Source organism: Columba livia, chromosome 3 (genome assembly GCF_036013475.1).
Source record: "Columba livia isolate bColLiv1 breed racing homer chromosome 3, bColLiv1.pat.W.v2, whole genome shotgun sequence".
Classification (NCBI taxonomy): domain Eukaryota; kingdom Metazoa; phylum Chordata; class Aves; order Columbiformes; family Columbidae; genus Columba; species Columba livia.
The window spans coordinates 112,008,531-112,075,183 of NC_088604.1; the positions used below are offsets into that span (position 1 = coordinate 112,008,531).

The following is a 66,653-nucleotide window of genomic DNA, read 5'->3' on the forward strand; positions in this document are numbered from 1 at the left end:
AAGTCTTGGGAAACGGAGGAGGTGCCAGAGAATTGGAGGAAAGCAAATGTCACTCCAGTCTTCAAAAAGGGCAAGAAGGAGGACCCGGGTAATTATAGACCGGTCAGCCTCACCTCTGTCCCTGGGAAAGTAATGGAACAGCTTATCCTTGGTGCCATGTCAAGGCATATCAAGGATAAGAGGGTTATTAGGGGCAGTCAGCATGGCTTTACCAAGGGTAAGTCATGCTTGACCAACCTCTAAGCCTTTTATGAGAATGTAACAAGGTGGATGGATGATGGCAGAGCGGTGGATGTGGTCTACCTTGACTTCAGTAAAGCCTTTGACACAGTCTCCCACAGCATCCTCACAGCTAAGTTGAGGAGGTGTGGTCTAGACAATAGAGCAGTGAGGTGGGTTGCAAACTGGCTTAAGGAGAGAAGCCAGAGAGTGGTAGTCAATGGTGCGGAGTCTAGTTGGAGGCCAGTATCTAGTGGAGTGCCTCAGGGGTCAGTACTGGGGCCAATATTATTCAATATATTCATTAATGATTTGGACGAAAGAATAGAGTATACTATCAGCAAGTTTGCTGATGACACTAAGCTGGGAGGGGTGGCTGACACACCAGAAGGCTGTGCTGCCATCCAGAGACCTGGACAGGCTGGAGAGTTGGGCAGGGAATAACCTGATGAAATTTAACAAGGGAAAGTGTAGAGTCCTGCATCTGGGCAGGAACAACTCCAGGTTCCAGTATAGGTTGGGAAATTACATGTTAGAGAGCAGTGTAGGGGAAAGGGACCTGGGGGTCCTGGTGGACAACAGCATGACCATGAGCCAGCACTGTGCCCTTGTGGCCAGGAAGGCCAACAGCATCCTGGGGTGTATTAGAAGGGGGGTGGTTAGTAGGTTGAGAGAGGTCCTCCTTCCCCTCTACTCTGCCCTGGTGAGACCACATGTGGAATATTGTGTCCAGTTCTGGGCCCCTCAGTTCAAGAAGGACAGGGAACTGCTGGAGAGGGTCCAGCATAGGGCAACAAAGATGATTAAGGGAGTGGAGCACCTCCCTTATGAAGAAAGGCTGAAGGAGCTGGGTCTCTTTAGTTTGGAGAAGAGGAGACTAAGGGGGGACCTCATTAATGTTTATAAATATATAAAGGGTGAGTGCCATGAGGATGGAGCCAGGCTCTTCTCGGTGGCAAACAATGATAGGACAAGGGGTAATGGGATCAAGCTGGAACACAAGAGGTTCCGCTTAAATTTGAGAAAAAACTTCTTCTCAGTGAGGGTGACAGAGCACTGTAACAGGCTGCACAGGGAGGCTGTGGAGTCTCTTTCTCTGGAGACATTCAAAATCCGCCTGGACATGTTCCTGTGCGACCTCACCTAGGCATTCCTGCTCCAGCAGGGGGATTGGACTGGATGATCTTTTGAGGTCCCTTCCAATCCCAAACATACTGTGATACATTATGCTGTAGGTTCATACCCTATGTACACCATACTGAAGAAACCCAGTTTCCAAAGGCTGCTCAACCTCACAGATACATCTTTTATACATCAAATTCCACATCCAACAGAAAAGGAAATCAGTATTTAAAGCCAAACAAACCCCCTCAGAGTCCCAGCAGACTCTCCTACCTACACCATCCTAACCATCAGCAGGAGGCTACCCATAGATGCCAGCAGGATCTCCACAGGTACCAATACCTTGCTCAGATCCTGCATCATGCAGGCCTCTGGATGCACAGCACCAGACCAGTCCTGCTACATTTGTGCCCTCCAAACCATCAGCAAGTTAGACCTACACCCAGAAGGTCCCTAGTCTCTTAACAGACAAAAGCTTTGAGAAGAGCTCAGAAGGATGAATGCTAAGCTAAGGCCTCCCAAATGAACTATCTGGGGGATATTTGTAACATGGATAAGGAAAGAGCTTGCCACAAAACTACTCTTCCATGGCAGTTAGAGACAGCCCAATTTCATCATCAATCAATACAGTTTGCACAGATGTCAGAGGAATCATCTCACTCACAGCACTTAAAAAAAATCAGTCTGTGAGACTATCTCCAAGAACCAAAGAGGAATACAGATGTAAAAGAATCAGTGGGCTTGAGGCATCATCTAACTGAAAGCAAAAAATAGTTTGTAGGCAGAAACCTAACAGACAGCAAGGAGATTAACAGACTCAGGAACACTATAGTAGTGAATGGGGAGGCTCAACAGGTCTTGGGCAGATGGTGACATGACAGGCTTCTCTATATTCTTCTTAGAAGAAGATAAATGAGTTTATGATCTTAAATCTAGATCTATTTCTCAGAAAAAAATATTAGACAAGGTGACTTCCAAGAAAAGTATAACCAGGAAAAAAAAAATGCACATGTAACAGGAGAAACACCTGCTTAAAAACCCTTATCCTGAAGGATAAGAAGTGGAGGAGTAGCAACAGCATTTACCTAAATTAAGGAAAAGTGCTGCTGCATAAAGATACGCAAGGATACCCTAGCATAAGCAGGGCACTCACCCCACAAACACCCAACCAGGCCCAGCACTCACCCCACAAACACCAAAAACTAACCCACCTACAATTCAGGTCAAGGCTGAGCTTAAGTAGAGTTTCTGGACAGAGGGTGTGGGTGGAGGCCCCAGCTGAGGCCATTCAGAGCAATTAGCACCCATGGGTGTGCTGGGGGCTTGTGGGTTATTTTTGCTGAAACCCCACAGCTGCAGCAGGATTGTGCCCCCCATGAGGAGCAATTGCAGCTGAGATACTGCTTCTCATTGCACACTGCAACACCATACAGAGGTCAAGCATGACCCTTGCCTACTGTGCAAATGAGGGTGACTGACCACTATTGTTTGTTTGTTTGTTTGTTTGTTTGTTTGTTTGTTTTGACTGTCAATAATTTAAACCATTAGCACTACAGTTTTTAATGTTGGCGCCAAAAGGCAGAAGGATCAGGAGTTGTACCTCTCTTCCTTTCTGATTTAAAATGCTGCATCCAAAATCTAGACAGTTTTTTTTTCTCAGTGCTACATAAGCCTTGATTAGAAAAGGAAGATCATGGACTTAAATGCTCTGTATCTTGAAAGGCTATTGAAACCGGTACTTAATGGATAAAAAATGCCCCATCCCACAGAGCTGTGGTAGAGAAGACCTCCAGTTTATTCAGTTTATTCCTCACTAGTGCCTGTAGACATTTTTCCTTCCTCTTTTTTTTTTTTTTGTTTGTTTATTTGTTTTATTGTTTCTTTTACCTGCCTCCATTCACTGTATGTCTTTTGGCATCAACATCACCTTTTCTGGTCCTGTGTAAAAACCCCTCCCTTACATAATGGAGCTTTTTCACAAAGCCCCAGGGCAGCTCCCATCTCTGAGAAAAACAAGCAGGACATTCACTGGAAAGACCTGGGAAGGTCAAGTTTGTCTCTTTGCTTCCAGATTCCAGATGCCACCAACACCTTGTTCAACTGCTCATCTTGAGAACAGTTAACAGGGAAAATGCCAGTAGGTGGTGTCCAAGAATAGCTTCTGGATTTGGCGATGCCAGCGAAACCTGTGCTATGCTCAGGGCTCTTCTTACAGATGTAGGCATCTACACAGTGGAGTGGGGTGCAGGGTGGCTGTTGTGGCACCTCCACTTGCAGCACCTTCAGGTGACAGCTGTTGCCTTCCTCCAGTCTGCAGGCTGTTTTTCACAAATAAGCACCTTTACTGGGCTCTTAAAGCTCCTCTCTTTTGAGATTTCTCCTCTGAAGAAGGTAGCTGGGTGACAGATCAGGGTATCACCAGAACAAGGGATCAGAGTCTCCACTTCTCTCTTCAAGCACTTGAGGCAAAAAAACCCAAAACATGGGTGTCTTTAAGTGCCATCTGAGCTGAAAACTATGAATATAAAGTCACACTGAAGAATCTTAAATAGGAGATACATATATCTACATGCATGTGTATGTACGTAGCATCCAAAAATGTCAGTGACCACTTCAACCTAGTTAAGACAGCAAGTTTTCAAAGGTATATTTAAACCAGGAACAGAAGTGTCCACCACATGCACTCCTGTCCTGGAGAACATGTGGCGGTGGCATGGTCAGACACAGCTCATGTCTTGTTGGCCATAGAGGCAGAACTGATTGCTGCTGCCTTTGGGATCTGGCCAGGAGCAGAAGGAAGGACTGGGATGGAAAACATGTAAAAGCTTGGCTTACTGCTTGGGCTGACAAAATGGCCAGAGGAGAGTGACTGCTGGTGCAGCAAAGGGCTACTCTACCTTGCTGTCAGCAACACCAGCACCACAGCGTGGCTTCCAGGGCTCTTACGATCATTCTCCACCGGTCTGCTGCAACAAGCAGCCTATGCTCAATGCTTGGCCTGCCCAAGTCCACCCTTTCTTAATGCCAGAAGCCCTCCCTCACCAGAGCTGCACAGGGAAGCAGCTCTGCTGTGTGCATCCAGCTCATGTCTCTCTCAAGACGGGCATCCCCACGGAGCCAGTTCCCACGTGGAGGCTCGGAGGGTCCAGCAGCTGCCATAGCAAAGGTCAAGCAAAGACTTTGTGTAAGCATAGACCAATACTGGACCTGGTCATCAAAATTCAGTTGTCAGGGCTGTCCCTGGCATGTTTCTTTCTTGTGCGAATTAGCACTCATCCAGAAGGTTTCTGGGCATGGCTTGGGAATTAGCAAAAGCCAAGGATAGCTCCCAGGAGTCCATGTGCAGTCAGCTGTCATCTTTTGACAGCTGAAGGAGTTTAATGGTATGGACACAAGCTCCTCTCTCCCAGTTGGCCTCACCACCAGAGAAAGGCCCTGGATGTGAGTAATTTGTTAGAATAGATGTGGCCTCAGATAACTAATTTTTTAACCTGGATCTCAGCTCCAGCCCTCCTCTGACTTTCTCCTAACTTGCTACAAACAACCAATTCCCTTCTTTTCTATAATTTTGTGTTTCACTGCAATGCAGCACTTGCATATTTTTGACCCCCTTGGTGTTGTGCTCCTGCTAGTCCCTTTGCCCTATCCCACACTTCTCCTGTGGAAGCCTTTGGGGCAAGGGCTGTGTTCCTCCTGCAGTCCAGGGCCTGGCTGCAGCCACATCCTTGCTCAACTTTAATCTTTAGGGCGATAAAAATGACAACAACATTGTCCTGTATTAAGATGAGCAAATGTCAAATAGTCTTTTGCTTGAGGCTAGAAGGAAAAATTACAATTTCTGTTTACAGGTTTCTCCCTGCCATCAGGGTCACCTCTTGCCATGGCTGTACTTACTTTCACTCTCAGCAAAAGCAGGAATTGTCCAGGGTGTGAGCAGCAAGCTACCTGCTGGCTGTGCTAAAGCCTGTTATTTTAGCCAGGAGAAGAAATACCTCCTGTTTTGAAAGCCTCACTTTGCTGCAATGTAATAAGTCACCAGTGAAAGCTAGAAAAATCTCATCTTGGGCATTTTAACTTGATTTGCTTCCTGGAGATAGATAAATGGCTGCAGACACATGCCACTGTGCTCAGGGAACCACGGGGAGAGGATCTGATCTATTGCAAAAACTCAAGGTCACATTTTGACCCAAAACAGGAAAGGGATGTTGCTTTTGTAGGGACAAATTCTGCTCATTTGTTCAGACAACTTCTAACACAACTGTACAAAAAAAAAAAAAAAAAAAAAGAAAAAAAAAAAAAGGTAAGTCAGACAGGTGGAAAGACCTCCAGAGGGCCTGTGGAGATGCCATGGGCACCTTGACTTGTGATAGCTGGCGGTGCATAAGGAGGGCAGAGCTCAGCAGAGCTCTGCACCCAGGCTGTGTAGGCATTGAGGAAACAGTTTGAATACTCCTGTCCTGGAGTCAGTGAGGGTGGTGAAAGAGCGATCCTTTCCTCTGCTTTGACACAGTTTATTCAGAACAGAACATTTTAAGGCTATCCTCTGTCATCAGTCTTTTGGAAGAACAATGGCTAAATGCTGCCTTTGGGGAATCAGTGCTTGGCTTATCTCATCGCTGCACCTCTTAGTACAACCTCTTCTTCCAGGCACATGGTGGTCCAGGTTCATTAAACGCAAGACCACAGGAAATAGGTGTATCCCAGAGCTGCTCCAGCTGGCCATGGAGCTACCTGGCTACTCTTTGGGCCACCCTCAGATTCGCCCCATTGGGAATTTTATTGTGTTTATTCCTCTGTGGTTGCTATCTGATAGAGATGACACTGGGATCCAGCAAGTAGGGCATGAACGGGAGTCAGGAAAACTGGTTTCTGTTCCCATCTCTGTTCCTCATTTGCTGTATATCCATGAGCAGTTAATTAAAACTGAGCTTTTCCCACTTTAGAACTGTGATAATTACATTTATCTCTCTTTGTGAAGAGCAAGGGCTTGAAGAAATTTGGATAAAAGGCCTCAAAGAGTCAAGTGTTGTTATAATTAATTATAATAATCTTGGCCCTCCCTGAATTTATAAAATTTGTCCTGTTCCATTGACTCTGTTTCATAGACAAGGCAGAAAAAAAAAGGAGCATAATTACAGAGTGACTCCATATTCTCCTTCAGGCTCCTTACATTGTATTTATTTAGCTAAGCCCAGCTCACCTACAGCCTGCTAGTTATCTTGCACAACTCCTAAGGGAGCAGTCAGTATTGCAATGAAATGGCCATCACCACAAAGCAACTAATTTTTTTGTCACACTGTGTTGGTGATTAAAAAGCACTGTAATAGCTTTTAACTTCTGAAATAACAGTGCAAAACACTAAGCTACAGGTATTCTGGCATTGCATAAAAGACATTTTCAGAACAAGGAGAACAAATAAGATATTGCTCTTCAAAGGTGTTTAGCACCCTGATTTCTCTTTAGGTACCTAAATTTCAAGTGACATTGCAAGCTATACAAAGCAAATAATTCAAATATTACTGATGTTTACAGTGATGAGCCACTCCAAGTTTCATGAGAGACTTCATCTACAAGGCCAGTCAGGAAATCTTACCCCTTAAGCTCTGTATGATCTTATTTCACAGACTGTAAAGTCCAGGGTTAATTTTGTATGTAAGTAATGCTCCTGAGGGCCTACAAAGTCTGAGGCAGAAGTCACTACTTTTGCTACTAATAGATACTAAAATGTGAGCAATCTATACTCTCTATGTTGACAAGAACATTTAATAAATTAAACAACGCTGGGGAAAAATTCCTGGGCCCTGGGAGCAGTTCTGTACTGTTTAATTCCTTAGAAAAATGCCAGTTTTGACCCGGTCTCCCAGATGGAGCCTGAACAACTTCAGGGCTTAGCATGGAGCACAGACCTTCCTTGAAGTGAGGCCCACATGTGCCTGCTATGCAATGGAAGCTTAGGAGTGTTTGTGGTATGGACAAAAGCTATAAGATAGGTCCCAAATAAAGGAAATACATAACAGAAAGGCTTAATCATACGGGTCAGATGCGTTGCTCCAGAACTTAAAAGCTCCAAAAGAAGAAGAGGAAAATGTCTGCATTTGCAAATGTGTGTGAGTCTGTGTGGGTGTGAGTGTAAACATGCACATTCAGGGGGAAAAACCTTCCAAGAAAATCCCAGAATACCTTCCACCAGATTACAAGCAAAGGAGATGCCAGGATCTTTGAATTAATTATACTCAGTGAATCACCGTTACAGTTAAAAGCCATACTGGCATTTCCAGAAAAACTTTCAGTTCACTATATGTAAACAAGTGTAAAGAAAACAAAACAAAACAAAAACAGCCAAGAAAATTTGAAGATAAAAGGCTTGAGATATAAGATTAAAGATGTTAGTCAGACACTTTGCCTCTACAGACTTTGACATTTGTATCTGAGGCAGTGATCCTCAAACCATGCATGCCATGCCACCCCCTACCCTCCAGATTACTCTCTAGCTAGTTCCATCCCTTACCAAGAATGCCAATTTCTTGCCTTGCCCACCCCTGCTTCATATTAAGGCCTCAGTCTGTCTCTTCCATGTGCATATCATACTTGCTTCTTATGTGTAGTCTGTGATTTTAAACACTTGAACTAATAAGCTTTCCAAAATAGATGTGATCTATTGACTGTGATCTTATAAAACATTTTTCTTTAGCAATATTTCTTGTTTTGCAGGTAGGCTAGATAGATTAATCTTAAACATGGAATTATGCTTAGTGATAGTGATTTGTTTAAAATATGTAAAAGTTTGTGTTTTTAAATAGTCGATTGGGAACATGCGGTTGGTCTTGTGAGAAGTGACTATGAAGTGACCTGTCTAAATAACAGGTGGGAAGAAACAGGGCAGAAATTTTGTACGTGTTTATTTTACTTTACACCTTAGATTTACAGCTGATGAACTCACAGGTGTCATGTATTGTCTTTACTTTGGTTGTATGAACACTTTTACCTGAAAAGTGTACCAATGGATTAAAGCATTTGACCTTATTTTTTCCTTCAGTTTGAAGGATTATTCAGGTGGTGATAGAAAATGCCCATCAGTTTCAAGCCTTTGTTCTCTAGGAAACCACAAGATGAAAGTGTCTACAAGAAAAGCACCCTCATAAGATACACAATGAACACATCAGGGATTGGTAGTCACGTCAGTGTGATTCTTCCCACTAAAAACAATCATAGTTTGCATGCACCTTGCTATTGAAACTGTATTGCTACACTTCTGTAATACTGCATCTGCAAGCAATCATGTCAGCCAGTTTAACAAGCCAAGAAACAGACTAGGTCTTGCCCATTAAGTTTTTCCCTAACAAGTGTTTATTCAGGCCCTCCCCAGATGTCGGAAAAGATGAAAGATTCTTTGGAAAGGGTTGACAACTTCTGATATGGCCAAAACAGACAAGGGGAAAAGGAAAAACCCTGTGCAATAATTCAAGTGGGCTAATGCATTGCAACAAAAACATTTCAGGCTGAGAAGCTGCTACTGTGATGACTGGCTGCCATCAAGGCAATGTGCCAAAATGCTTCTGAAACGTAACTGCGGTTGTAGATGAGCAATAAGAAAATGTCTCGCGTGCCAGTGCAAACCTCTGCTGTCCCAACACAAAACAAAGATGGAATGCAAACAGAAGACTTGTGTCATTAGCTGGAAGATGAGCCCTCATTCCCTGACATGCATGCTGCCTAAAGAAGTGTGAGACAGAAGGGACAAGAGGTGTGCTTGTTCTCCAGCTTATAAATAGTGAAAAATCCTGCATGTGTAGTTCTTCTGAAATTGTTGCTTCGGAAATGAAAAATCTGGCCTGATGGTGTAAGGCTTCTGCTGTGTCAGACCAGCTCTGCTTCAGACGAAGCAGGACGTGACCATGCCTCTGTCTGGAATGCCAGGGCTTTAATTACCTTTTCTGCCACCGACATCCCTGCCAACCTTGTGCAAGTCATGACATCAACTGGTGAAATCTGTTTTCAGTGTGTAAAATTAAGCCAAGTACCTGCTGTCCACCACTCCTCCTCCTGCCTGCGTGGATGCTGCATCTCCCTGAACAGAGCTGCTCTCCTGTGTGGTATATACATACAGTGCTATGCATGGAGGCAGAGGGGTGGGCAGAAGTAAAATCCCCAATGCTGAATACTAATTGGTTGGCTCTTTTTCCTTCCATTGGTTTCACATTTTTCCCTTGCAGGCTTTTCACGCTGCCTTATCCTTGAAGACCTCTTCTGTAACTGGAGACTGCATCAGGCAGCAATGATGGTACATCTGAAGGGGAAAGGAATCACAAACCTTCCAAGGCAGAGCTTTTCTGCCATATTTTCTGCTTGCCATTTGTTTACAGGGAAATGTACTCAGGGCAGGAGTCTTCTGTGTCATGGGTTATATTCTGTCGGTACCTATCAGCTGTTTTTAATTGAGATGGGCTGAGCAGGGACTGGTTCCATATGCCTGCAGTGGACACTGTACCTGGGTGAAACGGAGGTGAGACTGGCAGTCTGGAGACCTCCTTGGGATCTCAGGGGTCAAACACAGGATTTATCTAGCCAATACTGGATCTTTGCATCATAAGCAGGAGATCTGTGCTCCTCTATAACCTAGTGGATAGAAACAGATTATTCTAGACCATAATTTATCCCATCCTAAAATCCTTTGGAGAGGGAGTCTCCAGTATTAAGCTGTTGGTGCTGGAGTTGGACAGATGAAGGTGGTGAGATCAGTTTGACTCCAACTCACTCGATCCCTTGCGTTTGCCCTTGTCGATATGGTGATTGTGTGGATATATTTCAGCTGGGTGGCCTGTGAATGAAAAAATAATGCCAAGCTTATTTTGTTTAGAGTTATATTCAACTACAGTACTGGCTTTCTCAACATATAAACAAAAAACATGTTCTTGCTAGCATAATTTATACTGATTCCCAGAACCGTGCAAGCACTTGCATTTTTAGGCTAGAATAATGATGTGTACCTCTGCTATGCAAAGACTTTAATATTTGAACAGCATAAAACTGTCATTAAAAATAACTATTTCCCCAAGCAAAACTCTTCCACAAAATGCATTTCTAAAGAAGCTGTACCCTCGGCAAAGAGGATCAGATGCATATTGTTGTCAGAACACATGGAAGAAACAAGCACCAATATCTCACTGACACTTCAGTACTGTAAAACCTGCCAGGTTAGGAAGTGGATTTACACATAAAAAAGCTACCCAGCTATCCTCTGACACAAATCAATGTGATAGAACTGCTTTCATGGAATAAAAGCTTCGTGTAGTACCACCATTATTGTATATTGACCAAGAATGTCCGCACAGTCTGTCCATTTAACTAGTGTATTAGTTTCAAAATAGGGTTTGGTGTGTCCTATTGTGCTGCACTTCTGCTTTTGGCAAGGCCCAAAGGATTGTCTGAGTTGTTTTTCATAAGGATGCTGAAATCATTGCAGTTTCTGAAACAAGTGCCAGGAAACATGGGCACCTCAGGACCAGCCACCCTAGCAGGACACTAAGTTGCTAGTCAGATCACAGGTTCTGGGAAAATATGGCAACCTTGGTTTTGAAGGGGAAATGGAAAGATCAAGTCTTCTGCATATGGTTTGGTCAGTAAATGCCCTTATGCTCCAGCATAGTGCTTCTTTAGGAATAGGAGTGGCTGATGACCTCAATATTTAACTAACAATTAAATATGATCATTGCAACACAAAGCAAAACCATCACTTTTTGACACAGATGATTTTGGGAAGAGGGTTGTACAGCCAACCATTCAGGATGTTCAGGTTGCCCTTGAAAATCCCTCTTCAGTTGGAAAAAACATCCCGCCCTGGGAGTTGCCTGCCAGAGATTAAACTGCAGGAGGAAGCCACAGAGAAAAGATGGGGAGATAGGAAAAGGGAGTGATGTGGGGAAGCTGGAAGGAGTTGGGAGAGACTTGGAGGAGAGAACACCTGGAAAGTCTGCTTTATTTATTCAGTGGACAAACAAGGCAGCTCCCCCATCAATAACAGTTACTCATCTTGACCACTCTAGTCCCAGATTGACAAAGGGTTTAGGTGTGGTGACAGCAACTCCTACACCTCCCTTCCAGGTGCCTGGCTCCAGCAGTGAAATGCCCAGGCACCAGCTACTCACACACACATCCAACATGAGGTGCCATAATTGCTGAGTAATTGCAATTAACACCTAAAATAGCCAATAAGGAAAGCTAAGGAAATGGGTCCTGTTGTGGATTTTAAATCCCACAGATACATGGGCATAAAAGAGGATTATTCCTTGATTTACCTCTCCCATTGCCACACCAAGTTTCAATGCATCAATGAAGGCGACCAGGCCACTCACCAAAGCCAAGGCAGACATGGAATTGCCATCTTCAGTCTAACAGAGATCAAACCAGCACCTCCTTTCAAAGCACCCACATTGGCTGGAGGGAAGAAAATATCTCTTGTCTTGTCTTGACATCAGACCACTGGACATCAAAGGAGTGTCAGGTTCATGAAAAAGAAAAGATGGAGGACCATGACCATCTAGCCCACTAATAAGGATATTTTCCTGATAAGGTGTGAAGAAGAGTGGTCTTCAGGTATTCCTTCTCCACCACCATTTGTGTATATTCTCCAAATAACTGTTTTTGAACAAGAGCCTGTAAAGTCTTGCTACTCCAAGGGACATATTGGTAAAGAGAAAAAAAGGCTCAGTATTGAGAGAAGGATATTAGTGAAGCACTGGGGATGTAAAACATTCAATATCCAACCAGTAGAATAAGAGCCACTGCTAATGGGTGAGGGCTTTGGCCTCCAGGTAAATCATCTCATCAAGAGGAACCAGACACATGGGGATCCCACCCACTGCAGTTCCCAGTGCCACTTACAGCACACAAAGGGAGAAAAAAAAATATGTTTAGCAAACTTACTTTCATTTGCAAACTCTGTGTTGAGATCCTATAATTACAGTCTTCAGTGCTTTCGAAAGTACAGTTTCTCAGTGCTTGGAGAGAAAGCTTGTGAAAGGTAGGAAAGATTTTGCTTGGAAAATGGGCCCCAGTTTTCCTATCTGGAAAACTGAAGTACTACTATGTCTTTGAGGTCTGCCCATAAACAATGCCTCTGGGACCTGTAACAACAAAAGTACCAAGAGAGGGTCTAATAACAGAGATGCTAAACAGTATTATCATAGGTTGCATGATACAGTGCACTATAATATTTAAAACATAAAGAACAAAAGTCTGTTCAGGTGATATATTATATCTGAGATTAGTAATCTGAGCTGCAAATGTATTCAAGTCTACTGGCAGACACCACAGAAGAGACACACAAGGCAAAGAGCCTGCAGGCTTTCTAGTGACATTAATCTGCATTTATATGGCACATTTCACTTGAAGGTCTAAAAGAACTTATTAAAACTTCCACAACTCTCCTGCGGGCTAAGAACAACACTGTCTTTTCAATTGATGGGTAATGTGGACTTCACTAGAAAACAGTTCAAGGTCAAAGAGGGTGAATGTCAAAAGCTAGACAACTTACCCCTGCTACCCACTTTCTGTGAATATCATCTGAAGAAGCAGAAAGCAGGGAGGGATGCACTGTTAATCAGAAGGTGACACTGCAAGCCATTTCAAAGCAGTTATGAATAATAACTAGCAGTTGTGTAGCACAGCTTGCAACAAAGGTAGATCACCTAAGGACAGCATGTCCATCAGCTCCCTGAACACACACAGGTGTGAGGGACAAGCCCAGACAGATGTCTTCACAGACACACAACCAGAGCATGGATGCTCTTCTTCAGACAGAGCCAGGATCTTGGGTCCTGGCTCCCGTCGATTTTGCTGCTTCCAATAATGTGAGTAGAGAAGGAGAAACCCCCAAACTGTGCCTACCTTGTGGTGAAAGGCCTGCCTGCAAGGTCACATAGGAAGAGGCAGTTGACTCCACAACTCCAGACTGCCTCCAATAAGAAAGAAAGAAGTGTAGGGGAAAGGGGCTTGGGGGTCCTGGTGGATAGCAGGATGACCATGAGCCAGCACTGTGCCCTTGTGGCCAGGAAGGCCAATGGCATCCTGGGGTGGATTAGAAGTGGGGTGGTTAGTAGGTCGACAGAGGTTCCCTTCCCCCTCTACTCTGCCCTGGTGAGACCACACCTGGAATATTGTGTCCAGTTCTGGGCCCCTCAGTTCAAGGAGGACAGGGAACTGCTGGAGAGGGTCCAGTGCGGAGCCACAAAAATGATGAAGGGAGTGGAGCATCTCCCTTATGAGGAAAGGCTGAGAGAGCTGGGTCTCTTTAGGTTGGAGGAGACTGAGGGGCGACCTTACTAATATTTACAAATATATAAAGGGTGAGTGTCACGAGGATGGAGCCAGGCTCTTCTTGTTGACAACCAATGATAGGACAAGGGGTAATGGGTTCAAACTGGAACACAAGACGTTCCACTTAAATTTGAGAAGAAACTTCTTCTCAGTGAGGGTGACAGAACACTGGAACAGGCTGCCCAGGGAGGTTGTGGAGTCTCCTTCTCTGGAGACATTCAAAACCTGCCTGGATGACTTCCTGTGTAACCTCATCTAGGTGTTCCTGCTCTGGTGGGGGGATTCGACTAGATGATCTTTCAAGGTCCCTTCCAATCCCTAACATTCTGTGATTCTATGATTTTATGATACCTTTCAGAGGCAAATCCTTTTATGAAAAACACTTTAAGATCTCTTCAGTTAGCTCATGGCCACATCATGCCATGAATCTCTATAGACTCATGGAGAGGCTGTCTTCTAGACCTCAGAGGGAATGATACTCTCTCCTGAGCCATGAGAAGCACTCTTGAAATACCAGGCATGTTCTTCCGAGTAGCTGTTTTCAACTTTTGGCCAGCAGACCTGTGACATCCATGGCCTGCCTTAAATGGGTCCATTAAAGCTAAGAAAACCAATCTCTTATCAGTAGGTTTCAATTTACCATCAAGGAGGCTGAAGAGCCCCACAAAGTATTTCCAGAGTTCACAAATCAAGAAAGCTTGAAAATCACTACTTCCGAATTTCACAACAAAATTCCCATTCAACCTCTCCCTCTCTGGGTTGCCAGATATGACAAGACCGTGACCCAAGGACATATGGCTATAGGCAAAAAAAAGTCTTCTAGTCTTCTCACTCAAGTTATTCATCAAATGAATAGCCTGAATGAGTCTCACTTCATAGTGGGTCTCTAAGGGCTTAAAGTCAGAAGTCCTATTTGGTGTCTCCCCTTAGGAAGCATTTTCCCATAAGATTAAACAGTAGTGGCTACTGAATCAACAGCATGAACATCCTTGCTGTACCATCTGTTATTGACTTTCAGAACTCTCTTGCAGAGAAAAAAGTTCAGACCTATAAATCTACAATATTAAAATTTTGATGGAATATCCAAAGGATAAGGTACCCCATTATACTGCAATGCAATTGTATGTGTGTGTGCACGCAGGGATGTGTTCATTGTGACTCCACTGGCTCACAGTGATTGCACCTGACAGAAAGGCCCAAAAATTATGAAGTACCCAAAAGTTTTGGGAAAAAGACAACAAAGCTGAGGAGCCAGATTCTACTGGTCCCCTTAGTGAGGGAAAGGCCATAGTGGCACCCCGTGATTGCACCATCAAAGGCCAACATCACACAACCCCCAGACTAGCCTTTAGACACAAAACCAGAGGAAACCAGGCTTTGCTGGCTCCATGGCTTGTGGCATGAATTGCTGCTCTCCCTGCAGTGTCACTGTGCCTTCGTTGTACTTGAGGACCTGATTAGGTGGGGATGGGTTTGTCCTTCTCTGCTCCCTCATCTCTGTCTGCTGTATAGACTCCGGAGACTCTTGCCCAGCTTTGCCACCGACCTGCTAAACCACTTTGCCTCTCCGCACCTCTGTTTCCTCATATTTGAAATCAGGATTATAACCTCTGCAAGACACTTTGATGTCCACAGATGAAGTGTGCTGTGGCACATATGCACAACCTCTCTATTTTAAATGCTAGGTAATATATTGCCTTTTTTTTTTCTTATGTTTAGTCAACTTTATTATTAATATTAGAAAACAGAAATCAATGAACCACCCACCCTCCCTAAAAAAAAAAAACCAAACAGCAAACCACACCCCAAATCAGCCTTCTCTTTTGAAGATAATTATGGGAGAGAAAGCAGTTTTGAAACAATAAATGGCAAAGTGCAATGCTTAGAAACTACAGGGCAGAACATATTTCTCCACCCCACAGTTCACTGTTGCAATACTCCTGTTCTCTTCCATTTTCTAAGCCATGTACAAAACATGCTTCCAAAATAAATTATTGAGCTCTGAACTGCTGCAATGCACAGCAGGGTGCCTGTCAGAGCAAAGTGTCACTAATGGAGGATACCTCATATGATCCAGATGGGAAAATGAGTTGAGACTGCAACAAGTCCTGGGTAATAATACAGCACCTGAAACCAATGTGCACAGGCAGTGAAACCCCGGCTTCATCAGTCACTCAAAGCAGTTTCCACCTGTCCTTTTCTTCTCAGGGATGGCCTTGTTCCCTGCCTGGGCAGATGTGCCAAGTGACCTGAGGTCTTCTGAAGGCACTGTTGAAGGATGAAGGGCAGTTGTCAGTCTAATACTGTAACTGCAGATGTCTGGCACTCAGTTAGATGCTGACTCTACTCCTGATGCACCAAAACCAGTACACCACTTTGGACCAACTGGTGATGTCTAGCAAATCCAGGTATGCACTATGTTTCCACCTGATCTGCAGGTACATTCAACTGCTCAGGCTGGCAACTGAAATGTATAGATGTGATTCCCATGCTCCAGGTTTCATTTGCAGAAAGTACTGTAAAAAGAGAAGTATTAAGACAGGCCTTTTAACTTAATGAACAATATTTTCAGTGGGGCTTCTGAAAATACAAAACAGGCGCCACCCTGTCCTGCAGACCATGCAAAGCAACACAGAGCCTCCTCTGGACTGAGCAGTCTGTTTGGACATCACATTTACGGGCAAACATACTTTATAAATTCAACTATATTTTGTGAGATCATCAAGAAAACAAACAGATAAAAATGGAAAACAACAGCTCAATCCCCTTTGTCCAGGCTAGTCTAACACAGAAATTCACTCATTCATCATGTAATGCATTAAGCTTCAAAATCAAGATTTTGAATCCAAAACTGGCAATCTGGAACACATAACTTGTAACTTGTGCAACGAGCTAAATATATGCCTACTGACACCAGGAGTGCTTGTTGTTCAACCTCCGTCATGATGTGGGTATCCCCCGTATCACACTGGAGTGCATGAAAACCTCAGCAGTTTGGCTGATGGAGCTACTTCAAAAGCTTCTTGGCTGAGCTGAGGTGTTGATACTGCCCAGCATGGAAGTTAATCTCTACCATTGCCACAGGTTAGTGGGATCTGACGAAACTGCCTGAAAATCAGCATGCAGGGAAGATGTCTGCAGGGGACAGCAAGCTGCAGGGGACGGTGGCTGCATATGGACCTCTAGCCCTTCCTGGCCACCGTGCCCTGCCTGCGTCTTGTCCCCGCTCTGACCTCCTGGAACTGCTTCCAGCAGATCCACCACACTCAGCAGGACATGGTCCTGGGACACCTGCTCTAGGGAAACCTGCTTGAGCAGATGCTGGACCAGAAGAGCTCCACAGGTCTCTTCCAATCTCCACCCTCCTGTGTGATTCCGTGATCTGGTTTCAATTCTAAACCACTTCAAATCAGTCCTGACGCCTGCTGGAAAGGACGCTGTCACAAGGGACTCAACCCACCTCCTCCGTGAGGACTGACCACACATCAACCACTGCCCGCTCCACCATATGCTGAGGCAGAAACAGTCGGAAGAGACAAAAGATTATTGTATTGTAAAAATCACCTGCTGCCAATAACCCTTGCCTTGGGGATCAACACTGATTCCTGGCCTCCAGTTACAGTTGTTGTCACTGGGCAGCACCATCTGTGCCCAGGCACTCTGACAGTTTTCCATCCCCTCACTGCTCATCAACCTATGTGGCGTTTGCTTTCTTCTCATCTCCAAGTACATCTCCCTTTTTGCAGTGGCCTCACAGGGCCATCTGTGAGATCCCTCAGCACTTGAGGGTGCAACCCAGTCAGGCCCACCAGGGACTTTTCTCCTGTTTCCCTTCCCAATTCTCCACGCATTCTCTGTGGTGGGGAGGGAGCGAGCAGCTGTGTGGTGCTCAGCCACCAGCCAGGCTTAAACCACCACAGCCTGTGAGCAAAAGCATTTGCTTTCCATGGTGACAGAGCTCATCCTTCCTCCTCTATCAGGTTGTGGGCGTCCCCTGTAACACACTGGGATGCACACAAACCTCAGCACTCTGGCTGCTGTTGGAGCTGCTTTTAAAGATTTTAGGATGAGCCGACGTATATGTGCTGCCCAGTGTGGAAATTTGGTTTATCCCATTGCCATGAGGGAGGGGATTGTGAAGAAACTGCCCAACAATCAGGATGGTGGCTGCAGAGGACAGCAAGCTGCACGTGACAGTGCCTGCACAAGGACCTTCGGCCCTTCCTGGCCAGCGTGTCTGCCAACATGTTGCCCTCGCCCTGAGCTCATGGCGCTGCTCCCAGCACACATCAGGCCTTAGCAGGAGCTGTGTGGTGCCCACAATCCCAGCAGGAGCTGAGGGAACACTCACCCCGGAGAGGTCCTGTCCAGCCCCCACCCCCCCGTGTGACTGTGCTGCGGTTTGACTCCTCAGGCACCTGAACTCAGCCCTGATGCCACTGGCAAGGATGCTGGCACAGGGATGATCCCAACCTCCTCCCCAAGGATTCATCACCAAATAACATCTCCCCAGTCCAAAAAAACTCCCAGCACACATAGTCAGAACAGAGAAAAAAACCACTTTATTGTGAACATCAACCGCGGGGGAGTCAACATTTAGAAAACACTTTCTTGTAACTTCCAAAACACTTTATTGTGAACAACAGCAACAGGTCTAACAGTCAGTTACAGTAAAACAGGACCTGCAATGAGAGAGACAGAAAGCACTGATAAATGCACAAAGGCAGGAATAGGCAAAACTTGGTTCCCCTTTCCTTGGGGAACAGTGTTTACAAGGAATTGTGGACAGCCCAGCAGAGAGAGCTGTGGCTGCAGTGGCTCCGGGATGGCTGTGGCAACTCATCCCCGTGGGTGATGCCTGAGAGACCTGTGCCTGTGCAGAGATGCCCAGTGTCTCAGTGCCACACAGCAGGGCTCCATCGGGAGCCCCTGGGGAGCTGACACCCAGCAAGCTGAACTGCCTGAGAGCAGTGCTGAGAGCTGGGAAAGATGGGCAAGAGAGGCTGATACACACCTGGGCTTCCTGAGCCTTGGCACCATCCTCCGTCTTCTTAGTTTTCCATCCCCAAACATCTTCCTCCTCTTCTTTTCCACGTTGTTGTCACTGTAATCTCCACAGGTGTGTTTTCTCTTCCTGTTCCTTCTCTTTTCCTCATCCTGGGGAGAGCCTTCAAACCTTTCCATTGCACAGTGTGATTAGATATGGCAAGCCACGATCCACTGGAGACACTACTTATTTCAGCTAAAGCGAGCTCATTTTACCTTCTATCCTCTGAAAGGCTCCTCAGCTCTTCCGGGAGCCCCAGGGACTCTGCCACACTTCCAGTGGTGGTTGGAGGGAAAGATGAAGGTGCCTAAAGCAGAAATTTGGGAGTTAAAAGCTTGGCAAGAGACAACATAGAGTAGCAAGTGACTTACTGCCCAATCGCCACCTGAGCTCTACAGAGAAGATCCTGGTTTGCATTGCTCACACTTTGATTTGCTTACAATGTATAATTCCATGGGGAGCAGGAATCCCAAACACACCAGGGATCAGCTGCCAGGAAGAGGCACAGCAGCTCCTTGGCCTCACGAGAAACAAACCTCTGACTGGTGACACTTTGTCCTGGTATTTGTGGAGGTGCCATACCTTTGCCTTTTTGCCCTCCACCACTCTGTCTCGCTCAGCTTTTTCATGTTGTCCAGCAGAGGGAGGGAGGGAGGGATCCAGAAAGGTTTTTACCTGGTGGTCCTTGTCTGCTCTGCCTGTAGGGCCACTTTGCTCTTCCACATGCCCATCTAGAAAGAAAAGCATGTGCAAAGAAGTGATTGCTTGGAATGAAGCAGCACATAAAGCAATCCCCTGCCAAAGCCCTACACCAGATGCTAAAATTTCTCATGTCCCGACACCAGTCTGTGACAACCATGAGTCCTTCCCCTTACCTGTGGATCTTTTCATAGGTACTGGTGAGTCCTTGGCAGATGAACAGGAGAGACCAGCTGCCTCCTCTCCAAAGATGTCGCTGTAATTCTTAATCGTAAACTCCACCAGCATGTTCACCTGCACACATCAAAGCCTTGGTCTCAACCCAGCTGCCTGAAAAGGCACCAAGCAGCCTTTCCCGCTCCTGAGCCTCGCCTCTGCGCAGGAGGCTGTGGCTGTGGGGCTGCTCTTCCAGGCAGCGCCCCCACCAGCACTGGCTCCAGGGAGGAGAAGGCATCCAGAGAGCTGCGAGCAGCCGAGCTCTGATGGGCCGGGAAGGCTGCAGCCGGCTGCTCCAGACAGCGTACCTTCTGTGTGACCTCCAGCATGGCCTCCAGTGGCAGCAGCTCCTCCTTGGGTGGGCTCAGCAGATTGGGCCCAACGCAGATGGCCAGGTTGTTAAAGGTCATCCTGCTGGTGGCTGCGTTGTGGCCAATGTGCTGCAGGAGGGACATCAGCTCCTTCAGGAGCAGGAGATTGACTGCTGGCAACTTCTTGGACACCCTAAGGACGCAGAAACACAAGATGTACAAAGAAGGTATTTTATACAGTTTTCCAGGTAGTCTTGGCCAGTGGACATGGCTCCTTCTCAATATTCAGCCTGTTGCCTGTACTTACACTTTCAGTGCCTCTACCGTCTCCTCCGTGCTGGTGTTCTCCATGGCTGCCATCCACTCCTCATACAGATCTTCCACGAGGAGCTTGGAGGGGATGTTTCTGAGGAAGTCCTGCAATGACAAGAGCTCAAGGTGAGCCCTAAAAAACGCCAGACCAGCCAGGAGCTCCTCCACCTGCAGATCAGAAGCACTCACCTTCAAGACGACGGCCAACAGATCAGCAGGTTGGCTTCCCATGTCGATGTCCAGGCCACGGTCCAGGGCCTCACGCAGCTCCCGAAGCGCTGTTCCACTGGCGGCTCTGCGAAATATCCCCTCCGTCGATGGTCCTTCCTGACGTAGAAGAGCGAGCAGCTCCTGCAGGAGCGGGAGAAGAACAGAGGCTTGGCTGATAAGATGCCTTCCAACTGTCATGGCCAGAGCCAGAGCTCTATCCCAAACTGGTCTGGGAACAGAACGTGAGCCATGGCTGAAGAGCCCAATTCACAGTCTTGGAGCCCATGGGGACACCCAGCCTCTCTGTGCAGCATCTGGAGGGAGGGCTGGGGAAACCCTGTCCAAGCTGGTTACCTGGATGGGCTGGGGCAGTGTGCCATCCTCCCCGCAGAGGGCTGCCAGGGGCTGGCCAAACAGCGCCCTGCTGCAGCCGGAGACCACCTGCCCTGGCGCCTGGGCAGCGGCCCGGCTGTGCCGCAGAGCGAAGGGCCAGGGCAGCCCCCTCCTCCTGCTGCTGCTGCTGCTGCCTCCTGCTGCAAAGGAAAACAGATCAAGAGCCTGTCAATGGAGCCTGCCTGCCCTGCCCTGCCTGCCCTGCCTGCAGAGCTGAGCTGAGTGCTGCGGCAGGACGGGCAGGGAGCGGCAGCTGGAAACGCAGCTCTGGCTCGGTGTCTCCAGTTTGGGGACTCTTGATAGCCAGTGTGCCAGTGGGAGAGCCTGGACAGCCCTGGCCCTGCCCTCCTGCAAGCTGTGGGCAGCACCAGATGCTGCGTGTCCCCACAGAACCACGTCCAGTGGCCCAGCGGTGTCCTTCCTCCTTCAGGTGACATCCTCCCTTGGGCTGACCATCCTGCATGGTGACACTAAAAGGACAAGTGAGTGCAGCTCCACCACTTGCTGGAGGTTGCATTCCTTGACAAAACTCACCTGCCGAGTGACCAAGTTCACCTCCATTTCCATATGGGGCTGGCAGAGGCCCGTGCTTGGGATCACCCTGCAAGAACCAGGTTGTGCTGAGAGAGCAGCCCTGCAGCACAAAGGGCCACCAGCGAGCTGCCACCAGCACCAGCAGCTTGAGCGCGGCACAGCTGGGACCCTCTGCCCTCCCAGGCTCTCTGCCCCACACAACAGGTTTCTTCCCTGCAGTGCCAGCGAGTATGTGCTGGTGATCCTGGGGGCTCCCCAACCCTCTCTGATCCCCGAGTGGCAGCGCATGACCCTCCGTCCATCCAGCACAACCTCACTCCACTTGCCGCACATCCCTGGCACCCCAGCACAGCCAGAGGCAGGTGAAAGGCAGCCATTCGCACCTTTGCCTGGTGCTCCATCAGCCTCTCCAGGCTCCTGGTGTTGAACGTCCTCCCCTGGGCAAGAGAGAAGGAGGGGAAGCGGGTGAGCAGCCATGGCTCTGCTGCTGGGCTGGAGGAGCAGTGCTCGGGGACAGAACCCAGGACAGACAGACACTCACGGCATGGTGGTGGTTTAGCTCCTTCTCCACGAGCTTCACTGACGGTAGGTGGGTCACACGGGGTCTCTTGGCTTCTTCAGGTGTTCTGTGCACCGGGAGAGGAGAGGGAGACAGCCAGGTGAGCCCTGAGGCAGCTCTTCTTCTGCACCTGGAGCATCCCCCCGCCTTACCCCAGCAGTGTGCTCAGCCACAGCTCCTTCAGTGCCTGCGAGCTGCAGAAAGGGATGAGAAAGAGAGTCAGGCCCTGCTGCTTCCCAGGCAATGGGAAGAGCTGGGAATCTGCACAGCCCTACTCCATGGGGAAGGACACAGGGACAGGAAGAAGCCACATGGGGCAGGACAGATTCACTGTCCAAGCCCTGGCTCCCTCTGTCCTGCTAGAGCAGCTGCTCTTACCCTTCCCTTCTGGGCACCAAGAGCAGAGCAGGAGATGCAGGACATGGCAATGGCCCCATCCCTCCCTGCCCAGGCTCTGCACCGGGGGTAGAGGCCATTCCCAGACTGGCGTGGGCACAGGTGGGAACCTCTCCTGCCCAGCCATGGCACGTGGCACCACAACTCACCCAAAATGGGCAACACAGGAGCCACTGGGCCAGATGAAGATGAGGCAGCTCCCATCCTCATCACTGCCCTCCTCTTCCTTGTTTTCATCCTCCTGCGCCGCCTCTTTCCCACCACTCAGCACCCACAGCTGGTCCAGGGGCAGGCGGAGCTGTGGGCGCAGGGTGCTGCCACGTCTGCAGAGAGGAGATGCAGGCAGTGAGTTGGGGTGGCCTCCCACTCTGGGGTCCCCCCAGGTACAGTCCTGTCCCCCCCTTCTCTTGGCACAGCCATTGGTGCATCCAGCACCTGGGGCTGGTGCCAGGATGGCCCTGCCCGGCTCCCAGGGCCAGGGATGGGGGAAAGGCAGCTGGGCTCTGAGGCTCTTACTGCAATTTGGCAATGAGCAGTTCCTCCTGGAGGAGGAGAAGGCGCCTCTCGCTCCTCTTGCGGCCCCGGGTCAGCCGCACGTCTGCGCTCAGCACCGGCTCGGTGTCACTGAGAGCCTCCCTGCCCAGCAGAGAGCGGCGGGCATGAGAAATGCCGCTGCTGCGGGGCCCGGCCGTGCCCGCGTGTCCCCGAGCCGCAGGGGGAACCCACCTGGAGCCGCAGCAGCAGTTGGCCTGGCCCATCCCGCCCGGGACAGGAGGACCCTGGCCGTGCAACAAGGACGCGGTGCAGACGGCCACAGCAAGGACGCGGCGCGGGTGTTGATGCTGGTGTTGGTGCTGGTGCTGGTGCTGGTGTTGGTGCCGGGGCAGCGCTGCGGGGCCAGATCCTGCCTCCTGCCAGCGCTGCTGGGTGCCAGCACAGCTCCGTCCTGCTGTCTCTTCTGGCTGGTGGCTCCAACTGACCAGCAGTCCCAGCCCAACGGAAAGTGGGAGGGGCCTGGGGGGGCACTGGCCTGGGGGTTCTCTCCACTATGGCCATGGCTGCCTTGCACTGGGGAGCCCCGAGCAGGACAGAGCCCAGGGGAAGGACCACCTCCCTGCACCTGCTGCCCATGCTTTGCCTATGGCAGCCCAGCAGCCGCCTTTGCCCCAAGGGCACTTTGTCAAAGAATGCTCCAAAATCTACACGGAAAATCCACACAGTTTTACATTACATATACAGTGCTTCCTGTTTCTGTTCCTGCAAGGTCTTAAAAGCTCTTCAAACCACCTCATTTTTTATTTGAGCGTCACTTCTCTTCATAGTGCTCATGTTCTGTCTAGTATGGTTTGGGGCTCTTCTTGTCTCCAGATCTTTAGGTAGGAGGCAGCCTCTTCTATGAGATGTTAGAGAGCAGATTATCTGCATTAATTGTGCTAACCCCAGTGACAGGATGTGTCATCGAGCTCTTGAGCCAAAGGAATAAAAGTCAAAGGTGTCTGTTGAACTCCATGGGCTATGGACCAGCAGATTGAATTTGCCATGTTGCAAAATGAAAAGATACGTGATAAAGGCATATTCTCTCTTTACTGCAACATTGTATAGTTTAGGATCTATGAAGGTACATCATCCATGTCCCTCCCAATAACATTTTCCTTTTTTTTTTTTAAAAAAAAAAAAAAAAAAAAAAGAAAAAAAAAAAGAGAAGAATTAGGGAAAAAATCCACTCCAGTTCTAGAGCTGTCAGGCTTTACATAGCCAAGTGAATTTCCTTATTTCATTCCAATTCAGTGAGCCACTTTGTCTGACCTTTGCTCTGCACTGGCTACCAACTTATGACTCTTTCAGAAAAAAGTAAACCAAGAGAAAAATGTGATGTACGGCCCTTTACTTGTGCTGTGCTGTGCAAGATGCAGAATTACTCTCTGACCCACAACCCTCCACCTACAGCCAAAGCCGTGGTGAAGTTGTTCTCCATCTCAACCACTGCCTGACGCCTCTTCCCCAGGAAAAGTCCTTCCTCTGTCACCCTGTGGCCATCGCTGGTCATGGGCAACACAAACCCCAAGCCACTTTCTGAGGCCACTGTCCTCCTATAGCCATGGGCAATATCTCAAGCTCCTTCTCAGTTCTAGGGCAAGGAATGTTCATAGACAGGGATGCACATGGCACAGCCTGTTCCAGAACAGCCATGGTTGCTGAAAGCTTTCTGTGTCCTGGATGGATGGTTTGCAGGACCAGCTCCTGGCTCCACTTGCCCCGAGGCTGGCGACAGCTGTATTTCAGACAGGTAGGTCAGGTCTCATCCTTTATCCCCTGACCATCCCCACAGGCTCAGCAGCAGGGGAACTCACAGCAGGCTGCGTGTGAGCAACATGCTCCATGGAATTTGTTGCAAATGTTGTGACTGCATCCCTGCTCTTCTCTTCTCCCTGCAGGGTTCTGATCAATCAAACAAGCTTCTTTTCCCTGGAATTACCATCATTGCTAAAGACACACGCCTCTTGGTGGACACCAGCCAAACTGGGGTAATGTCTCTGGCACACATGCTGCGGAGCCAGCTTTCAGCCTCCAAGACATTGAAATAAGTCAGGTCCAACAGGAAACGAAATGTGTGGTGAGCTGAGGCAGGAATACTCATGTCCATAGAGGAGCACACTTGGGTGTTCAGGCTTTATCACACTTGGGTGTCAAGGCTTTTTCCTTGGCTAATCTGGTTGGAGGAGCACCAGAAAGGAGTCCTCCCCGGGACCCGTGACATTCACCCATTGGGTGGCCAACAGAGACAGGGACAAGTTTGTGTGCAAGGCCCTCATGATGGCAAATAAATATACAATGTCAGCTTTGGATGGCGTGTGTCTGGTTGAACGGTTGATACTGAGAAATGGCTTGTGTGCTGGTCTGACTGAAAGTGAGTTCATTTTATTCATGCAGTTAAAAATCTTTCTTTCTCATATCTAGCATGGTCATTATTTGGGCTTAGTAAGAGAACGAGATAACACATTGGGACAGAGTTAATGTTTTTAATTGCTCTGGGCCTTTCTGCCTTTTTCTCTCTTCTGTCTCTGGGATCGGCTGTTCAGGACCAGGTGCTGATTCCTGGGACTGGCTGCTCGGTGCCCATGGAGTCCATGAGGAATTGCATTATTTCTTATTTTAAATTCTATTTCAATTCTATAGAGATTAGTAGCAGTAGCAGTAGTATATTAGTGTTACTTTGTTACATTATTACACTGTGTTTATCTTAATCCACAAGTTTCTCCCTTCCCTTTCAATTCTCTCCCGTATTTACGGGTGGGAGGAGGAGAGTGAGTGAGTGGCTGTCGTGGTTATGCTGCTGCCTTGGGTTACATCACAACACCTTGATTCAAAGGGAAACCACAAAGAAAGTTAAAGCCCTGCTATTTCAGGAAAAATGGAGGAAACGAGAGACATTTCTGAAAGGATCTTTTGTGTATTTGACATTCCAGGGAGCAACAGTGTGCAGTACAGTGTTTAATAGTCTTCTTGGCTGACTCTTTTTCAGTTGATAATTTGTAATTTAATGACTAAACTGTTGTTATCTCATTCCAGGAGTTTTCTTCATTTTACCCTCCCATTCTCCCCACCATCCCCATGGTGATGAGGGAGCGAGCAGACATGTGGTGCTCAGGTGCTGGCCAGGCTTACACCACCACAGCCTGTGAGCAAAAGTGCTTGTTTCTCCATGGTGAGAGTACTCGTCCTCCCTCCTCTGTCAAGCTGCACGTATCACCTGTATCACACCGGGATGCACAAAAGCATCAGCACTCTGGGTGCTGTTGGAGCAGCTTCTGAAGCTTTTAGGGTGAGCCAAGGTATTTGTGCTGCCTGGTGTGGAAATTTGACTTATCCCATTGCCATGAGGGAGAGGATTGTGAAGAAACTGTGCAAGTATCAGGATGAAAGTATGGCACTGCAGAGGACAGCAAGCTGCAGGTGACGGTGGCTGCACAAGGACCTTCAGCCCTTCCTGACCAGCGTGTCTGCCAACGTGTTGCCCTCGCCCTGAGCTCATGGCGCTGCTCCCAGCACACATCAGGCCTTAGCAGGAGCTGTGTGGTGCCCACAATCCCAGCAGGAGCTGAGGGAACACTCACCCCCGAGAGGTCCTGTCAGGCCTCCCCCCCACTGTGTGACTGTGCTGCGGTTTGACTCCTCAGGCACCTGAACTCAGCCCTGATGCCACTGGCAAGGATGCTGGTACAAGGGATGGTCCCAACCTCCTCCCCGAGGATTCATCACCACATAACTTCAACCTAGTCCAAAACATCATAGAGCAGACATGGTCAGAACAGAGAAAAAATTACTTTATTGTGAACATCAACTGTGAGGGAATGAACATTTTTAAAACACTTTCTTGTGACTTCAAAAACAGTTTATTGCAAACTCCAACAACAGCAACAGGGGTTCAACTCTTAACATGCAAACGGGACCTGAAACGAGAGGATCAGAAAGCACTGATAAACCCACAAAGGCAGGAATAGGCAAGACTTGGTTCCCCTTTCCTTGGGGAACAGCGTTTACAAGGAATTGTGGACAGCCCAGCAGAGAGAGCTGTGGCTGCAGTGGCTCCGGGATGGCTGTGGCAACTCATCCCCATAGGTGATGCCCTGAGAGACTTGTGCCTGTGCAGAGATGCCCGGTGTCTCAGTGCCACGCAGCAGGGCTCCATCGGGAACCCCTGGGGAGCTGACACCCAGTTATTTACAAACCCGCACACCACGATCCCTCACTGTCCCTTGCCAGCCAGTTGGACAGACTGAGAGCAGTGCTGAGAGCTGGGAATAATGGGCAGCACAGCCTGGTACACACCTGGGCTTCCTGACTCTCTGGATATTCCGGTATCTCTTCCTTGTTCCTCCTCCAAAAATGTTGTTCCTCTTCCTCCTCTTCTTTTCCACGACGTTGTCACTGTCATCTCCGTGGGTCTGTCTTCTCTTCTGGTTTCTTCCCTTCTCCTTCTCCTGGAGAGAGCCTGCAAACCTTTCAATCCCACAGTGCTATGAGTTAGGGAAAGCCACATTCAGTCATTATTGACCTTAAGCAACACGAGCTTGTATTACCTTCTGTCCTCTGAAAGGCTCCTCAGCTCTTCTGGGTGCTCCAAGGACTCTGCTGCACTCTTTGGGGCGATTGGAGGCGAAGCCTAAATCAAAAATTTGAGAGATAACAAGTTGGTAAGAGATGACATAGAGTAGTAGGCAATTTATTGTGAGTTGCCAACTTAGCTCTACAGAGAGGATGCTGGTTTGCATTGTTCACAGTTTGCAGAGTCCACTCGCACCAAAAGAGACTGGATGAAGGTGTGATGAAGTAGCATCTGAGCCAGGAGGAGGCACAGCAGCTGCATGGCCTCATGATAAACAAACATCTGACCCGAGACAGGTTGTCCTGGTATTTGGGGAGCTGCCATACCTCTGCTGTTTCACCCTCCACCACTGTGTCTCCACCAGATTCTTTCAGGTTGTCCAGCAGAGACGAGGGTGCATCCAGAAAGGCTTTTACCTGATGGTCCTTGTCTGCTCTACCTCCAGGGCCACGTGGCTCTTCAACATGTCCATCTAGAAAGCAAAAGCATGTGCAAACAAATGATTTGTTGGAATGAAGTAACACATAAAGCAATTCCCTGCCAAAGCCCTACACCAGATGTCTTCTTGATGCTGAAATTTCTTGTGTCCCACCACCAGTCTGTGACAACGATGAGTTTCTTCCCTTACCTGTAGATCTGTCCATGGGTTCCGATGTCTCCTTGGCAGTTGTGGGGGAGAGACCAGCCATCCCCTCCCCAAAGATGTCACGGTAGTTCGTAATCATACACTCCACCAGCATGTTCACCTGCACACATCAAAGCCTTGGTCTCAACCCAGATGCCTGAAAAGGCACCAAGCAGCCTTTCCCGCTCCTGAGCCTCGCCTCTGCGCAGGAGGCTGTGGCTGTGGGGCTGCTTTTCCAGGCAGGCCCCCACCAGCATTGGCTCCAGGGAGGAGAAGGCATCCAGAGAGCTGCGAGCAGCCGAGCTCTGATGGGCCAGGAAGGCTGCAGCCGGCTGCTCCAGACAGCGTACCTTCTGTGTGACCTCCAGCATGGCCTCCAGCGGCAGCAGCTCCTCCTTGGGTGGGCTCAGCAGATTGGGCCCAACGCAGATGGCCAGGTTGTTAAAGGTCATCCTGCTGGTGGCTGCGTTGTGGCCAATGTGCTGCAGGAGGGACAGCAGCTCCTCCAGGAGCAGGAGATTAGCCGCTGGCAACTTCTTGGCCACCCTAAGGAAACAGGAACACAAGATGTACAAAGACGGTATTTCACACAGTTTTCTAGGTAGTCTTGGCCAGTGGCTATGGCTCCTCCTCAACATTCAGCCTGTTGCCTGTACTTACACTTTCAGTGCCTCTATCTTCTCCACTGTGCTTGTCTTCTCCATGGCTGCCATCCACTCCTCATACAGGTCTTCCACGAGGAGCTTGGAGGGGATGTTTCTGAGGAAGTCCTGCAATGACAAGGGCTCCAGGTGAACCCTAAAAAACGCCAGACCAGCCAGGAGCTCCTCCACCTGCAGATCAGAAGCACTCACCTTCAAGGCGACGGCCAACAGATCTGCAGGTTGGCTTCCCATGTCGATGTCCAGGCCACGGTCCAGGGCCTCGCGCAGCTCCCGAAGCGCTGTTCCGCTGGTGGCTCTGCGAAATATCCCTTCCGTCGATGGTCCTTCCTGACGTAGAACAGCGAGCAGCTCCTGTAGGAAATGCAGGAGAACAGAGGTTTGGCTGAGAAGATGCCTTTAAACTGTGATGGCCAGAGCCAGAGCTCTGTCCCAACTGTTCTGCGAACAGAAATGTGAACCACAGCTGAAGAGCCCAATACCCCGTGTCAGGAGACCCTGGGGACAGCCAGCATCTCTGAGCAGCATCTGGAGGGAGGGCTGGAGACCCCCTGTCCCGGCTGGTTACCTGGATGGGCTGGGGCAGTGTGCCATCCTCCCCGCAGAGGGCTGCCAGGGGCTGGCCAAACAGCGCCCTGCTGCAGCCGGAGACCACCTGCCCTGGCGCCTGGGCAGCAGCCCGGTTGCGCCGCAGAGCGAAGGGCCAGGGCAGCCCCCTCCTCCTGCTGCTGCTGCTGCTGCCTCCTGCTGCAAAGGAAAACAGAGCAATAGCCCGTCAATGGAGCCTGCCTGCCCTGCCCTGCCTGCCCTGCCTGCAGAGCTGAGCTGAGCGCTGCGGCAGGACGGGCAGGGAGCGGCAGCTGGAGCCGCAGCTCTGGCTCGGTGTCTCCCCTTTGGAGGCTCCTGAGAGCCAGCAGGACATCCTGGGACAGCCCTGGTCCTGCCCTCCTCCAAGCTGTGGGCAGCACCAGAGGCTGCGTGTCCCCACAGAACCATGTCCAGCAGGTACGGCACGTTGGGTGTCCTTGCTTCTGCAGCTGACATCCTCCCTTGGGCTGACCATCCTGCATGGTGACACTCAAGGGACAAGTGAGCATGCTGGAGGTTGCCTTTCTTTAGAAAACTTACCTGCTGTGTAAACAAGTCCTCCTCCATTTCCAGATGGGGCTGGCAGAGGCCCTTCCTTGGCATCACCCTGCAAGAACCAGGCTGTGCTGAGACAGCAACCCTGCAGCACAAAGGGCCACCAGCGAGCTGCCACCAGCACCAGCAGCCTGAGCGCGGCACAGCTGGGACCCTCTGCCCTCCCAGGCTCTCTGCCCCACACAGCAGGTTTCTTCCCTGCAGTGCCAGCAATGATGTGCTGGTGTTCCTGGGGGCTCCCCAGCCCTCTCTGATCCCCAAGTGGCAGCGCATGACCCTCCCTCCATCCAGCACAACCTCAATCCGCTTGCTGCACATCCCTGGCACCCCGCAACAGCCAGAGGCAGGTGAAAGGCAGCCATTCGCACCTTTGCCTGGTGTTCCATCAGCCTCTCCAGGCTCCTGGTGTTGAACGTCCTCCCCTGGGCAAGAGAAAAGGAGGGGAAGCGGGTGAGCAGCCATGGCTCTGCTGCTGGGCTGGAGGAGCAGTGCTCGGGGACAGAACCCAGGACAGACAGACACTCACGGCATGGTGGTGGTTTAGCTCCTTCTCCACGAGCTTCACTGACGGTAGGTGGGTCACACGGGGCCTCTTGGCTTCTTCAGGTGTTCTGTGCACCGGGAGGGGAGAGGGAGACAGCTGGCTGAGACCCAAGCTGCCTCTTCTCTCTTGTCAGGCAGCTCTGCCTGAGAGCTGCCTGCAGCCATGGGGTCACCTCTCCCCAGCTGGGGAGCTGTGATTCCCCGTCCGTCTGAGCCTCTAGCATCCCCCCGTCTTACCCCAGCAGTGCGCCCAGCCACAGCTCCTTCAGTGCCCGCGAGCTGCAGAAAGAGAGGAGAAAGAGCATCAGGCCCCACTGCTCCCCACCCCATGGGCAGATCCAGTCGCCTGCACAGCCCTGCTCCATGGGGAAGGACATAGGGACAGGAAGAAGCCACATAGGGCAGGACAGAGGCAGTGCCGAAGCCCTGTCTCCATCTGTCCTGCCAGAGGAGCTGCTCTTACTCTTCCCTTCTTGGCACCAGTAGCTGAGCAGGGGATGCAGCACATGAAAATGCCCCCATCCCTCCCTGCCCAGGCTCTGCACGGGGGGCAGAGGCCATTCCCAGACTGGCATGGGCACAGATGGGAACCTCTCCTGCCCAGCCATGGCATGCGGCACCACGACTCACCTGAAATGGGCAACGCAGGAGCCGCTGGGCCAGATGAAGATGAGGCAGCTCCCATCCTCATCGCTGTCCTCTCCTTCCTCCTCTTCTTCCTCCCGCGCCGCCTCTTTCCCACCACTCAGCACCCACAGCTGGTCCAGGGGCAGGCGGAGCTGTGGGCGCAGGGTGCTGCCACGTCTGCAGAGAGGAGATGCAGGCAGTGAGCTGGGGGTGGCCTTGCTCCTTGGGGTCCCCCCAGGCACAGTCCTGTCCCCCCCTGCCCTTGGCACAGCCATTGGTGCATCCAGCACCTGAGGCTGGTGCCAGGATGGCCCTGCCCAGCTCCCAGGGCCAGGGATGGGGGAAAGGCAGCTGGGCTCTGAGGCTCTTACTGCAATTTGGCAATGAGCAGTTCCTCCTGGAGGAGGAGAAGGCGCCTCTCGCTCCTCTTGCGGCCCCGGGTCAGCCGCACGTCTGCACTCAGCACCGGCTCGGTGTCGCTGAGAGCCTCCCTGCCCAGCAGAGAGCGGCGGGCATGAGAAATGCCTCTGCTGCGGGGCCCGGCCGTGCCCGCGTGTCCCCGAGCCGCAGGGGGAGCCCACCTGGAGCCACAGCAGCAGTTGGCCTGGCCCATCCCGCCCGGGACAGGAGGACCCTGGCCGTGCAACAGGAACCCTGGCCGCGGTGAAGATGGCCACAGCAAGGACGCGGTGTGGGTGTCGGTGCTGGTGCTGGTGCTGGTGCTGGTGCTGGTGTTGGTGCTGGGGCAGCGCTGCGGGGCCAGACCCTGCCTCCTGCCAGCGCTGCTGGGTGCCAGCACAGCTCCGTCCTGCTGTCTCTTCTGGCCGGTGGCTCCAACTGACCAGCAGTCCCAGCCCAACGGAAAGTGGGAGGGGCCAGGGGGGGCACTGGCCTGGGGGTTCTCTCCACTATGGCCATGGCTGCCTTGCACTGGGGAGCCCCGAGCAGGACACAGCCCAGGGGAAGGACCACCTCCCTTCACCTGCTGCCCATGCTTTGCCTATGGCAGCCCAGCAGCCGCCTTTGCCCTGAGGGCACTTTGCTGCCTCCAAATCCCTGTCTTGGGGCTCCACCATGACCCCAGGGCTCTGCATAGCTGCTGTCCAGATGGGTGTCCCCCAGGATAGACTATCCTGGGACAAGGGCTTTTCCTCCCCATGTGCAGGTCCTTGCTCTTCCACTGCTTGAAAGGCAGGACATTCCCTTCAGCCCCTTTCTCCAGCATGTCCATGTCCTTCTGCTTGCCAGCACCACCCTCTCCCCCACTTGTGTGCCACTGCCTGCAGTCTGAGGGGACACTGCTGCAGCATCCAGGTCACTGTATGGAAACTGTACCTGCAGACTGCAGTGCAGGACCTTGCAGACGTGCACGTTGATGTGGCATAAATTGTCGAAGAAGGTTTAGAAATTTGGGCAGAAATTCCACATTATTGTTTTGTTTTATACAGACTTTGCTTCTGCTTTCTATTCCTGCAAGCTTTTAAAAGCTCTTCAGACTGTCTCATTTGTCATTTGAAGGTCATATCCTTCATAGTGCTGATGTTCTTTGAAACAAGGGATGGGGTTGGATTCTCACCTAGAACATTTGGTAGGAGGCAGCCTAGATTATTTGATGGTAAAGAGCATATTATCTGCATTTCTCATGCTCACCCCAGGGAGAAGGGGTGTCATTGAGGCTCTTGAGCCAAAGGAGAAAGGTCAAAGGTGTCTATTGAACTCCATGGGCTATGTATCAGAACATTGAATTCACCATGTTCCAAAATGAAAAGATACATGATAAAGGCATATTTGATCTGGACCTCTACAATGTATATTTTAGGATCTGTGAAGGTAAATTAGAAATGCCCCTCCTCCTGAGACCTTTTCTAAAACAAAATTAAAAATGGGGAATCACAGAATCACAGAATGTCAGGGATTGGAAGGGACCTCAAAAGCTCATCCAGTCCAATCCCCCTTCCGGAGCAGTAACACTTAGATGAGGCTACACAGGAATGTGTCCAGGTGGGTTTTGAATGTCTCCAGAGAAGGAGACTCCACAATCCCCCTGGGCAGCCTGTTCCAGTGTCTGTCACCCTCACCATGAAGAAGTTTCTTCTCAAATTTAAGTGGAACCTCTTGTGTTCCAATTTGAACCCATTACCCCTTGTCCTACCATTAGCTGTCACCGAGAAGAGCCTGGCTCCATCCTCGTGACACTCACCCTTTATATATTTGTAAACATTTGTAAGGTTGCCCCTCAGTCTCCTCTTCTCCAGGCTAAAGAGCCCCAGCTCCCGCAGTCTTTCCTCACACGGGAGATGCTCCACTCCCTTCATCATCTCTCTTGCCCTGTGCTGGACTCTCTCCAGCAGTTCCCTGTCCTTCTGGAACTGAGGGGCCCAGAACTGGACACAATATTCCAGGTGTCACCAGAGCAGAGTAGAGGAGCAGGAGAACCTCTCTCAATCTACTAACCACCCCCCTTCTAATCCGCCCCAGGATGCCATTTGCCTTCCTGGCCACAAGGGCACAGTGCTGGCTCATGGTCATCCTGCTGTCCACCAGGACCCCCAGGTCCCTTTTCCCTACGCTGCTCTCTAATATGTCATTCCCCATTTTATACTGGAACCTGGGTTTGTTCCTACCCAGATGCAATATTCTACACTTTCTCTTGTTATATTTCATTAAATTTTTCCCCACCCAACCCATGGTCACTGCAGCCGAGGCTGCCCCCAACCCTCCCAACTTCAAGCAGTCCTTCTTGGTTTCTTAGGAAGAGGTCCAGCAGCACAACTCTCCTCCTTGGCTCCTCCACCACCTGCGGCAACCTCTTGGACTGTGTGTGCTCAGCTGTGTTGTCTCCCCAGCAGATGTCAGGGTGATTGAAGTCCCCTATGAGAAGCAGGCCTTGTCATTGTGAGGCTACTTCCAGCTGTCTGCAGAAGCCTCCTCAGCTTCCTCTTTGCTATCAGGTGCACACCCAGGACAATGTCACCCTTGTCAGCCCACCCCTTCATTTTTACCCATTAGCTCTGCACTTGTTCTTCCTCCCCTGCCAGGCAGAGTTCCATCCATTCCGGTTGCTCTCTCACATCAAGGGCAACTCCTCCACCTCAATGTGGCAAGTCTCTGTAACTGCAATGAGATCCTGGCCCATAGTTACCTACCAATGGTGAGAGTGCTGTTCTTGTCGCCTGTGTCACAGTACTGATGTTCCCCGTATCACACTGCGGTGCATGAAAACCTCAGCAGTTCGGCTGCTGGAGCTGCTTCAAGAGCTTCTTGGCTGAGCTGAGGTGTTGATACTGCCCAGCATGGAAGTTAATCTCTGCCATTGCCACGGGTTAGCGGGGTCTGATGAAACTGCCCGACAATCAGCATGCAGGGAAGATGTCTGCAGGGGACAGCAAGCTGCAGGGGACGGTGGCTGCATATGGACCTTTAGCCCTTCCTGGCCACTGTGCGCTGCCTGCGTCTTGTCCCTGCTCTGACCTCCTGGAACTGCTTCCAGCAGATCCACCAAACTCAGCAGGACATGGTCCTGGGACACCTGCTCTAGGGAAACCTGCTTGAGCAGATGCTGGACCAGAAGAGCTCCACAGGTCCCTTCCAACCTCCACCCTCCTGTTTGATTCTGTGCTTTGGTTTTATTTCTAAAACACTTCAAATCAGTCCTGACGCCTGCTGGAAAGGATGCTGTCACAAGGGACTCAACCCACCTCCTCCGTGAGGACTCACCACAGACCAACCACTCCCCGCTCCACCATATGCTGAGGCAGAAACAGCCAGAAGACACAAAGGATCATTTCATTGTAAAAATCACCTGCTGCCAATAACCCTTACCTTGGAGGACACTGCTGGTTCCTGGCCTCCACCTACACTTATTGAACCCTCTTGGTCAGCATCTTCCCTGCCCGGTCACTCTGACAGGTTTCCATTCCCTGCACTGCTCATCACCCCATGTGGTGTTTCCTTTCTTCTCATCTCCAGCACATCTCCCTTTTTGCCTCTCAGATCCATCTGCCAGACCTCTCAGCACTTGATGGTGCACTCCAGCAGGACCCATCAGCAACTTGTGCATTTTGCTCAAGGGTTGCCTAATCTCATCCTCTTCCCCCTGATCCCAGCAGATCCCCTTGCACCAAGGGTACCTCTGCTTTGTTCCAGCCTCTCCGCTGGGTCTCCAGGGTCTGGGGTGGCTGAAGGCTGGATTTCGAGAATCTTCATGATCCAAGAGGATGGGCAGAACCTAGAACTGCCTGAAGTACTGCCATAGCCTAGTTAAGGCCAGGAGGGCTTGAAGATGAAGAAACAAAGGTCTCAAAAAGAGCGCCTCTGATGATCTTAATCACTATAGTTCTTCCTAGTAGCTTGTATGAGGCCATGCTTTTCATTAGTGCTGAAAACTGCCCTGCTAGTGCTGGGATGTGTTAGTTACTGCTGAGCAGGGCTTGCACACCACTAAGGGCTTTTCTGTTTCTTAGGCTGCCCGGCCAGCGAGCAGGCTGGGGGTGCACAAGACACTGGGAGGGCACACAGGAGGGACAGCTGACCCCCACTGACCAGAGGGATATCCCGCAGCACATGGCCTTGTGTTCAGCAATAAAACTGGGGCGCGGAGGTTGGTGGGGGTGCCCTTGCTCAGGGCCTGGCTGGGCATCAGTCGCTTAGTACTGAGCACTTGCTTTCCTTTGCATCTCTTGTTTTGCCTGGGCTTTTGTTTTCTCTCTGTTTCTTGGCTGGCTGGTTTTTAATTTAAAATCTGTAATTTAATTACTAAACAGTTGTTATCTCAACCCAGGATTTTTCTCCCTTTTATCCTCCTGATTCTCCTCCACAGGCCCCCGTGGTGGGGTGGGAGTGAGTGGCCGTGTGGTGCTCAGCCACCGACCAGGCTTAAACCACCAGAACCTGTGAGCAAAAGTGTTTGCTCGTCCATGGTGAGAGTGCTCGTCCTTGCTCCTCTCTCAGGCTGTGGGCATCTGCTGTATCAGACCGAAGCACACAAAACCTCAGCACACCGGCTGCTGTTGGAACCGCTTTTGTGGGCTTGTGCTGCCCAGCATGGGAATTTGGTTTATCCCATTTCCATGAGGGAGGGGATTGTGAAGAAACTGCCCAACAATCAGGATGCAAGGATGGTGGCTGCAGAGAACAACAAGCTGCAGGTGACTGTCTGCACAAGGACCTTCAGCCCTTCCCGGCCAGCATGTCTGCCAAGGTGTTGCCCTCGCCCTGAGCTCATGGCGCTGCTCCCAGCACACATCAGGCCTTAGCAGGAGCTGTGTGGTGCCCACAATCCCAGCAGGAGCTGAGGGAACACTCACCCCCGAGAGGTCCTGTCCGGCCCCCACCCCCCTGTGTGACTGTGCTGCGGTTTGACTCCCCAGGCACCTGAACTCAGCCCTGATGCCACTGGCAAGGATGCTGGCACAGGGATGATCCCAACTTCCTCCCGGAGGATTCATCACCAAATAACATCTCCCCAGTCCAAAAAAACTCCCAACACACATATTCAGAACAGAGGAAAAAAACCCTTTATTGTGAACATCAACATTTAAAAAACACTTTCTTTTATCTTCCAAAACACTTTATTCCAAACATCAACACCATGAATCACAGGGATTCAACGCTTAACAGAAAAACGGGACCTGCAATGAGAGAGTCAGAAAGCAATGATAAGCCCACAAAGGCAGGAATAGGCAACACTTGGTTCCCGTTTTATTTGGGAAGAGCAGTTACACTGAATTGTCAACAGCCTCAACAGCCCAGCAGAGAGAGCTGTGGCTGCAGTGGCTCCGGGATGGCTCTGGCGCCTCATCCCCGTGGGTGATGCCCTGAGAGGCCTGTGCCTGTGCAGCTTTGTTCCCAATGCAACCCAGTTATTTAAAAACCCTGCACAGCACCATCCCTCACCACCCCCTGCCCGCAAGTTGGACTCACTAAGAGCAGTGCAGAGAGCTGGGTAAGATGGGCAGTAGAGCCTGGTACACACCTGGGCTTCCTGAACCTCTGCACCTTCCTGTATCTTCTTGCTCTGTCCCCCAAAACATTTCCTCTCTTCTTCCTCTTCTTCTCCATCTGGCTATCATCTTCCTCTCTCCAGACCAGTTTCCTCTTCCTCTTTCTTTCCTTTTCCTTGTCCTTAGGAGAGCCTGCAAACCTTTCCATCCCGCCATGCTATGAGTTAGGGAAAGCTGTAATTGGTCCATACTGATTTAAAGCAAATGGACCTCATTTTACCTTCCTTCCTCTGAAGGGCTCCTCGGCTCCTCCAGCTTCTCTAGGGGCTCTGTTGCACTGTTGGAGGTCATTGCAGTCGAAGATGGAGGTACCTGAAACAGAAATTTTGGTAGTGAACAGGTGGCAAAACACGAGTTGGCAACGGACTGCCAAATTGCCAACTTTGCTCTACATGCTGGTTTACATTGTTTACGGTTTGTTTTCCTTATAATGTATCATTCTGTGGAGAGCAGGAATCCTAAACGCATGAGGGATCGGCTACCAGGAGGAGGCACAGCAGCTGTATGGACCCATAATAAACAAACCTCTGACCCGAGACACATTGTCCCAGTGCTTGGGGAGCTGCCATACCTCTGCCGTTTCACCCTCCACCATTGTGTCTCCACCAGATTCTTCCAGGTGCTCCAGCAGAGAGGGGGGGCATCCAGAAAGGTTTTTACCTGATGGTTCTCGTCTTCTCTGCCTGCGGGGCCACTTTGCTCTTCCAAATGACCATCTAGAAAGCAAAAACATGTGCAGCAAAGTGACTTCATTGAATGAAGCAGCACATAAAGCAAAACCCTGCCAAAATGTCTTCTTAACACTGAAATTTCTCATGTCCCAAGACCAGTCTGTAACAACCATGAGTCCTTCCCCTTACCTGTGGATCTTTCCATAGGTGCTGGTGATTCCTTTGCCGATATACAGGAGAGACCAGCTGTCTCCTCGCCAAAGATGTCACTGAAGTTCTCCATCAGAAGCTCTGTCAGCATGTTCACCTGCACACATCAAAGCCTTGGTCTCAACCCAGCTGCCTGAAAAGGCACCAAGCAGCCTTTCCCGCTCCTGAGCCTCGCCTCTGCGCAGGAGGCTGTGGCTGTGGGGCTGCTCTTCCACGCAGCCCCCCCACCAGCACTGGCTCCAGGGAGGAGAAGGCATCCAGAGAGCTGCGAGCAGCCGAGCTCTGATGGGCCGGGAAGGCTGCAGCCGGCTGCTCCAGACAGCGTACCTTCTGTGTGACCTCCAGCAGGGCGTCCAGCGGCAGCAGCTCCTCCTTGGGTGGGCTCAGCAGATTGGGCCCAACGCAGATGGCCAGGTTGTTAAAGGTCATCTTGCTGGTGTCAGCGTTGTGGCCAATGTGCTGCAGGACGGACAGCAGCTCCTTCAGGAGCAGGAGATTGGCCGCTGGCAACTTCTTTGCCACCCTAAGGAAAAAGGAACACAACACGAACAAAGAAGATATTTCATACAGCTTTCCAGGTAGTCTTGGTTCCTCCTCAACATTCAGCCTGTTGCCTGTACTTACACTTTCAGCTCCGCTATCTTCTCCTCTGTGCTGGTCTTCTGTATGGCTGCCATCCACTCCTCATACAGGTCTTCCACGAGGAGCTTAGAGGGGATGTTTCTGAGGAAGTCCTGCAATGACAAGAGCTCCAGGTAAGTCCTAGAAGATGCCGGGCCAGGCAGGAGCTCCTGCATCTGCAGGTCAGAAGCACTCACCTTCAAGACGACGGCCAACAGATCTGCAGGTTGGCTTCCCATGTCGGTGTCCAGGCCACGGTCCAGGGCCTCGCGCAGCTCCCGAAGCGCTGTTCCGCTGGCGGCTCTGCGAAATATCCCTTCCGTCGATGGTCCTTCCCGATATAGAACAGCAAGCAGCTCCTGCAGGACAGGGAGGAGAAGGTGCCTTTAAACTGTGATGGCCAGTGCTCTATCCCAACTGGTCGTAGAACAGAGACGTGAACCACAGCTGAAGAGCCCAATACCCCATGTCAGGAGACCCTGGGGACACCCAGTATCTCTGAGCAGCATAAGGAGGGAGGGCTGGGGACTCCCTGTCCAGGCTGCTTACCTGGATGGGCTGGGGCAGTGTGCCGTCCTCCCCGCAGAGGGCTGCCAGGGGCTGGCCAAACAGCGCCCTGCTGCAGCCGGAGACCACCTGCCCTGGCGCCTGGGCAGCGGCCCGGCTGCGCCGCAGAGCAAAGGGCCAGGGCAGCCCCCTCCTCCTGCTGCTGCTGCTGCTGCTGCCTCCTGCTGCAAAGGAAAACAGAGCAATAGCCCGTCAATGGAGCCTGCCTGCCCTGCCCTGCCTGCCCTGCCTGCAGAGCTGAGCTGAGCGCTGCGGCAGGACGGGCAGGGAGCGGCAGCTGGAGCCTCAGCTCTGGCTCGGTGTCTCCCCTTTGGAGGCTCCTGAGAGCCAGCAGGACATCCTGGGACAGCCCTGGTCCTGCCCTCCTCCAAGCTGTGGGCAGCACCAGAGGCTGCGTGTCCCCACATAGCCATGTCCAGCAGGCACTGAACGTTGGGTGTCCTTGCTTCTGCAGCTGACATCCTCCCTTGGGCTGACCATCCTGCATGGTGACACTCAAGGGACAAGTGAGTGCAGCTCCACCGCATGCCGAAGGTTGCCTTTCTTTAGAAAACTCACCTGTTGTGCGACCAAGTCCTCCTCCATTTCCAGATGGGGCTGGCAGAGGTCCGTGCTTGGGATCACCCTGCAAGAACCAGGCTGTGCTGAAAGAGCAGCCCTGCAGCACAAAGGGCCACCAGCGAGCTGCCACCAGCACCAGCAGCCTGAGCGCGGCACAGCTGGGACCCTCTGCCCTCCCGGGCTCTCTGCCCCACATAACAGGTTTCCTCCCAACACTGCTAATGAAGATGTGCTGGGTTTTCCACAGGCTCCCCAACCATCTCAGCTCTCTGAGTGGCACTGCAAGACGCTCCCTCCATCCAGTACAACCTCACACCCCTTGCCGCACGTCCCTGGCACCCCGGCACGGCCAGAGGCAGGTGAAAGGCAGCCATTCTCACCTTTGCCTGGTACTCCATCAGCCTCTGCAGGCTCCTGGTGTTGAATGTCCTCCCCTGGGCAAGAGAGAAGGAGGGGAAGTGGGTGAGCAGCCATGGCTCTGCTGCTGGGCTGGAGGAGCAGTGATTGGGGACAAAGCCCAGGACAGACAGACACTCACAGCATGGCGGTGGTTTAGCTCCTTCTCAATGACCTTCAGCGATGGTAGGTGAGTCACACAGGGTGTCTTGGTGTCTTCTGATCTCCTGTGGAACACAAAGGGTGGGTGAGCCCTGAGCCCCCTCTTCTCTCTCATCAGGCAGCTCTGCCCGAGGGCTGCCTGCAGTCACGGGGTCACCTCTCCCCAGCTGGGGAGATGTGATCCCTCATCTGTCTGAGCCTGGAGCATCCCCCCATCTTACCCCAGCAGTGCGCCCAGCCACAGCTCCTTCAGTGCCCGCGAGCTGCAGAAAGAGAGGAGAAAGAGTGTCAGGCCCCGCTGCTCACCAGCCCTTGGGTATAGCCAGGCGACTGCACAGCCCTGCCCTTTGGGGAAGGACACAAGGACAGGACAGAGCCCCATGTAGCAGGACAGAGACATTAACCAAGCCCTGGCTCCCTCTGTTCTGCCTGAGCAACTGCTCTTGCCCTTCCCTTATGGTCACCGAGAGCTGAGCAGGGGATACAGACCGTGGCAATGGCCCCATTCCTCCCTGCCCAGGCTCTGCACGGGGGGCAGAGGCCATTCCCAGAGTGGCATGGGCACAGTCAGCAACCATTTCTTTGCCCAGCCATGGCACATGGCACCACGACTCACCCAAAATGGGCAACGCAGGAGCCGCCAGGCCAGATGAAGATGAGGCAGGTCGCATCCTCATCGCTATTCTCTTCTTCCTCCTCTTCTTCCTCCTGCACTGCCTCCTTCCCTTTGCTCAGCACCCACAGCTGGTCCAGGGGCAGGCGGAGCTGTGGGCGCAGGGTGCTGCCACGTCTGCAGAGAGGAGATGCAGGCAGTGAGCTGGGGGTGGCCTCCCACTCTGGGGTCCCCCCAGGCACAGCCCTGTCCCCCCCTGCTTTTGGCACAGCCATGGGTGCATCCAGCACCTGGGGCTGGTGCCAGGGTGGCCCTGCCCGGCTCCCAGGGCCAGGGATGGGGGAAAGGCAGCTGGGCTCTGAGGCTCTTACTGCAATTTGGTGATGAGAAGTTCCTGCTGGAGGAGGAGAAGGCGCCTCTCGCTCCTCTTGCGGCCCCGGGTCAGCCGCACGTCCGCGCTCAGCACCGGCTCGGTGTCGCTGAGAGCCTCCCTGCCCAGCAGAGAGCGGCGGGCATGAGAAATGCCGCTGCTGCGGGGCCCGGCCGTGCCCGCGTGTCCCCGAGCCGCAGGGGGAACCCACCTGGAGCCACAGCAGCAGTTGGCCTGGCCCATCCCGCCCGGGACAGGAGGACCCTGGCCGTGCAACAAGGACGCGATGCAGACGGCCACAGCAAGGACACGGCGCGGGTGTTGATGCTGGTGTTGGTGCTGGTGCTGGTGCTGGTGTTGGTGCCGGGGCAGCGCTGCGGGGCCAGACCCTGCCTCCTGCCAGCGCTGCTGGGTGCCAGCACAACTCCGTCCTGCTGTCTCTTCTGGCTGGTGGCTCCAACTGACCAGCAGTCCCAGCCCAACGGAAAGTGGGAGGGGCCTGGGGGGGCACTGGCCTGGGGGTTCTCTCCACTATGGCCATGGCTGCCTTGCACTGGGGAGCCCGGAGCAGGACACAGCCCAGGGGAAGGACCACCTCCCTGCACCTGCTGCCCATGCTTTGCCTATGGCAGCCCAGCAGCCGCCTTTGCCCCAAGGGCACTTTGTCAAAGAATGCTCCAAAATCTACACGGAAAATACGCATTGTTTTCTCTTGTATATACATTGGTAGAAGGCAGCCTATTCTATGAGATGGTAGAGAGCAGATTATCTCCATTAATTGTGCTAACCCCAGTGACAGGAGGTGTCACTGAGTACTTGAGCCAAAGGAGAGAAGTCAAAGGTGTCTGTTGAACTCCATGGGCTATGGACCAGCAGATTGAACTCACCATGTCCCAAAATGAAAAGATACATGATAAAAGTATATTCGCTCTTGACTGCTACAATGTATTATTTAGGATCTATGAAGATAAAACCATCCAGGTCTCTCCTCATAATCTCTTCCTATAAAAAACAAACCAAAAACCAAACCAACCAAACAAACAAACAAACAAAGAGAAGGATTAGAGAATAAAGGACTCCAATTCTGGAGTTGTTGGGCTTTACATAGCCAAGTGAATTTCTTTATTTCATTCCAATATTTCAGGAAAAAGTAAACCAAGATAAAAAAATGCTGTTCTGCCATTAATCTGTGCTGTTGAAGATGCAGAATTCCTCTCTGACCCACAACTTTCCACCTACAGCCAGAGCAGCGGTGAATTTGTTCTCCGCATCAATCACTGCCTGGTGCCTCTTCCCCAGGGAAAGTCCTTTCTCTGTCACCCTGTGACCATCACTGGTCATGCAAGCCCCAAGCCTCAGCCACTGCCCGAGGCCACCACCCTCCTTTAGCCATGGACAATATCTCCTTCTCAGCTGTAGGACATCCCTGTTCATAGACAGGGATGCACATGGCACAGCCTGTTCCAGAACAGCCACAGTTGCTGAAAGCTTTCTGTGTCCTGGAGGGATGGTTTGCAGGACCAGCTCCTGGCTCCACTTGCCCCGAGGCTGGCGACATCTGTATTTCAGACAGGTAGGTCAGGTCTCATCCTTTATCCCCTGACCATCCCCACAGGCTCAGCAGCAGGAGAACTCACAGTGGGCTGCGTGTGAGCAACCTGCCCCATGGGACTTGTGGCAAATATGGTGACTGCATCCCTGCTCTTCTGTTCTCCATGCAGGGTACTTGTCGCGGTTGAGACAGATAAACGACATCGACCAAGTTCTTCCAGGATGAAAGTAGTAGATGACATTTATTGCCACGAGTGCATTTTTATACAGTTTTACCAATTCACGTGTCTCTTCACTATTGGTTACAAGTTACTGCAGTAACATCTCATTGGCTAATTTTGCTATCATCAATGTTACTCTTCTACTCCCTTCTCTCTCACGGGTACACCCTTAACATCACCGGATACTCCTTTACTCTCATCTTTCTCACAGGTAGGCCTTAATATATTCTAGGCTAATTTCTGTTCCCATGGCCTCCGTCAGAGAATCCACGGACCCACCATAGTCCCCCACAATTCTCTCTTTTTGTATTTGTGCTAAAAAAAAATTGCCTTCATTGTCCGCTGTAGAGCCCTTTGCAGTAGAGAAATCATGCATGGCAACATTAGTAATACAACCACAACAATCATCGAAACAATAATTCCTGTTTTCACTACTGATAACAACAACCCTGAAAGCCCCCAGCCACTAAAAAATTTAACAAATCCCATCAAAATCTTCACACCCATGTCCTTGAGCTAATAACAAAAAGTTTATTGCGGCTCTAGTCTGCAGTGTAGCGTGTCTCACAGAATCTACATCTGACAAAAGTCCACTTAAAGCCTCAGAAGTTCTGTTAGTTTGCTTAGCTAGATAGCATCCTAATTTTTCTAAAGTATTTAAAGCTTTAGCTGTGCCAACACCAGATAGAAGAGATCCTAAAACTCTTAACCCCGATCCCAAAAAATCTACATTATCATCACATTTTGAATCATATACATGCAAAAAGTGTTTTTCCCATCTTGCTCTTCTGTGATCTATTATCATAGATATATTGGGTGTTAAGAGAGTTAATCGTCCTAAAATACACAGTCCTCCAACAGCACTTGAAGGAATTCCTGGCCAGGCTCTATCATCTCCACAGATCAAGAATACACCATGCAGGAGGTGTTGGGTCGCTCTCCCACATTATCAATGACACCCCTTGGATTCTTCTGCAAGGCATTACACCATCGATTTTGTTTCTATAGTCACCAAGGGTAGCATTAACATTTTGCAGTTTATCCATTCATGTTCTCGTATATTGTTCTGACACTTTTCACAAACCAGGTTGATACAAGTGTCCATGGGCATAGATGCCAGCAATTCCAGTTCCTGTGGTTCAATATCTGCTTCCAGGAGGCATTTAATCCAAAGTGCCATGTTGGTATAATTACAGTTCCTTGCAATGCCTCTGCACCGACCACTATTTTGAAACAGTTGTGTGATGCTGCTGTAGTCATCAAGGGGCATGCCAACCAAGCACGTGTGGAACGGGTTTTCCGGAGATGCCATAGCTAGGCATATAGAGTCCTGGCCAGTCATGTTGGCTAAAGTAATCCACATGTTAGTCTTTGTCTGTGCAGGCACCCAAAACGCAGCAGCTGCAGTAATCATTGTCAGGAAGATAACACAGGTTTCACATTTCGTGCTGGGAACCATTGCGGCCCTTGATCTGCAATGACACAAGCATAGCCTCTCCCCCAGGTTTTCAATTGATGTGGCCTTTTCCATTGACCATTAACTAGTGATCTGACCATAACTAATGTAGTTTCTTTCTGATTTAGCATGTTTTTGGGTCATACTTGCAAAGTGTTTCATCACAGGGCAAATTTGGGCTGCACCACTTTGATATAAGTGATTCATCACATACAATGGTTTTGACAATTGGTTTTGTGGTGTTTTCCCTACTTCTCCCCCCTTTTTGTTAAAAAAAAAAAAAAAAAAAAAAACACAAACAAGCAAAAAAACAAAAACAAACAAACAAAAAACCAGTTCAGAATCAGATACATGCATTGGACCTTGAATACGTACTCAGAATCACAAATCAAATTTAGAGGTTCCTCCTTAAAAAGCTCTAAGCTGTGTAAAGTTACTGCAGTAACATCTCATTAGCTAATTTTGCTATCATCAATGTTACTCTTCTACTCCCTTCTCTCTCACGAGTACACCCTTAACATCACCAGATACTCCTTTACTCTCATCTTTCTCACAGGTGTAAAGCTGTGCCAAGTTCTGCTCATTGGGTTGAACCTTCAATAATTTTTACAGAATGATGCCAATTGTTATCTTCACGGCAGACCACTACAGCTTTATGAGACTTCCCAGAACCATCAATAAAAACTGTGCAAGTATGTAGGATCAGACCAGATACACGTATGGTCTGTGACCTGATATTAAAGACTTGCAGGTTCTGCAGCAATTTACATTTTACATTTATGCATGCCAAAAGCTGTGCTGTTAAGAAAATCAGCTAGTGCCATTTACAAAGACACAGATTGCAAATAAAACAATAAAAATTAAATTTCACAAATGGTCCATATATGACAAAAGGATCATGGCCTATTGAGACTTAAATTCATTCCCTGCTTTTCTTGATCAGAGTTAACAATAGGTATATTAGTCTGTTAGCATTCTCATCATACTGTCTCACAATAGCCACAGGTTGTTTCTATGTTGTAGATATAAACAGACAAATCTGCAAGTCCAATTGAATGCAGTCAGCCTGTAAGGTTGTAATAAATTTATTCCTCAAACTTTCTAACTCCATTTTGGCTATCATATTTATTGGATATTGTTTTCCCTTACCGGATCGAAGTCCTGTTTCAGTTCTATCAGTGTAGTGTTTGCTTTATCAAAACATTGGCTGTTAACACTAGTGGAAATACAGCATTCAAAATTTCCTTGGAGATTTCTCACTTGCAGCAAGCAGATCTGCACCATCCAAGTAGCTTCTTGTAGGACATGCAACTAAACAGAATTCTCAGAAAACGTTATTTGAGCTTACAATTTACTTAACAAATCTTGACCCAAGAGAGGTATAGGACTTTCTGGCAACTACAAGAATTCATGTATTGAAACTTTGTTCCAAATTTGGCATTCTATTGGTCTCAAAAAACAGCCTTTCTTTCGTTCTCTCCCATGACCTCAAAAACTAGCATGGCGAATTTACTAAGAAGTCTCTTACAACCAGTTACCACAGAATAAGTCTATTAAAAAAACCCAAACTTTTGGTTTAATTTCCCAGCTTCATTAGAACTATGGATCCACTAACAATGCCTTTAAATTTCAACCCTCAGACTCCTTCATGCAGTATTACAGTTCCCTAGCAGTAACATCACCGGGGGGGAGAATAAAAGCTCCCTCTCACCCCCATCTGAGACGGCAAGATCTCCAGCCCAGCATGAAAACAAATCAGTTTGGACTCCACATCAAACCATCCTGGCTCCACTCCACACCCAAATCAGCACCAGTCTGACCCAGAGAAGCACTGAGCACTTTGACCCCCAAAAGCTGACCAGTGTGAAAAGACTGACTTCAGCCAGGAGGTAAAAAGATGAGCTCTCTCCCCACATGTGCCAAAACCTAGGAAACAAGACCGAAGCAAAAAGAAACAGCACCAACAACCCCTGATTCAAACCCAAGAAGCAATGAGCTGAGTTTTATACACAATTCCAATTAGCTCAACAGTTGTTACATTTCTCATCCCTGTTTACCTTTCACAATTTACAGATGTCAAAATACAGTATATTAAACATCAATCCATTATTCCATTTTCCTAGATCCAAATAAGTTCATAATCCAGCAGCTTTTAAATACAACCTCATACAATACCAGGTTCACATCCATCATAGCATTTATGTGGTTTGTTGTTGGTTTTGGGTTGGGTTGTTTTTTTGTGGTTTTTTGTTTGTTTGGTTGGTTGGTTGGTTTTGGGGTTTTTTTTGTTTTGTATTGTTTTTTTCCACTGCAAAGCAGAGTTTAACAATTTAAATTCTTTTCTGGTCTCAAAATTACTAGATAACAATATAAGCAATTACTCTAATGCATAAGGATGCATCCTAAGGGGGAGCAAGGTGGACTTTTAGCAGTGGAACCAGTTCCCATTTTGTAATTATCTCCCCAAACAAAATTCTTTTGGTACCAAATATAAATCTGCAAATTAAAATACTGAGCTCAGATATTAAAACCAAACACCAAGTTCAAATATGCAGACAGATCACAGTTACACTTATTCAAGACAATATCTCAGTTTTTGCATTGCACCTTTGGGCTGCTCACTGCTCAGCCCGGTGGAGGCACCGCTGGATCTCCCTGACAAAACAGGTCAGTGCGCGCTGGAGCCCAACCGGCACCTGCCCCCCTGCCGCTGCAGCGAGCTGCACTGGGCAAGGCTTTTATTAGTGTCTCATCTGGGGTGCTACAACTGTTATTCCAAACCCAGGATTCTTTATTTGGTGTGCATACAAAAAAACCAAATCCAGCACATCGAGATGAGACACAGCCTATCACAGAGTTGCGCAAGTCTGGATATTGGAATAAAGCTAGCATGCTAGAAAGAAAAGTAACAGCTGTCACACACAAAATCTTATCATCACGTTCACGCAGTAAGGAACTAAATTACTCATGATCTTCTGTATTATCACAAAACACACATTCTGAGTCAATGGATTCTCATGGTTTAACAGTCTGTGAACTTACTGTACCGTATAACAGACAAAGACCTCTTAAACTGTAATATTCTTAAACAGATACCTACAAAGAAAACAGGTTAATAAGGAAAACATCGTGCAGACTTCAGCAAGTTTACTGTGACCTGTGTGTTATCAGTTAACTCTTTCTCAGCTTGTTGAAATTCAAACCATTCCGCCCGTAAAACTGTCTGACATGATTTAATGATCTCTTGTAGGGATTTATTTTGTCCTACTCTTCTCACCTTAAAAACAACATTAATTGCAACAAAGTGTTATACTTCAAGATTCTATTCTCCAGACACTTCTCCCAATCATTTAACTTATACAGCAGCCACCATTAATCACAATATTTTACAAGATCTTCCTTTCTCATATTTCCAAGTGTTTTCCTATGTTTTAAAACACCTCCCAATACGATTTCTTAGGAACATGACTGAAAATAGTCATTCCTGACCCCATCGCATAAGTAAAGACCATGAGAAGAGGGAGGGAGCGGGGGAAGCACACAGCTGCTTGCAGCATGAGTGGGAAAAGTGGGGAGAAAGTTATACGGTGTACTTATACCACAAAGAAACAATTCTAACAACAACCAGTAAAACAATTAACTCACATTCCTGACAAGCTGCTTGATTTTCAGACGGGCAATACACAGAAGCATATAATATGTACTGTAAAACTCGCAAATATCATGTTGATAGCAAACATTAGCATTCTCTACTGCTAATTTCAACACCAGTGCTTCCTTAACTTCTAAGTTTTCAACCTGCTTATTGATAGCCTCTTGAAGATGGTCAATAAATTGCATGTAATTCTCACTGGGGCCCTGATAGTAGTTATAAAATATTTGCCTGCTTTGTTGGTTTCAGACACCTCTACTATAGCTTGATATGCAAGGTCTGTTGACTGCCTCAGGATTTCAGAAACTAATAGCGCCTGTAATTGTGGTGTGTCAATTAGTGTCTGTTCCAAGAGTTTGGACACCTGTCCCTTTCAATGAGTCCCCATCGTTCCGTCCTAAATGATCTACAGCTGTTACATTGCATAGGTCTAACTTTGCTTGAGTCTTTCATAGTTTCTATCTGATCTTGGGGCAACATGTACACATACTCTTTTTCCTGTTAACTTTAAAAAAAAAAATGCTGCAGACCCTCATCCGAGTCGTCAGAAAATGCAGACTTGAGCGGTGCTGGAGAATCGTTGGTAACAGGGGGGTTTGGAACAGTGCACATTCTCACCAATACTTTCTAGCATCATAGTTATTCGTATAACCTGAGTCCCCAGGAGCACCCCCTTTCCTGTCATGATCAGCATGACCAAATTGCCGACTGTTGGATTCACTCGCTATTAGCTGATCTAATCTGTCACACAGTTCTGTTGTCCAGTTCTTATCCAGTGACTCCTTCTGCTCTCTCGTGGAAGTTGGAGGGTTAAAAGGTGGTAAAGGCAGATACAAATTGGTAAAAGGACTGATAGTACACTTGTTTATGACCTTGCCATTCTCAGCTTTCACAAGTTCTTTGGGAAAATCGTCCAACTCCAGTCCTCTGGACTTGCTGTTCTCACCAGGGTTGGGCAATAGTACAGGAGGCCACTCGCTGGGCATTTTTCCTTCCCCCACCCCAGAATGCCGAGCTATCGGGGGTGCCGAAAGCACAACAGGGGATGCAATAGGGAGGGTATCAAAGACATGAACTGGGTAAACTTCACAGTAACTTTCAGGATAGTTATCAGACTGCAACGCTGCAAAAATTCCGGCAGCAGCAGACTGTTCAGCCTTAAGATCTTTTAAGGTACTGATTATAAGCTTCCATGTAGTTACTAATGATTTAGCTTCTTTATCTCCATTGCTGACTTTATCCCATAATTTCTGCCCTATATTGTCCCAAAGTTCAAGTTTAAGTTTAGAGTCACTAATGCTCATAACAGTCTCTTCAGGTTTTAATTGCTTCACTGTAGTAATTATCAGTTTCCAGGTGGTTACAAGGCCGAGAATATATTTTTCATGGCGACTAATTGCCTTCCACAACACAGTTCCCACTTTTTCCCAAGTCTCTATTTGAAAAGCTCCTAACAGGTCAGCAGGAAACCCGTTTCCTCTACACCAAGTTAATAGTCTTTTGAGGTTACTCTCCTCATACTTCACCCCTCTCTTAGAGAGAGTATGCGAGAGGAGCCACAGTATTTCTTCTTCTTTAAAAATATTCTGCCCCATCTCCTCTCGACCCCAGCTGCTCACCTCTTTGGGTGTCCGTTGCAATGATATCGGATCCTTTATCCCTCCTCTGTCGCTTCTGTAGCGATCAATCAGGAGTCACGCAGCCCCCAGACTGCGTCCCGTTCATGGTCCAGCCAAGCCGTTCCAGCTGGGGCCCGCTCCCCGCAGCAGTCGTCCACCTTCCGTAAATTCTCCTTATGGATCACGGCGGAGTCACCACTTGCGAGCGCGAAAACTCATGGGCTTCACACAATTCAATATGAATTCAAGCGAAGCCGTTTATTACAGAAACAAGCCTCCTTATATATGCAGTTATTTCTTGATCACATGTCCATGCTCCAAGCATGCATTAGCTGATTGGATATTGTCCATGTTCACGAGATGTCCACACGCCCGCGTCTCACTGCTAATAGGTCTTGTTAATTTACATCTTGTTGAGGCCCTGTTATTATAGAATTGCCTCACTCCCAAAGCAGGTGGTGTTTTTCAGCCTTCGCGCTGGCCTTGAGATTCCTTTGGCTAGTTCAGAAATAAATCTCCATCTAATAGAAACCCATCCACAAAACAACCTCAAGAAAATCCCTCAGATCTCACACATACTTTTCCTACTGTATGCAATTTGACTATGTGTCAACCACTTTATTCTATAAATACGACAGCGTGGACCAGCCCGCTTTGAGCTCTCCCTGCTAAATAACTGAGCTGTATGGCAATGATTTACTACTCAGATGTCAGTGGATGAGCCCAATTCAACTTCAATATTGATCATTTAGCTTAAGTAGATACACAACAAATGTAATAGATTATTTAGAGATACAAGGCTGTATGATTTTTAATATACTCTTTGATTCATGTTACCTGGTAAACTGGATTTGCTAAAATTTTAAGCTCGTTGCCCAAAAGCAACTGCAGACTACACTAAACACCTGCAACACAAAGTCTAGCTTGTGTTTTGCTGGGAAAAATGGAACTGACTCAGAAAACAATGATCCGAGGCTAATGCAGACGTCACAGACATCTGCAAAGTGGGGCCTATTTTGTACTTGGCTGAGAAGAAAGGATTTATCCAGACAAAACAGCACCTTCAAGGATGTGGATGAAAACCAATGTCTACAACAGAGCAAAACAGAGGCCCACATGGAGTTAGGGAAAAAGGGGCCAATGAGGAGCAAAGGACCTGGTGGTGAAATATTGCTATTGGACTGTATCCTTGTGCAAATGGTCTGTAAAGATATAAAAGTTTGTAGTTTTCTATGCTTGGGTGGACCTCTGTGCAGGGACCCAGCTTGAGCCAGCCCTTCTGCTGTTCTACTCCATTAAATTTTTAATTTTCCTAAGAAATTTGTCTCCTGAAAGTTTGCTCTGCATGCAGTTATCGGGCAACAGAAAGTCTGCTGCTGGGGTTCTAAAACATAGACTCCGGGCCAAAAGGATATCAGGGAAAGAAGAATCCTGACAGTTTGCACCGTGACGGATACTGGCCTTGCCTGAAAGTCTGTCTCTGGAGCCCCAGGACACAGACTCCGGAGTGAACAGTTATCAGGGAGAGGTGTTTGGCTTGGCATATTTCCCCCATACACTAAATAATGGAGTGAACCCGCTACTGAACTCTTTTAAGTTGCATTTCTCTTTAAGAAACATAAATATTGTTCTGCAGCAAGCAGAACCCTAAATGACTTCCCTGCAACACCTCCCGAGGTGTTATCTCCTTTTAACTTTTTAACTGAATTGATAAAATGAACTCACTTTCACTCAGACCAACACACAAGCCATTGCTCAATATCAACCGTTCAACCAGACACACGCCATCCAAAGCTGGCTTTGGATCCTTTATTTGCCATCATGAGGGCCTTGCACACAAACTTGTCCCTGCCTCTGTTGGCCACTCAAAGAGTGAAGGTCACGGGTCCCAGGGAGGACTCCTTTCTGGTGCTCCTCCAGCCAGATTCGCCAAGGATAAAGCCTTGACACCCAAGTGTGATAAAACCTGAACACCCAAGTGTGCTCCTCTATGGACATGGGTATTCCTGCCTCAGCTCATCACACATTTCGTTTCCTGGTGGAGCTGCCTTATTTCAAAGTCCTGGGGGTTGAAAGCTGGCACAGCAGTACATGTGCCAGAGACAGTCCCCCATCTTGGATGGTGTTCAGCAAGAGGCGTGTGTCTTTAGCAATGATGGTCATTTCCACGGAAAACAGCTTGTTTGATTGATCAGGACCCTGCAGGGAGAAGAGAAAAGCAGGGATGCAGACACAACATTTGCAACAAGTTCCATGGAGCAGGTTGCTCACACACAGCCTGCTGTGAGTTCTCCTGCTGCTGAGCCTGGGGGGATGGTTGGGGGATAAAGGATGAGACCTGACCTACCTGTGTGGAATACAGCTGTGTCCAGCCTCGGGGCAAGTGGAGCCAGGAGCTGGTCCTGCAAGACATTCATCCATCCAGGACACAGAAAGCTTTCAGCAACTGTGGCTGTTCTGGAACAGGCTGTGCCATGTGCATCCCTGTCTATGAACATCCCTTGTCCTAGAACTGAGAAGGAGTTTGAGATATTGCCCATGGCTATAGGAGGATGGTGGTCTCAGGTGGTGGCTGAGGCTTGGGGCTTGCATTGCCCATTACCAGCGATGGGCACAGGATGATAGAAGGACTTTTCCTGGGGAAGAGGTGTCAGGCAGTGTTTGAGATGAAGAAAAACTTCACCACAGCTGTAGGTGGAAAGTTGTGGGTCGGAAGGGAATTCAGCATCTTGCAGAGCACAGCACAAGTAAAGGGCTGTACATCACGTTTTTCTGTTAGTTTCCTTTTTTCTGAAAGAGTCATAAGTCGGTAGGCAGTGCAGAGCAAAGGTCAGACAAAGTAGCTCATTGAATTGGAATGAAATCAGGAAATTCACTTGGATATGTTAAGCCCAACAGCTCTAAAATTGGAGTGCTTTTTTATCTAATTCTTATTTTTTTTCTTCTTTTTTTTTTTTTTTTTTTAGAAAAGTATTATGAGGAGGGACACAGATGATCTACTGTCATAGATCTTAAACTATACATTGTAGCAGTAAAGAGTGAATTTGCCTTTATTATGTACATTTTCCTTATGAAACATGGTAAATTCAATCTGCTGCTCCATAGCCCATGGAGTTCAATAGACACCTTTGACTTCTCTCCTTTGGCTCAAGAGCTCAATGACACCTCCTGTCACTGGGGTTAGCACAATTAATGCAGAAAATCAGCTCTCTACCATCTCATAATCTAGGCTGCCTCCTACCTAAAGATCTAGGGATGAGAAAAGCCCCAAACCATACCAGACAGAACATGAGCACTACGAAGAAAAGCAAAGGTCAAATCAAAAATGAGATGTTTTTAGAGACTTTAAGACCTTGCAGGAATAGAAACGGGAAGCACTGTATATGTAATATAAAACAATGTGGATTTTCTGCGTAGATTTTGGAGCCTTCTCTGACAAAGTGCCCTTGGGGCAAAGGCGGCTGCTGGGCTGCCGTAGGCAAAGCATGGGCAGCAGGTGCAGGGAGGTGGTCCTTCCCCTGGGCTGTGTCCTGCTCGGGGCTCCCCAGTGCAAGGCAGCCATGGCCATAGTGGAGAGAACCCCCAGGCCAGTGCCCCCCCAGGCCCCTCCCACTTTCCGTTGGGCTGGGACTGCTGGTCAGTTGGAGCCACCAGCCAGAAGAGACAGCAGGACGGAGCTGTGCTGGCACCCAGCAGCGCTGGCAGGAGGCAGGGTCTGGCCCCGCAGCGCTGCCCCGGCACCAACACCAGCACCAGCACCAGCACTAGCACCAGCACCAACACCAGCACCCGCGCCGCGTCCTTGCTGTGGCCGTCTGCACCGCGTCCTTGTTGCACGGCCAGGGTCCTCCTGTCCCGGGCGGGATGGGCCAGGCCAACTGCTGCTGCGGCTCCAGGTGGGTTCCCCCTGCGGCTCGGGGACACGCGGGCACGGCCGGGCCCCGCAGCAGCGGCATTTCTCATGCCCGCCGCTCTCTGCTGGGCAGGGAGGCTCTCAGCGACACCGAGCTGGTGCTGAGCGCAGACGTGCGGCTGACCCGGGGGCGCAAGAGGAGCGAGAGGCGCCTTCTCCTCCTCCAGCAGGAACTTCTCATCGCCAAATTGCAGTAAGAGCCTCAGAGCCCAGCTGCCTTTCCCCCATCCCTGGCCCTGGGAGCCGGGCAGGGCCACCCTGGCACCAGCCCCAGGTGCTGGATGCACCCATGGCTGTGCCAAAAGCAGGGGGGGACAGGGCTGTGCCTGGGGGGACCCCAGAGTGGGAGGCCACCCCCAGCTCACTGCCTGCATCTCCTCTCTGCAGACGTGGCAGCACCCTGCGCCCACAGCTCCGCCTGGCCCTGGACCAGCTGTGGGTGCTGAGTGGTGGGAAGGAGGCGGCGCACAAGGAAGAAGAGGAGGAAGAAGAGAATAGCGATGAGGATGCGACCTGCCTCATCTTCATCTGGCCTGGCGGCTCCTGCATTGCCCATTTTGGGTGAGTCGTGGTGCCATGTGCCATGGCTGGGCAAAGAAATGGTTGCTGACTGTGCCCATGCCACTCTGGGAATGGCCTCTGCCCCCCGTGCAGAGCCTGGGCAGGGAGGAATGGGGCCATTGCCACGGTCTGTATCCCCTGCTCAGCTCTCGGTGACCATAAGGGAAGGGCAAGAGCAGTTGCTCAGGCAGAACAGAGGGAGCCAGGGCTTGGTTAATGCCTCTGTCCTGCTACATGGGGCTCTGTCCTGTCCTTGTGTCCTTCCCCAGAGGGCACGGCTGTGCAGTCGCCTGGCTATACCCAAGGGCTGGTGAGCAGCGGGGCCTGACACTCTTTCTCCTCTCTTTCTGCAGCTCGCGGGCACTGAAGGAGCTGTGGCTGGGCACACTGCTGGGGTAAGATGGGGGGATGCTCCAGGCTCAGACAGACGAGGGATCACAGCTCCCCAGCTGGGGAGAGGTGACCCCGTGACTTCAGGCAGCCCTCGGGCAGAGCTGCCTGATGAGAGAGAAGAGGGGGCTCAGGGCTCACCCACCCTTTGTGTTCCACAGGAGATCAGAAGACACCAAGACACCCTGTGTGACTCACCTACCATCGCTGAAGGTCATTGAGAAGGAGCTAAACCACCGCCATGCTGTGAGTGTCTGTCTGTCCTGGGCTCTGTCTCCAAGCACTGCTCCTCCAGCCCAGCAGCGGAGCCATGGCTGCTCACCCACTTCCCCTCCTTCTCTCTTGCCCAGGGGAGGACGTTCAACACCAGGAGCCTGCAGAGGCTGATGGAGCGCCTGGCAAAGGTGAGAATGGCTGCCTTTCACCTGCCTCTGGCTGTGCCGGGGTGCCAGGGATGTGCGGCAAGGGCTGTGAGGTTGTACTGGATGGAGGGAGCATCTTGCAGTGCCACTCAGAGAGCTGAGATGGTTGGGGAGCCTGTGGAAAACCCAGCACATCTTCATTAGCAGTGTTGGGAGGAAACCTGCTGTGTGGGGCAGAGAGCCCGGGAGGGCAGAGGGTCCCAGCTGTGCTGCGCTCAGGCTGCTGGTGCTGGTGGCAGCTCGCTGGTGGCCCTTTGTGCTGCAGGGCTGCTCTTTCAGCACAGCCTGGTTCTTGCAGGCTGATCCCAAGGAAGGGCCTCCACCAGCCCCATCTGGAAATGGAGGAGGACTTGGTCACACAACAAGTGAGTTTTCTAAAGAAAGGCAACCTTCGGCATGCGGTGGAGCTGCACTCACTTGTCCCTTGAGTGTCACCATGCAGGATGGGCAGCCCAAGGGAGGATGTCAGCTGCAGAAGAAAGGACACGCAACGTTCAGTGCCTGCTGGACATGGATCTGTGAGGACACGCAGCCTCTGGTGCTGCCCACAGCTTGGAGGAGGGCAGGGCCAGGGCTGTCCCAGGATGTCCTACTGGCTCTCAGGAGCCTCCAAAGGGGAGACACCGAGCCAGAGCTGCGTCTCCAGCTGCCGCTCCCTGCCCGTCCTGCCACAGCGCTCAGCTCAGCTCTGCAGGCAGGGCAGGCAGGGCAGGGCAGGCAGGCTCCATTGACGGGCTATTGCTCTGTTTTCCTTTGCAGCAGGAGGCAGCAGCAGCAGCAGCAGGAGGATGGGGCTGCCCTGGCCCTTTGCTCTGCGGCGCAGCCCGGCTCCTGCCCAGGCGCCAGGGCAGGTGGTCTCCGGCTGCAGCAGGGCGCTGTTTGGCCAGCCCCTGGCAGCCCTCTGCGGGGAGGATGGCACACTGCCCCAGCCCATCCAGGTAAGCAGCCTGGACAGGGAGTCCCCAGCCCTCCCTCCTTATGCTGCTCAGAGATGCTGGGTGTCCCCAGGGTCTCCTGAAATGGGGTATTGGGCTGTTCAGCTGTGGTTCACATCTCTGTTTTAAGACCAGTTGGGATAGAGCTCTGGCCATCACAGTTTAAAGGTACCTTCTCAGCCAAACCTCTGTTCTCCTCCCTGTCCTGCAGGAGCTGCTCGCTGTTCTATATCGGGAAGGACCATCGACGGAAGGGATATTTCGCAGAGCCGCCAGCGGAACAGCACTTCGGGAGCTGCGCGAGGCCCTGGACCGTGGCCTGGACATCGACATGGGAAGCCAACCTGCTGATCTGTTGGCCGTCGTCTTGAAGGTGAGCGCTTCTGACCTGCAGATGCAGGAGCTCCTGCCTGGCCTGGCATCTTCTAGGACTTACCTGGAGCTCTTGTCATTGCAGGACTTCCTCAGAAACATCCCCTCCAAGCTCCTCGTGGAAGACCTGTATGAGGAGTGGATGGCAGCCATACAAAAGACCAGCACGGAGGAGAAGATAGCGGAGCTGAAAGTGTAAGTACAGGCAACAGGCTGAATGTTGAGGAGGAACCAAGACTACCTGGAAAGCTGTATGAAATATCTTCTTTGTTCGTGTTGTGTTCCTTTTTCCTTAGGGTGGCAAAGAAGTTGCCAGCGGCCAATCTGTTGCTCCTGAAGGAGCTGCTGTCCGTCCTGCAGCACATTGGCCACAACGCTGACACCAGCAAGATGACCTTTAACAACCTGGCCATCTGCGTTGGGCCCAATCTGCTGAGCCCACCCAAGGAGGAGCTGCTGCCGCTGGACGCCCTGCTGGAGGTCACACAGAAGGTACGCTGTCTGGAGCAGCCGGCTGCAGCCTTCCCGGCCCATCAGAGCTCGGCTGCTCGCAGCTCTCTGGATGCCTTCTCCTCCCTGGAGCCAATGCTGGTGGGGGGGCTGCGTGGAAGAGCAGCCCCACAGCCACAGCCTCCTGCGCAGAGGCGAGGCTCAGGAGCGGGAAAGGCTGCTTGGTGCCTTTTCAGGCAGCTGGGTTGAGACCAAGGCTTTGATGTGTGCAGGTGAACGTGCTGGTAGAGTTTATGATTAAGAGCTACAGTGACATCTTTGGCAAGGAGACAGCTGGTCTCTCCTGTATATCGGCAAAGGAATCACCAGCACCTATGGAAAGATCCACAGGTAAGGGGAAGGACTCATGGTTGTTACAGACTGGTCTTGGGACATGAGAAATTTCAGTGTTAAGAAGACATTTTGGCAGGGTTTTGCTTTATGTGCTGCTTCATTCAATGAAGTCACTTTGCTGCACATGTTTTTGCTTTCTAGATGGTCATTTGGAAGAGCAAAGTGGCCCCGCAGGCAGAGAAGACGAGAACCATCAGGTAAAAACCTTTCTGGATGCCCCCCCTCTCTGCTGGAGCACCTGGAAGAATCTGGTGGAGACACAATGGTGGAGGGTGAAACGGCAGAGGTATGGCAGCTCCCCAAGCACTGGGACAATGTGTCTCGGGTCAGAGGTTTGTTTATTATGGGTCCATACAGCTGCTGTGCCTCCTCCTGGTAGCCGTTCCCTCATGCGTTTAGGATTCCTGCTCTCCACAGAATGATACATTATAAGGAAAACAAACCGTAAACAATGTAAACCAGCATGTAGAGCAAAGTTGGCAATTTGGCAGTCCGTTGCCAACTCGTGTTTTGCCACCTGTTCACTACCAAAATTTCTGTTTCAGGTACCTCCATCTTCGACTGCAATGACCTCCAACAGTGCAACAGAGCCCCTAGAGAAGCTGGAGGAGCCGAGGAGCCCTTCAGAGGAAAGAAGGTAAAATGAGGTCCATTTGCTTTAAATCAGTATGGACCAATTACAGCTTTCCCTAACTCATAGCATGGCGGGATGGAAAGGTTTGCAGGCTCTCCTAAGGACAAGGAAAAGGAAAGAAAGAGGAAGAGGAAACTGGTCTGGAGAGAGGAAGATGATAGCCAGATGGAGAAGAAGAGGAAGAAGAGAGGAAATGTTTTGGGGGACAGAGCAAGAAGATACAGGAAGGTGCAGAGGTTCAGGAAGCCCAGGTGTGTACCAGGCTCTACTGCCCATCTTACCCAGCTCTCTGCACTGCTCTTAGTGAGTCCAACTTGCGGGCAGGGGGTGGTGAGGGATGGTGCTGTGCAGGGTTTTTAAATAACTGGGTTGCATTGGGAACAACGCTGCACAGGCACAGGCCTCTCAGGGCATCACCCACGGGGATGAGGCGCCAGAGCCATCCCGGAGCCACTGCAGCCACAGCTCTCTCTGCTGGGCTGTTGAGGCTGTTGACAATTCAGTGTAACTGCTCTTCCCAAATAAAACGGGAACCAAGTGTTGCCTATTCCTGCCTTTGTGGGCTTATCATTGCTTTCTGACTCTCTCATTGCAGGTCCCGTTTTTCTGTTAAGCGTTGAATCCCTGTGATTCATGGTGTTGATGTTTGGAATAAAGTGTTTTGGAAGATAAAAGAAAGTGTTTTTTAAATGTTGATGTTCACAATAAAGGGTTTTTTTCCTCTGTTCTGAATATGTGTGTTGGGAGTTTTTTTGGACTGGGTTGATGTTATTTGGTGATGAATCCTCGGGGAGGAAGTTGGGATCATCCCTGTGCCAGCATCCTTGCCAGTGGCATCAGGGCTGAGTTCAGGTGCCTGGGGAGTCAAACCGCAGCACAGTCACACAGGGGGGTGGGGGCTGGACAGGACCTCTCGGGGGTGAGTGTTCCCTCAGCTCCTGCTGGGATTGTGGGCACCACACAGCTCCTGCTAAGGCCTGATGTGTGCTGGGAGCAGCGCCATGAGCTCAGGGCGAGGGCAACACCTTGGCAGACATGCTGGCCGGGAAGGGCTGAAGGTCCTTGTGCAGACAGTCACCTGCAGCTTGTTGTTCTCTGCAGCCACCATCCTTGCATCCTGATTGTTGGGCAGTTTCTTCACAATCCCCTCCCTCATGGAAATGGGATAAACCAAATTCCCATGCTGGGCAGCACAAGCCCACAAAAGCGGTTCCAACAGCAGCCGGTGTGCTGAGGTTTTGTGTGCTTCGGTCTGATACAGCAGATGCCCACAGCCTGAGAGAGGAGCAAGGACGAGCACTCTCACCATGGACGAGCAAACACTTTTGCTCACAGGTTCTGGTGGTTTAAGCCTGGTCGGTGGCTGAGCACCACACGGCCACTCACTCCCACCCCACCACGGGGGCCTGTGGAGGAGAATCAGGAGGATAAAAGGGAGAAAAATCCTGGGTTGAGATAACAACTGTTTAGTAATTAAATTACAGATTTTAAATTAAAAACCAGCCAGCCAAGAAACAGAGAGAAAACAAAAGCCCAGGCAAAACAAGAGATGCAAAGGAAAGCAAGTGCTCAGCACTAAGCGACTGATGCCCAGCCAGGCCCTGAGCAAGGGCACCCCCACCAACCTCCGCGCCCCAGTTTTATTGCTGAACACAAGGCCATGTGCTGCGGGATATCCCTCTGGTCAGTGGGGGTCAGCTGTCCCTCCTGTGTGCCCTCCCAGTGTCTTGTGCACCCCCAGCCTGCTCGCTGGCCGGGCAGCCTGAGAAACAGAAAAGCCCTTAGTGGTGTGCAAGACCTGCTCAGCAGTAACTAACACATCCCAGCACTAGCAGGGCAGTTTTCAGCACTAATGAAAAGCATGGCCTCATACAAGCTACTAGGAAGAACTATAGTGATTAAGATCATCAGAGGCGCTCTTTTTGAGACCTTAGTTTCTTCATCTTCAAGCCCTCCTGGCCTTAACTAGGCTATGGCAGTACTTCAGGCAGTTCTAGGTTCTGCCCATCCTCTTGGATCATGAAGATTCTCGAAATCCAGCCTTCAGCCACCCCAGACCCTGGAGACCCAGCGGAGAGGCTGGAACAAAGCAGAGGTACCCTTGGTGCAAGGGGATCTGCTGGGATCAGGGGGAAGAGGATGAGATTAGGCAACCCTTGAGCAAAATGCCCAAGTTGCCGATGGGTCCTGCTGGAGTGCACCATCAAGTGCTGAGAGGTCTGGCAGATGGACCTGGGAGGCAAAAAGGGAGATGTGCTGGAGACGAGAAGAAAGGAAACACCACATGGGGTGATGAGCAGTGCAGGGAATGGAAACCTGTCAGAGTGACCGGGCAGGGAAGATGCTGACCAAGAGGGTTCAATAAGTGTAGGTGGAGGCCAGGAACCAGCAGTGTCCTCCAAGGTAAGGGTTATTGGCAGCAGGTAATTTTTACAATGAAATGATCCTTTGTGTCTTCTGGCTGTTTCTGCCTCAGCATATGGTGGAGCGGGGAGTGGTTGGTCTGTGGTGAGTCCTCACGGAGGAGGTGGGTTGAGTCCCTTGTGACAGCATCCTTTCCAGCAGGCGTCAGGACTGATTTGAAGTGTTTTAGAAATAAAACCAAAGCACAGAATCAAACAGGAGGGTGGAGGTTGGAAGGGACCTGTGGAGCTCTTCTGGTCCAGCATCTGCTCAAGCAGGTTTCCCTAGAGCAGGTGTCCCAGGACCATGTCCTGCTGAGTTTGGTGGATCTGCTGGAAGCAGTTCCAGGAGGTCAGAGCAGGGACAAGACGCAGGCAGCGCACAGTGGCCAGGAAGGGCTAAAGGTCCATATGCAGCCACCGTCCCCTGCAGCTTGCTGTCCCCTGCAGACATCTTCCCTGCATGCTGATTGTCGGGCAGTTTCATCAGACCCCGCTAACCCGTGGCAATGGCAGAGATTAACTTCCATGCTGGGCAGTATCAACACCTCAGCTCAGCCAAGAAGCTCTTGAAGCAGCTCCAGCAGCCGAACTGCTGAGGTCTTCATGCACCGCAGTGTGATACGGGGGACATCAGTACTGTGACACAGGCGACAAGAACAGCACTCTCACCATTGGTAGGTAACTATGGGCCAGGATCTCATTGCAGTTACAGAGACTTGCCACATTGAGGTGGAGGAGTTGCCCTTGATGTGAGAGAGCAACCGGAATGGATGGATCTCTGCCTGGCAGGGGAGGAAGAACAAGTGCAGAGCTAATGGGTAAAAATGAAGGGGTGGGCTGACAAGGGTGACATTGTCCTGGGTGTGCACCTGATAACAAAGAGGAAGCTGAGGAGGCTTCTGCAGACAGCTGGAAGTAGCCTCACAATGACATGGCCTGGTTCTCATAGGGGACTTCAATCACCCTGACATCTGCTGGGGAGACAACACAGCTGAGCACACACAGTCCAAGAGGTTGCCGCAGGTGGTGGAGGAGCCAAGGAGGAGAGTTGTGCTGCTGGACCTCTTCCTAAGAAACCAAGAAGGACTGCTTGAAGTTGGGAGGGTTGGGGGCAGCCTCGGCTGCAGTGACCATGGGTTGGGTGGGGAAAAATTTAATGAAATATAACAAGAGAAAGTGTAGAATATTGCATCTGGGTAGGAACAAGCCCAGGTTCCAGTATAAAATGGGGAATGACATATTAGAGAGCAGCGTAGGGAAAAGGGACCTGGGGGTCCTGGTGGACAGCAGGATGACCATGAGCCAGCACTGTGCCCTTGTGGCCAGGAAGGCAAATGGCATCCTGGGGCGGATTAGAAGGGGGGTGGTTAGTAGATTGAGAGAGGTTCTCCTGCTCCTCTACTCTGCTCTGGTGACACCTGGAATATTGTGTCCAGTTCTGGGCCCCTCAGTTCCAGAAGGACAGGGAACTGCTGGAGAGAGTCCAGCACAGGGCAAGAGAGATGATGAAGGGAGTGGAGCATCTCCCGTGTGAGGAAAGACTGCGGGAGCTGGGGCTCTTTAGCCTGGAGAAGAGGAGACTGAGGGGCAACCTTACAAATGTTTACAAATATATAAAGGGTGAGTGTCACGAGGATGGAGCCAGGCTCTTCTCGGTGACAGCTAATGGTAGGACAAGGGGTAATGGGTTCAAATTGGAACACAAGAGGTTCCACTTAAATTTGAGAAGAAACTTCTTCATGGTGAGGGTGACAGACACTGGAACAGGCTGCCCAGGGGGATTGTGGAGTCTCCTTCTCTGGAGACATTCAAAACCCACCTGGACACATTCCTGTGTAGCCTCAGCTAAGTGTTACTGCTCCGGAAGGGGGATTGGACTGGATGAGCTTTTGAGGTCCCTTCCAATCCCTGACATTCTGTGATTCTGTGATTCCCCATTTTTAATTTTTTTTAGAAAAGGTCTCAGGAGGAGGGGCATTTCTAATTTACCTTCACAGATCCTAAAATATACATTGTAGAGGTCCAGATCAAATATGCCTTTATCATGTATCTTTTCATTTTGGAACATGGTGAATTCAATGTTCTGATACATAGCCCATGGAGTTCAATAGACACCTTTGACCTTTCTCCTTTGGCTCAAGAGCCTCAATGACACCCCTTCTCCCTGGGGTGAGCATGAGAAATGCAGATAATATGCTCTTTACCATCAAATAATCTAGGCTGCCTCCTACCAAATGTTCTAGGTGAGAATCCAACCCCATCCCTTGTTTCAAAGAACATCAGCACTATGAAGGATATGACCTTCAAATGACAAATGAGACAGTCTGAAGAGCTTTTAAAAGCTTGCAGGAATAGAAAGCAGAAGCAAAGTCTGTATAAAACAAAACAATAATGTGGAATTTCTGCCCAAATTTCTAAACCTTCTTCGACAATTTATGCCACATCAACGTGCACGTCTGCAAGGTCCTGCACTGCAGTCTGCAGGTACAGTTTCCATACAGTGACGTGGATGCTGCAGCAGTGTCCCCTCAGACAGCAGGCAGTGGCACACAAGTGGGGGAGAGGGTGGTGCTGGCAAGCAGAAGGACATGGACATGCTGGAGAAAGGGGCTGAAGGGAATGTCCTGCCTTTCAAGCAGTGGAAGAGCAAGGACCTGCACATGGGGAGGAAAAGCCCTTGTCCCAGGATAGTCTATCCTGGGGGACACCCATCTGGACAGCAGCTATGCAGAGCCCTGGGGTCATGGTGGAGCCCCAAGACAGGGATTTGGAGGCAGCAAAGTGCCCTCAGGGCAAAGGCGGCTGCTGGGCTGCCGTAAGCAAAGCATGGGCAGCAGGTGCAGGGAGGTGGTCCTTCCCCTGGGCTGTGTCCTGCTCGGGGCTCCCCAGTGCAAGGCAGCCATGGCCATAGTGGAGAGAACCCCCAGGCCAGTGCCCCCCCAGGCCCCTCCCACTTTCCGTTGGGCTGGGACTGCTGGTCAGTTGGAGCCACCAGCCAGAAGAGACAGCAGGACGGAGCTGTGCTGGCACCCAGCAGCGCTGGCAGGAGGCAGGGTCTGGCCCCGCAGCGCTGCCCCGGCACCAACACCAGCACCAGCACCAGCACCGACACCCACACCGTGTCCTTGCTGTGGCCATCTTCACCGCGGCCAGGGTTCCTGTTGCACGGCCAGGGTCCTCCTGTCCCGGGCAGGATGGGCCAGGCCAACTGCTGCTGTGGCTCCAGGTGGGTTCCCCCTGCGGCTCGGGGACACGCGGGCACGGCCGGGCCCCGCAGCAGCGGCATTTCTCATGCCCGCCGCTCTCTGCTGGGCAGGGAGGCTCTCAGCGACACCGAGCCGGTGCTGAGTGCAGACGTGCGGCTGACCCGGGGCCGCAAGAGGAGCGAGAGGCGCCTTCTCCTCCTCCAGGAGGACCTTCTCATCGCCAAATTGCAGTAAGAGCCTCAGAGCCCAGCTGCCTTTCCCCCATCCCTGGCCCTGGGAGCCGGGCAGGGCCACCCTGGCACCAGCCTCAGGTGCTGGATGCACCAATGGCTGTGCCAAGGGCAGGGGGGGACAGGACTGTGCCTGGGGGGACCCCAAGGAGCAAGGCCACCCCCAGCTCACTGCCTGCATCTCCTCTCTGCAGACGTGGCAGCACCCTGCGCCCACAGCTCCGCCTGCCCCTGGACCAGCTGTGGGTGCTGAGTGGTGGGAAAGAGGCGGCGCGGGAGGAAGAAGAGGAGGAAGGAGAGGACAGCGATGAGGATGGGAGCTGCCTCATCTTCATCTGGCCCAGCGGCTCCTGCGTTGCCCATTTCAGGTGAGTCGTGGTGCCGCATGCCATGGCTGGGCAGGAGAGGTTCCCATCTGTGCCCATGCCACTCTGGGAATGGCCTCTGCCCCCCGTGCAGAGCCTGGGCAGGGAAGGATGGGGGCATTTTCATGTGCTGCATCCCCTGCTCAGCTATTGGTGCCAAGAAGGGAAGAGTAAGAGCAGCTCCTCTGGCAGGACAGATGGAGACAGGGCTTCGGCACTGCCTCGGTCCTGCCCTATGTGGCTTCTTCCTGTCCCTATGTCCTTCCCCATGGAGCAGGGCTGTGCAGCTGACTGGATCTGCCCATGGGGTGGGGAGCAGTGGGGCCTGATGCTCTTTCTCCTCTCTTTCTGCAGCTCGCGGGCACTGAAGGAGCTGTGGCTGGGCGCACTGCTGGGGTAAGACGGGGGGATGCTAGAGGCTCAGACGGATGGGGAATCACAGCTCCCCAGCTGGGGAGAGGTGACCCCATGGCTGCAGGCAGCTCTCAGGCAGAGCTGCCTGACAAGAGAGAAGAGGCAGCTTGGGTCTCAGCCAGCTGTCTCCCTCTCCCCTCCCGGTGCACAGAACACCTGAAGAAGCCAAGAGGCCCCGTGTGACCCACCTACCGTCAGTGAAGCTCGTGGAGAAGGAGCTAAACCACCGCCGTGCTGTGAGTGTCTGTCTGTCATGGGTTCTGTCCCCAAGCACTGCTCCACCAGCCCAGCAGCAGAGCCATGGCTGCTCACCCGCTTCCCCTCCTTCTCTCTTGCCCAGGGGAGGACGTTCAACACCAGGAGCCTGGAGAGGCTGATGGAGTACCAGGCAAGGGTGCGAATGGCTGCCTTTCACCTGCCTCTGGCTGTTGCGGGGTGCCAGGGATGTGCAGCAAGCGGATTGAGGTTGTGCTGGATGGAGGGAGGGTCATGCGCTGCCACTTGGGGATCAGAGAGGGTTGGGGAGCCCCCAGGAACACCAGTGCATCATTGCTGGCACTGCAGGGAAGAAACCTGCTGTGTGGGGCAGAGAGCCTGGGAGGGCAGAGGGTCCCAGCTGTGCCGCGCTCAGGCTGCTGGTGCTGGTGGCAGCTCGCTGGTGGCCCTTTGTGCTGCAGGGTTGCTCTCTCAGCACAGCCTGGTTCTTGCAGGGTGATGCCAAGGAAGGGCCTCTGCCAGCCCCATCTGGAAATGGAGGAGGACTTGTTTACACAGCAGGTAAGTTTTCTAAAGAAAGGCAACCTCCAGCATGCTCACTTGTCCCTTGAGTGTCACCATGCAGGATGGTCAGCCCAAGGGAGGATGTCAGCTGCAGAAGCAAGGACACCCAACGTGCCGTACCTGCTGGACATGGATCTGTGGGGACACACATCCTCTGGTTCTGCCCACAGCTTGCACGAGGGCAGGACCAGGGCTGTCCCAGGATGTCCTGCTGGCTCTCAGGAGCCTCCAAACCAGAGACACCAAGCCAGAGCTGCGGCTCCAGCTGCCGCTCCCTGCCCGTCCTGCCGCAGCGCTCAGCTCAGCTCTGCAGGCAGGGCAGGCAGGGCAGGGCAGGCAGGCTCCATTGACGGGCTCTTGCTCTGTTCTCCTTTGCAGCAGGAGGCAGCAGCAGCAGCAGCAGGAGGAGGGGGCTGCCCTGGCCCTTCGCTCTGCGGCGCAGCCCAGCCACTTCCCAGGCGCCAGGGCAGGTGGTCTCCGGCTGCAGCAGGGCGCTGTTTGGCCAGCCCCTGGCAGCCCTCTGCGGGGAGGATGGCACACTGCCCCAGCCCATCCAGGTAACCAGCCGGGACAGGGGGTCTCCAGCCCTCCCTCCAGATGCTGCTCAGAGATGCTGGGTGTCCCCAGGGTCTCCTGACACGGGGTATTGGGCTCTTCAGCTGTGGTTCACATTTCTGTTCGCAGAACAGTTGGGACAGAGCTCTGGCTCTGGCCATCACAGTTTAAAGGCATCTTCTCAGCCAAACCTCTGTTCTCCTCCCTGTCCTGCAGGAGCTGCTCGCTGTTCTACATCAGGAAGGACCATCGACCGAAGGGATATTTCGCAGAGCCGCCAGCGGAACAGCGCTTCGGGAGCTGCGCGAGGCCCTGGACCGTGGCCTGGACATCGACATGGGAAGCCAACCTGCAGATCTGTTGGCCGTCGCCTTGAAGGTGAGTGCTTCTGATCTGCAGATGGAGGAGCTCCTGGCTGGTCTGGCGTTTTTAAGGGTTCACCTGGAGCCCTTGTCATTGCAGGACTTCCTCAGAAACATCCCCTCCAAGCTCCTCGTGGAAGACCTGTATGAGGAGTGGATGGCAGCCATAGAGAAGACAAGCACAGTGGAGAAGATAGAGGCACTGAAAGTGTAAGTACAGGCAACAGGCTGAATGTTGAGGAGGAGCCATAGCCACTGGCCAAGACTACCTAGAAAACTGTGTGAAATACCGTCTTTGTACATCTTGTGTTCCTGTTTCCTTAGGGTGGCCAAGAAGTTGCCAGCGGCCAATCTCCTGCTCCTGGAGGAGCTGCTGTCCCTCCTGCAGCACATTGGCCACAACGCAGCCACCAGCAGGATGACCTTTAACAACCTGGCCATCTGCGTTGGGCCCAATCTGCTGAGCCCACCCAAGGAGGAGCTGCTGCCGCTGGACGCCCTGCTGGAGGTCACACAGAAGGTACGCTGTCTGGAGCAGCCGGCTGCAGCCTTCC

At 50.8% G+C, this 66,653-nt stretch overlaps 7 protein-coding genes across 9 annotated transcripts in view; 3 read left to right on the forward strand and 4 right to left on the reverse strand.

Annotated features, from left to right (window-relative positions):
* Positions 1 to 18,198: 18,198 nt before the first annotated feature.
* LOC102086399 (T-cell activation Rho GTPase-activating protein) lies at positions 18,199 to 23,091 on the reverse strand. Its single transcript, XM_065059540.1, has 15 exons — positions 22,850 to 23,091; positions 22,483 to 22,656; positions 22,090 to 22,131; positions 21,920 to 22,004; positions 21,762 to 21,815; positions 21,379 to 21,445; positions 20,806 to 21,011; positions 20,431 to 20,592; positions 20,237 to 20,346; positions 19,927 to 20,122; positions 19,579 to 19,696; positions 19,379 to 19,434; positions 18,919 to 19,010; positions 18,671 to 18,832; positions 18,199 to 18,338 (listed from the first exon to the last, which is right to left on the reverse strand). Exons 1-15 carry the CDS (start codon positions 23,089 to 23,091, stop codon positions 18,311 to 18,313), a joined length of 1,794 nt encoding a protein of 597 aa, XP_064915612.1. The 3' UTR covers positions 18,199 to 18,310.
* Positions 23,092 to 26,642: 3,551 nt separating this feature from the next.
* Positions 26,643 to 29,509, reverse strand: LOC135579169 (T-cell activation Rho GTPase-activating protein-like). Its single transcript, XM_065059267.1, has 9 exons — positions 29,296 to 29,509; positions 28,920 to 29,081; positions 28,726 to 28,835; positions 28,416 to 28,611; positions 28,069 to 28,186; positions 27,767 to 27,912; positions 27,415 to 27,497; positions 27,164 to 27,334; positions 26,643 to 26,784 (listed from the first exon to the last, which is right to left on the reverse strand). Exons 2-9 carry the CDS (start codon positions 28,959 to 28,961, stop codon positions 26,760 to 26,762), a joined length of 891 nt encoding a protein of 296 aa, XP_064915339.1. The 5' UTR covers positions 28,962 to 29,081; positions 29,296 to 29,509; the 3' UTR covers positions 26,643 to 26,759.
* A 200-nt stretch (positions 29,510 to 29,709) lies between these two features.
* LOC135579171 (uncharacterized) lies at positions 29,710 to 32,118 on the reverse strand. Of its 2 annotated transcripts, XM_065059271.1 has the most exons (7): positions 31,622 to 32,117; positions 31,412 to 31,531; positions 31,044 to 31,217; positions 30,651 to 30,692; positions 30,397 to 30,481; positions 30,239 to 30,292; positions 29,710 to 29,922 (listed from the first exon to the last, which is right to left on the reverse strand). In XM_065059271.1, the coding sequence occupies exons 1-7, from the start codon at positions 31,651 to 31,653 to the stop codon at positions 29,806 to 29,808; spliced, it is 624 nt and encodes a 207-aa protein (XP_064915343.1). In that variant the 5' UTR covers positions 31,654 to 32,117; the 3' UTR covers positions 29,710 to 29,805. The 2 variants fall into 2 exon arrangements, with proteins under 2 accessions (XP_064915343.1, XP_064915344.1); XM_065059272.1 differs by lacking the exon at positions 31,412 to 31,531 and having other exon boundaries at positions 31,622 to 32,118.
* Positions 32,119 to 36,537: 4,419 nt separating this feature from the next.
* LOC110365137 (T-cell activation Rho GTPase-activating protein-like) lies at positions 36,538 to 39,295 on the reverse strand. The gene is made up of 9 exons (XM_065059269.1): positions 39,094 to 39,295; positions 38,742 to 38,903; positions 38,548 to 38,657; positions 38,251 to 38,446; positions 37,903 to 38,020; positions 37,703 to 37,758; positions 37,263 to 37,354; positions 37,015 to 37,182; positions 36,538 to 36,670 (listed from the first exon to the last, which is right to left on the reverse strand). The coding sequence occupies exons 2-9, from the start codon at positions 38,781 to 38,783 to the stop codon at positions 36,646 to 36,648; spliced, it is 807 nt and encodes a 268-aa protein (XP_064915341.1). The 5' UTR covers positions 38,784 to 38,903; positions 39,094 to 39,295; the 3' UTR covers positions 36,538 to 36,645.
* Positions 39,296 to 52,460: 13,165 nt separating this feature from the next.
* Positions 52,461 to 58,510, forward strand: LOC110356268 (T-cell activation Rho GTPase-activating protein-like). Of its 2 annotated transcripts, XM_065059259.1 has the most exons (10): positions 52,461 to 53,608; positions 53,699 to 53,818; positions 54,013 to 54,186; positions 54,540 to 54,581; positions 54,738 to 54,822; positions 54,927 to 54,980; positions 55,297 to 55,936; positions 56,145 to 56,306; positions 56,391 to 56,500; positions 56,602 to 56,719. In XM_065059259.1, exons 1-8 carry the CDS (start codon positions 53,577 to 53,579, stop codon positions 56,282 to 56,284), a joined length of 1,287 nt encoding a protein of 428 aa, XP_064915331.1. In that variant the 5' UTR covers positions 52,461 to 53,576; the 3' UTR covers positions 56,285 to 56,306; positions 56,391 to 56,500; positions 56,602 to 56,719. The 2 variants fall into 2 exon arrangements, with proteins under 2 accessions (XP_064915331.1, XP_064915332.1); XM_065059260.1 differs by lacking the exons at positions 52,461 to 53,608; positions 53,699 to 53,818; positions 54,013 to 54,186; ... (1 more) ...; positions 54,738 to 54,822; positions 54,927 to 54,980 and adding exons at positions 57,028 to 57,145; positions 57,290 to 57,785; positions 57,866 to 58,033; positions 58,378 to 58,510 and having other exon boundaries at positions 55,611 to 55,936; positions 56,602 to 56,797.
* Positions 58,511 to 63,022: 4,512 nt separating this feature from the next.
* LOC135579167 (uncharacterized) lies at positions 63,023 to 65,229 on the forward strand. The gene is made up of 7 exons (XM_065059263.1): positions 63,023 to 63,413; positions 63,504 to 63,623; positions 63,818 to 63,991; positions 64,343 to 64,384; positions 64,554 to 64,638; positions 64,743 to 64,796; positions 65,113 to 65,229. The coding sequence occupies exons 1-7, from the start codon at positions 63,382 to 63,384 to the stop codon at positions 65,227 to 65,229; spliced, it is 624 nt and encodes a 207-aa protein (XP_064915335.1). The 5' UTR covers positions 63,023 to 63,381.
* Positions 65,230 to 65,520: 291 nt separating this feature from the next.
* LOC135579166 (T-cell activation Rho GTPase-activating protein-like) overlaps positions 65,521 to 66,653 on the forward strand; it is a 2,886-nt gene continuing 1,753 nt past the window's right edge. Inside the window, exons 1-4 of the mRNA XM_065059261.1 lie at positions 65,521 to 65,739; positions 65,954 to 66,115; positions 66,200 to 66,309; positions 66,424 to 66,619. Of these exons, the coding sequence (XP_064915333.1) occupies positions 66,074 to 66,115; positions 66,200 to 66,309; positions 66,424 to 66,619 (348 nt within the window). The 5' untranslated portion in view covers positions 65,521 to 65,739; positions 65,954 to 66,073. The remainder of the gene's footprint in view (positions 65,740 to 65,953; positions 66,116 to 66,199; positions 66,310 to 66,423; positions 66,620 to 66,653) is intronic.

Bases quoted from the DNA above. Each gene is read 5' to 3' on its own strand.
- LOC135579169 (XM_065059267.1), bottom strand. From the start codon at position 28,961: ATGGGAAGCCAACCTGCAGATCTGTTGGCCGTCGCCTTGAAG. The intron at 28,836-28,919 runs GTGAGTGCTTCT...TTGTCATTGCAG, and splicing joins TGTTGGCCGTCGCCTTGAAG to GACTTCCTCAGAAACATCCC. The intron at 27,498-27,766 runs GTATGGCAGCTC...TTTTTGATTTAG, and splicing joins TGGAGGGTGAAACAGCAGAG to GCTTCGCCTCCAATCGCCCC.
- LOC110356268 (XM_065059259.1), top strand. From the start codon at position 53,577: ATGGGCCAGGCCAACTGCTGCTGCGGCTCCAG. The intron at 54,187-54,539 runs GTGAGTCGTGGT...CTCTTTCTGCAG, and splicing joins TCCTGCATTGCCCATTTTGG to CTCGCGGGCACTGAAGGAGC. The intron at 54,823-54,926 runs GTGAGTGTCTGT...TCTCTTGCCCAG, and splicing joins AGCTAAACCACCGCCATGCT to GGGAGGACGTTCAACACCAG.
- LOC135579167 (XM_065059263.1), top strand. From the start codon at position 63,382: ATGGGCCAGGCCAACTGCTGCTGTGGCTCCAG. The intron at 63,414-63,503 runs GTGGGTTCCCCC...TCTGCTGGGCAG, and splicing joins AACTGCTGCTGTGGCTCCAG to GGAGGCTCTCAGCGACACCG. The intron at 63,624-63,817 runs GTAAGAGCCTCA...TCCTCTCTGCAG, and splicing joins CTTCTCATCGCCAAATTGCA to ACGTGGCAGCACCCTGCGCC.
- LOC135579171 (XM_065059271.1), bottom strand. From the start codon at position 31,653: ATGGGCCAGGCCAACTGCTGCTGTGGCTCCAG. The intron at 30,693-31,043 runs GTGAGTCGTGGT...CTCTTTCTGCAG, and splicing joins TCCTGCGTTGCCCATTTCAG to CTCGCGGGCACTGAAGGAGC. The intron at 29,923-30,238 runs GTGCGAATGGCT...TGGTTCTTGCAG, and splicing joins TGATGGAACACCAGGCAAAG to GGTGATGCCAAGGAAGGGCC.
- LOC110365137 (XM_065059269.1), bottom strand. From the start codon at position 38,783: ATGGGAAGCCAACCTGCAGATCTGTTGGCCGTCGTCTTGAAG. The intron at 38,658-38,741 runs GTGAGTGCTTCT...TTGTCATTGCAG, and splicing joins TGTTGGCCGTCGTCTTGAAG to GACTTCCTCAGAAACATCCC. The intron at 36,671-37,014 runs GTGTGTACCAGG...CTCTCATTGCAG, and splicing joins CAGAGGTTCAGGAAGCCCAG to GTCCCGTTTTTCTGTTAAGC.
- LOC102086399 (XM_065059540.1), bottom strand. From the start codon at position 23,091: ATGGGCCAGGCCAACTGCTGCTGCGGCTCCAGGTGGGTTCCCCCTGCG. The intron at 22,657-22,849 runs GTAAGAGCCTCA...TCCTCTCTGCAG, and splicing joins CTGCTCATTGCCAAATTGCA to ACGTGGCAGCACCCTGCGCC. The intron at 20,593-20,805 runs GTAACCAGCTTG...CCGCTCCTGCAG, and splicing joins CACTGCCCCAGCCCATCCAG to GAGCTGCTCGCTCTTCTACG.